Consider the following 53,804-nt stretch of genomic DNA (forward strand, 5'->3'; position numbering starts at 1 on the left):
GGGTGCACAAAGGGGAGGGGTGCAAGGGCTCACCTCTGCTCTGCCTCCGCCTCCTCCCCTGAACGCTCCGTCCCGCTCTGCTTCTCCACCCCCCCGCTTCCCACAAATCAGCTGTTTGCACGGGAAGCCTGGGAGCACAGAGAAGCAACTGGCGGCGTGCTCAGGCCCAGGGAGGCGGAGGCGAAGCAGAGGTGAGCTGGGGCGGGGAGGGCAGGGCTGGCTCTAACTTTTTTGCCGCCGCCCCAAGCAAAAAAAAAGTGTGTGGGTGGGGGGAGCAGCACTTCCGCGGTGTGGCCAAAGGAGGTAGGCGCGAGGGGCGGGGGATGCGGCCGGAGCGGGGGGGTACGGCACAGCTGGAGGAGCGAGGAGCGCGGTGCGACCAGAGGAGTGGGGGCGGCGTGGCCGGAGCAGCGGGGGTTGGGGGCGCAGCATGGCCGCAGCGTGGCCAGAGGAGCCAAGGGAGGGGGCAGCGTGGCCAGAGGAGCAGTGGGGGCGCAGCATGGCTGCAGCATGGCCAGAGGAGCCAAGGCGGGGGGGTGGCGCGGCCGGAGGAGCTAAGGGAGGGCATGGCATGACGCGGCCGGAGGAGCCAAGGGGGGGGTACGGCTGGAGGAGTGGGGGGGGGCGCAGCATGGCTGCAGCGCGGCTGGAGGAGCCAAGGGGGGGGTGGCGAGGCCAGAGGAGCAAGGGGGGGGGGTGAGGCCAGAGGAGCAAGGGGGGTGTGCAATTTTATATTCTTGTCTCGGGCGCAAAAATAGCAAGTTACGGCTCTGTGCAAACCCCCTGCTTGCTAACTTCCTAGGGGAAGGATGCAGCATGAGTTTCTGGCCCTACAGTTACAGTCCAAAACTCCACTGTTTGCACTTGCGAACAGGCTAGTCCCCGCCCCGCCACTTGGGTTTCCCTGGCTGGAATCTCCCCTGAAGACTGGGCAGTCACATGGTGAGCCCGTGGCTCAGACTGTAACTTGGCACTCACTAGGAAGTGTGCAACACTCAATGTATGTGCAGACAACCTGAGAGAAGGAAATTTAACCAAGTTTTCTTCTTTTATCAACTTCTGGTGGCTGGTCCCATATTCCAGACCCTATGAAGAGAACCATCAGTAGCTACATCTAACTCCTCCCTGGCGTCCACACATCCATCTCACCATGATTATGACAGCCACAGAGACCTCACACTAGTATGTAAATCCCAGACCCAGGGGCTCCTTGTGACCGTAATGCACCCCTGTGCCCTCTGCCAGTGGGCAAGACATCCCTGGGTCACCGGTGCCCCTGCCCATTGCAAGCCCCAACAGGCCACCCCTGCAGAGTGTACACAGGTGCCATGAGAGCCTCCTGCATCGCAGTTGAGCACAGCTAAGCAGCTGCTGCCACTGATCAATTCCCACTGTGTGCAGTGGGAGTTACCTGGATGCAGCATCTGTCCCGTAGGGCTCCACAAGTCAAACCCTTGGGAGGAAACTGGGACAGCCTGATCCAGCTCCAGCCCCTGGAGGCTCCCCAGCTCTATGGTCCCTTAACAGCCTGCAGCCTTTATGGCCCTTGAGGCTGGGTTTAAGGCAGTGGGTCTCTAGGGCAGGGGTTCCCAATGTGGGGGGTACATGAGCCCTTGGGGCCGCCTGCTCTCCTCTACTGTCCCTGCTGCTGCCCTTATGCCCTGTCCCCTGCAGCAGGGTTGCACTGGGGGTGCAGAGGTGGTGAGCCCACAGAAGGGAAAGGAACTGGCCCACCTGGGAAGCTGTAATGCTGCGTGGGGGAGGCAGGAAAGCTCTGTGCCAGAGCTTTGAGGCTGCATTCTCTCTGTGGATTTGAAAGGCCCTGGGCCAGCTCCTCTCAGGGCCCGTCTGCTGCAGGGCCACAGGGAAACTTTCCCCAGCAGGTACGGAGAGGCCAGGATCCTTTTCAGTAGTGGGAGCCCTGTGGTGGCGGCAGTGTTCATGAGCAAAGCACCCACTAGCAATCTGCTGGGCATGGCTGGGTACAGTTCTGTGCTGTGCCCTGGGAGTTGTTTATTGCTGTTGTGTAAAGACCCTAAACTGGCGAGCACAGGCTCAGCTGCACACAGCCTGGGGATCCCTGGTGCAGAGGCTGCTGGCTCAGAGCAGGTCTGCCCAGCATGGCATCTCTGCCACGCTCCCTGCATGGCTGAAAGGGGTTGGCAATGTGGGGAGATGTCAGGGCCTGTGAGGCAGTGCCAAGTGCCCCAGCCATGGCAGAGGGTTGAGACCACTCACCACAGGCCATACCCAGATACAGAGCAGATGGGTAGATGAAGCTTGGCTGGTCCCCGCAGGGGGCAGTGGGTGGGTGTGGGTCACATCCCAGCCAACAGGGGATGCTAGCTAGCAAGTGCCCAGACCACTCAGTAATCCTTATAGGAGGCACCTGGCCTCACCTTTGCAGGGTGGTCTGTGCACAGTCAAAGTCCCCTATCTGTCTGAGCTACAGGCGGTGGGAGAGGAGGCCAAGGTAGTTATTTCCCCTACCCAGGTTAGGGTTACCATACGTCCGGATTTTCCCGGACATGTCCGGCTTTTTGGGCTCCAAATCCCTGTCCGGGGGGAAAGCCCAAAAAGCCGGACATGTCCGAGAAAATCGGGACATGCCGGGCCGGCCGTGCGGGTGCTCGGGGGTCAGGCCGGGCTGGGGGCTTGGGGGCCGGGACGGGCCGGCAGAGCGGGGCCGGGCGCTCCGGGGCCGGGCCGGTGGTGCGGTGCCTGGCCGGGGGCTCCAGGGCCAGGCCGGCGGCTCGGGGGCTCCGGCGGGGCCGGGGGCTCGGGCCGGGGACTCGGGGGCCGAGCCAGGGCCGGGCCGGGGGCTCCGCCGGGGCCGGGCCGGCGGGGCCGGGGACTCCGCCGGGGCCGGGGGCGCCGGGGACTTGGGGGCCGGGCCAGCGGCTCGGGGGACGGGCCGGCGGTGCCGGGGGCCAGGCTGGGGACCGACGGTGCGGTGCTGGGGGTGCTCGGCCGGGGGCCCGGGGGCCAGGCCAGGGACCGCGCCGGGGACCGCAGTGCTGGGCGGGCCGGGGGTGGTCGGCCGGGGGCCGGCACCCCAGGGCCACGCCTCCTCCCCCCACACCTGCTTCAGGCTTCCCGCGACTCAAATGTTCGTGGGAAGCAAGGGAGGGGGCAGAGTTGGGGCAGGGCCGGGGCCCCCTGGAGTGTCCTCCTTTGGGAGGCACAAAATATGGTAACCCTAACCCAGGTACTTTCTCCTTGGCGGGGGTGGGCACACAGTGCCAGGATTCCTGCCTCCTCCTGCTGTGTGGAGGCTCCCCACCCCACACCTCTAGCACCTGCACTTTGCCCTTCTTGCTGCAGGGGAGCAGGGCAGGTTTGCTGGGCAGCTTCATGAGGACATTTGCCCTGGGAGAAAGGGGAGCACAGTGCTGGGAAGCGGGTGGCACATGGGAACTCCTACCAAGAAGCTGGATCCCAGCCCCCTTCTTTGGGGCACGGCCAGGCTCAGGAGCAGACTTTAGGGCTCCCTTTCTCGGTAGAGTGGCCTGGAGCAGAAGTGCACCAGAGGCTGGAGCATGCTGCAGGGCCAGGTCTGCTAAGTGCCTGCATCAGCTGCAGCACTCTGCTCGCTGGGAATCCTCAACTGGGCTGCCCCTCAGCCATTCTCCCCCAACACCTAGAAGGTTTCCTATCCCAGAAAACATGCAGCTGCTGCTGGCAGTGTTGAGTGATGGTGAGGGAGCCAGTCCTGAAGCCCTGCCTGGCAGTGCCAACTTCACAGCCTGGCCTGGGGAGCACTCCAGTTTGGATCAGCTGCCTCCTCCACTGTCTGGGATACCAGCTGGATGGCGAGGCCCAGGCCTTAGCATAGGCACCCTGGTGCATGGTGCAGAGGTGAGCTGGCAGACACTCCAACACCATCCCAGGCTGAGCCGGGCTGCAGGTTCCACAAGCAGGTGCCATTGGCAGCAGTGGTGAGCATAAGCCCCTTGTGCCATGCATGCCACGTAGGCCCGGGGATGATGTGCAGCTCCAAGCTGCTGCCTTAGGAGAGCCCAAAGCACTTACTGCCCTGCTAGGCAGCACAGGGGACAGGCAGGTCTGGGGGCTCGTAACACCACTTCACTCATTGCACAATGGGTTTATTTGGAATAAAGAGTTTTCTAATAAATTATGTAATAAAAAAGAAACAGCCCAAGGTACAGGAGCCCCGAGCAACAGGACAACGCACAGAGCAGCACAGGAAACAGAGGGGAGAGCCCCACGGGACAGCCTGAGTGCAGAGCCCTCTCTTGGGGGGCTGGAAATATGGGCCTTCCCCTATCCTGGCATTGTGTGTGTGGGCAGGGGGGTAGGATCTTCCTCCAGACACTTACCATAGACACTGAATCCCCAGGGCCTGCTGCTGACCAGGACCCATTCCCTCCCCACAAACTACTGAGTTCCCTGGGCCCTGAGGTTTCTTTCTCCTGTGGCTCCAGCCCACACCTCAGCTCCTGGTGCTGGAGCTGCCCGGGCTGGGCCTGTGGCCAAAGCTGGTAAGTCTTAGTGTTCTGGTGACCCCCTCCCGCATGCACCCCTCCCCAGCCTCAGACACAGACAGGAGGCACACAGCTCGGAGAACCCCACCAGCACTGGTACTGGGAGCAGCAGCACCCCCCCCCCCCCCCAGGATTTCAGCTCTTCCTCCCTGCCCCAGGAGAAACGGAGCAGCAGAGGGGTGAATGATGTAGGCCCCCAACTAGTCTCTTCCCCAGGCAGTAGGCAGGGCACATCCCCCCTCCCCTCCCAGGGCTCAGCTTTAGGTGAACATCAGCACATAAAGGGGAACAAGTGCCAAAGAGCCTGGGATCTTCCATCCCCTTGGAGAGCAGGGCAAGGGCTCTGCACTGACAGCAGTGGGCCCAGCATGCAGAGGCAGGAGCAAGGTGCTGGGCTCAGCTGTAGCAGAAAGCACAGGGCTGGGGGGGGGACCCAACCAGCACCGCACACAGGAAGGATGATCCCCTCCTTGGTGGCTGACAGCGGAGGGCTGGAGCGTACCATGGGCGAGCGTGGAGGAGGTGTAGGGTTGCCGCAGCCACTAGCTGCAGCATTGACCTGCCAGAGAAGTGGAAGCCCTGCCAAATGCCCACACAGCCCCACTGAGCTACCCCAGCCCACCCCCCGGAGGCTGAGCCCTCGCCCCGCTCTCGCAGGAGACTAAACTGTCCCCCCATCCCAACTACGCAGATGCCTCCCCCCCTTCCCTGCAGCCTTCCCCAGTGAGGCTGCACCATCACCCCATTATTCCACCAGCAACCCCACTGGCACCCCAGAAGCCAGGCCAGGGCCCCCCTGCTCACTGCCCCAGCACTGGGCCAGGTGCCAACAAGCCAGAGTAAAGCTACCCTGCTTCGGGGAGGGGCAGGGTGAACAATGCAGGGGCCGCATCACACAAACCACAGAGCAGAAAGGAAAGGCTATGCAGCGCTGAAGGGACTGGAGAGGCCAAAGGACTGATTAACCCTTTCAGTGCTGCTGCTGGCACACACCGGGTCCAAGACAAGGGATGCACACTCAGGGAAGCCCCTTTGCACAGCTGGCAAGACACACAGGTGTCAGTGTGTGCACATACATATACACACAGAGCAGCAGAGTCCAGCCAGGGGACACCGTGGCCAACCTCCAGGCCCTCAGGGAGCTCCTGGTCTGCCCTTCCCATAAATAACTCCACTGGCAGGGAAAGGATGCTGGGGAATGAACCAGCACATCCCCAGAGAGCTAGGCTCACGCACAGCCCCCCTCCCGTGGAGGGCTCTGGCTTGGGTGGCAGTGTGATGAGTGTACAAGTCCTCTGCAGTGTAAGTACAGCAGGGTCGAAGAACGGGAGGCCACTTCCTTTCTGATGATAAACACAACCTGTAGCATAGCTTAGCGACTCCCCCCCCCCCCCCACCTCCAGGGCTATGGGGTGGGCCTGGCCCCCACCAAACCACAGGCAGTAGGTCCCACGCATCGGGGGCAGGGAGGTCACTCCTCGTCCCCCCCGAGCAGGAAGCCGAGGAGGAAGCTGATGGCACGCTGGCGGTCTTGTGGAGTCTGTTTTGACATCAGGTTGGGTGGAGGACGCAGAAGGAGGCTGGTGAACAGAGTGGCTGCAAAGAGAGGCAAAATCCTGCATCAGACATGCGGGCAAGGGCTTGTGTGGAGGCTACGTAGACGGCAGCAGGCATGGGGGCGGGTTGGGCTCTTACCAATCATATTGGCACTGACATTGTTGTCCTCCGAGTATTTCAGGAGCTCCCGCAGGAACGCCATCAGGTAGCGGAACACGTTGCGGTGACACCGGGGCAGGTGAGAAATCACCTGCAAGGGGGGAAAGGTAAGCTCCCCCAGCAGCATGCATTCCTCCTTCCCCCATGCCTGCACAGTCTGCTACGGCCCCTCCTGCCGGTCCAGATCAGGCTGTGTGCCCCTCCCAGACTGCCACAGCTCTGGGATGCCCAGCACCACCTGCCAGGCCTCACTGGCCTTCCTCAAGGGCAGGACTCCTGTGAGGAGGAGCCCTCCAGGCTCAGCCCCTGCCTCAGGCGCATGTCAGAGGAGATGTATGTGCCTGCAGCTGCTGGACCAAAACCTCCTGAGCCAGCTTCCCCAGCCCCCACGGCAGGCACGTGCCGCCACAGAACACTGGCCACCCACCCCAGGAGAGGGCCTTGGGCCAGAGGGTCCCTAACTGCAGTCAGGTGGCCTAGGTGGGTGAGGGGGCAGTGGCAGAGCCTGCTCCAGCCTCAGAGGCCAGTGCTGCTAACTGCAGCAGGGGGGAGCCCCAGCGGCCCTGTGACGGGGGAGGGAGGCGCACACCTGTCGACACAGCCGACTGTCGTGGGAACAGTCCAGGCATCGCTGATACAGCTCGTAACAAATGACTGGCTCCGGCAGAGCCTCCAGGAAGATGAGGAGTGCCTCAGCCACCGAGTGGTTGCTGCCCGCTGTGCCACGCCCAGTCAAGGAGCAATCTCCTCCAGCACCGCCCTGATCAGTGCCCAGCCGCCCCCATGACTGGTGTCTCTCTGCCACCCCTCCTTCAGCCTCCTCCCCCACCCTTCTCTGGCTTTGGGCTCCACCTTTCCTCAGGCAGCCTCCTCAACTGTGCTTCCCTCTACCCCCTTCTATTCAAACAGCCAGGGCCCTGCACAGCCCACTGTGCACACCCCGTCCCTCTCCGAGACCCCCACTGTGCACATCCCCTCCCCCTCCGAGACTCCTGCAAACATGCCCCATGAACACTCCTGCTCCCTCTTACACCCCCATTGTGCATCCCCTTGACACTCATGCACTCGACCCCCCCACCCCCTGCGTCACCCCCTCACATCCCCTGCCGTATGCACCTCCATCCCCTTCGACATCCCCGCTGTGCACACACCCCACGCGCTGCCTTACACATCCCTGCCCCTTCCAGCACCCCAGGCGTGCACCCCACCCTGCCGTATGCACTGCCACTCCCTCCAGCACCCCTGCTGTGTACCCCCCCACAGCCTGACGTACTCACTCCCACCCAAAAACCCCTGCCATGTACCCCCCACCTCCTGCCGTACGCACCCCCACCACGTCCAGCACCCGTCATAGGCCCCCCAACAGCCTGCCGTACTCACCTCCACCCACTCAAACACCCCTGCCATGTACCGCCACCCACCCTCTGGCATATGCACCCCCATCCCCATCTGACACCCCGCTCTAGGGTGCCCAGATGTCCCGATATTATCGAGACAGTCCCGATTTTAAACACATTTGTCCCACATCCCGACTGCACATTGGTCGGGACGCCCTTTGTCCCGATATTGGGGACCGCTCCCCATCACCGCCAAATATAAGACAAAGCCTCTAATATTAGGACATTTGGTCACCCTAAGCCCAGGGCTCCCTAACACAGCTCAGCTGACAAGTCCCACTAACCCAGCGCTTAAACTGTGGTGCAGACTCACCCAAAGTGGCAACTGACTCTCCGCCTGGCTTTATAACCACCCCCACTCCCGCTGAGGGAGATAGTTGGCAGGGGGAGGGAGGGGCACACATGGGAAACTGCCCCACATCAAGGCACCACCTGCCCCTGCTCTCTGCCGCGGACCCCTCGGTGCCCTCCCTGCCTCCAGCCACTGCAGGCCGCAATCCCTGGCCAAACGCCCTTGTTGGGTCACGACTGCTGGCGGGCAGCAGCCCGGGCAGGGTGGCTGCGTGGCGGGGGCCAGGGAGCTATTTACCCAGCTGGCTGGCGCGCACGGCGCCCAACACTGAACGGAGCCCATGCGCCGCAGGGAGCTGTCTGCGCGGTGATTGGGGAGCAGAGCTATGCAGTCTGTGGGGCGGTGCCGGGGCCCCCTCCAGCCACCCAGAGCCAGGTGGCGGCGGCTCCTCCAGTGGCGCTGCACTGCCGCTTTGGGGTGGGCTTCTCCCCCAGCTCACAGCCGCGCCAGCTCACTGCACTTCCTGGGATGGTGGGAGCCCGGGGAGGTGCTCTTCGGCGCTCTGCCCCGCGCACGGGGCGCCGACCCTAAGAGCCAGAGGGACCTGCCGGGGGGGGGGGGGGGGGGGCAAGGTGGGGAGTCCCGACGGTGCTTAACTGGGGCGGCTCCCGGGAAGCATCCGGCAGGTCCCGCTGGCTCCTAGGGTTGGGTCGGGTGGGTGGGTGGGTGGAGTGTGCTCTGCCCGCTGCCAGCGCCTGCAAGCCCCGTCCCCGCAGCTCTGATTGGGCAGGAGGGAGCCGGTGCAGTACGTAGAAACCCCCTGCAGGCTCCTGCCGGTGAGCGGGTGCACTGCTGGGAGCTGCCCCAGGAAGCACTGTCATGCCAGCCCCTGGACTTTGGCAGTGATGGGGGGCGCACACACACATGGAAGGTGCAAGGCGGAGGTGTCAAAAGGGACGGGGGTGCGTACGGCAGGGGATGTGAGGGGGTGCCAGAGGTACGTACCGCAGAAGGTGTGTGGGGGGTGACGGAGCGGGTGCGTACAGCAGGGGTGCAGGGTGGAGTGTCAAGGAGGTGTACGGCAGGGGTGTGTGCGCGCGCGTACAGCAGGGTGTGGGGGGGTGCACAGCAGGGGGGTGTACAGCTGGGGATGTGAGGGGGGTAGGGTGACCAGATAGCAAGTGTAAAAAATCAGGACACTTTTTTTGGGGGGCAGGGAAGGGGAATAATTGTCCCTTCTGACACCTCCGCCTTGCACCTTCCATGTGTGTGTGCACCCCCCACCCCTCTCCGACAGCCCCTGCTGTGCACCCCTCAACACTCCTGTTGTGCACGCCAACCACACACACCCTGCAGTACCCACCCTTGGCCCCTCTGCTTTGCACTCCCTCATGCGCGCACACATACCCCGTGCACACCCCCACCCTCCCTCCAACACCCACTGCCGTGCACACCTCCTGGATGTCTCATCACAAACAGAACATTTCCAAAACGGAGCTCATCCCCATCTGGCCCCTTCATCTCCCTCGCTGTTAACAGCTCAACTATCCTCCTAACTTCCCACTTCCAGCACCGTCCTCAGCATGGGCTTTAGCGTCTCCCCAGATCCCTGCTGCAGCCCTGCTCCATGCTGGAGCCTCCCCCCTCCTCTCCCAAAATCCAAAATGCTGCTGCTAAGGGCTCCAGCCAACCCCCGCCCTGTCTCCTCTTGTCCCTCCTCCTCCACCCTCACCTGCATCTCTGCTCTCTCATCAGGCTCCTCCCAGAGCTCCCTGCAGGCATCGCTCAGCACCTCCTGTGCAGAGCACAGCCATCTCCTATATATGGTCCCCTTCTTCTGACCCGGGGCCCCGCGGCGCTTTGGTGTTTTCGAGTGGCTCCCTGCAGAGGGGTGAGATGGAGGCAGCTCCCCTAGCAGGGAGCCTGCCCCAGGGAAGGCAAGAGAGCAGGGTCTCCATGGTAAGCTGAGTCCTGTGAGGGGCAGGGAGCCAGGCTCCTCCCTCAGGACTGTGAAGGATACGGATTGTCTCGGGGATACTGGTGTCCAGGCAGTCGATGATCTGCTGCAGCTCGTCCTGCATGCCAGGCGTCTGGAACAGGTCCTCCTGCCAATGACAGCACAGTCAGGGCACCCTCCTGAGAGGTGCAGGGCAGACAGCACAGCCGAGGGAGGCTACACGGGCTCCAGGACAGCCTGGGCTGAGGCTGAGCAGAGGCGCGATGGCCAAGCCCTTGAGGACCAGCCTCGGCCTTGCAAACACCCAGCCTGAGTCATGGTAGGAGTACTACCGACTCACTGAACCAGAGTGTCTCCCCCGGTCACCAGCTCTCCGTGCAGGCACGGTCCCTTTCTGTTCACCTGGTGGCAAGCGTGCCTGAACAGGTGGTCCACCAGTAGCCAGATCTCCTTGGGCACCTGCAGGGGTCTCTCGCTGGCATCCTCGCTGTCAGAGGGGCCCATCTGCAAAAGTGATTTCTCCTGGTGGGAAAGAGCAGACCCAGGGTCAGGGAGCCCCAGTCCCTCTACAGCAAAGACACCAACACCACCACCAGAACCTGGGCGAGCATGTGCCCTACTGGTACTCACCCAGGCCAGCCAGCTCCCACCTGCCTTCCCAGCACCCAGCCACCCCAGCCCTGCTTTGGGCCACTGCGCCCCAGCCCAGCTGCCACTCCAACAGGCTCCCTCCGCTCCTTCCCCCCGCTCACTCGGGTGACAACCCTCTGTTAGGACCACGCACAGCCCAGCCTCCCCCTCACATGAGATCTGCACCATGCAGCTTCCCCTAGACCCTAACCCTCCTCCACACCCACCCTCTTAGCCCCCTTCAGACCAGGCTGGCTTGCGTGGATCACCTGACCCACTAGTAGCAAGGGTGGGAATGCAAAAGGCTCCTGGGCGAGGCAGGAAAATAACCCTTTAGAGTGGCCAATACAAACCTGCCCCCCTTCCAGGCCGCCTGTCTCCAGCAGAATGCAAAAGGCTTCAGTGCAATATTTCCAGCCAGGCCAGAGCCCACAAACCCCACCAGTGACAAGCACAGGTCTCTGCTGCTCTGGCAGGTATCCATGCTGAGCATTCCCTGCTGGCAGGCAGAGTGTGGCCAAAGCACTACCGTGAGGCTGCTCCAGTGGCCGTGGGGCTGAATAGCGTGGCCGTGGGGCTGAATAGCCTGGCCCCAGGATCAGGGAGCTTTAGCCAGTTCCCGCGCAGTATGCTGACCTTTGGCTCTAGAGCTCTCACCCAAACCAGCTAGTGCCAAATGCCGTCCCCAGTCTCTGAGCAAGCCTGGCAAGCCAGCTGACGCTCAGCATGCCAGGAGATGCCGGAAGATGTGACAATGGCCTAGATTCCCCTCTGCACCTGGAGAAGGGGTAACACCCACAAACAGCCCCTTCTTTTGGGGGGCACTTTTCTATCCCCCCAAAAGAACCCTCCTCAACTTCTTCTCCCCCCCCCCCACCAAAGACAAGAGCCAAATCTAACTTCCTGCCCAGCTCCACCTTCAGGCAAGGAGACCCACAGCACTCTGGGCTGGACACATGCTGCTGCCTCCTACATCCAGCCTGCTTCTGCAGAGAGCTAGTCACCTGCTGCCTTAGGAGCTGCTCACTCTCTCACATCAGCCGTCCTTAGAAAGGAAACCAGCAAATTGCAGCCAAGCAGTTAGCCAGCCCTGAGAAGAGCTCTGTGTAGCTCAAAAGCTTCTCTCTCCTCTCTTGCACCAACAGAAGCTGAATAAGAAGAACCTCCCGCACCCTGTCTCTTTCATATCCTGGGAAGTGGGACTGACACAGCTACACGATCACTGCAAGCTAGGGAGTTAGAATTCCCCTGCCCCAGAGAATGCTGAAGAGGGCCCAGCAATACACACTGGGCAGGTATTGCTGACATGGTGATGGGATTCCCTGTGCATCTCCAAGCCTCTGTCAGGCTAACATCTCAGCAGCAGAGAACCTGCTCATTGTTCCTTTGGGCAATGCCATCCCCTTAGTTACACCCCCCGGGATTTGTAGATGGCTCCAGCTCCCACACCGTAGCTGCAAGTCCCAGTAAATATTTCCTTTTAATCTAGCCCCTGCTGCTCTTCTCTTCACTCTAAAAGGCCGACATCCCAAACCATCCGGAACAGGATGCCAGGTCCCTGCTCTCTGGGGGCTCAAGCGCTGCGTAGTGAGACTTCGTCTGGCCTGCCACGTGGTGCTTCTGCACATTCAGCCCCAAGGTCCCACTGGCTGCTACAGAACTGGCTGTTTGCTAGCAGCCCTAGCGTGCTCTCATACTACGGGCCCCTTTTGCTCTATAGCTGAATCCCTGGTTTAGATCACACGTTCTCTCCTCTCCCCTCCCCTCAGATGTACTGGCTTTCATTTATCCAGGTTCAATCCCATTGCTGTTTCCTTCCCGCCCAGCTAGCTGCCCATGACTGCGGGTTTAGCACAGTCATTCACTAACACCCTTAGCACTCTGACATGCCTGTTCTCAAGCCTGCTAAACTGCCCCCGTTTGCTGCCCCCAATGCCCACCCTGCTGGTGGTGAATAGCTATATTCAGGGTCCACTCTATACAGAGTGCCCACACCTCCCTTTGCCTCATTTTCCTTGCTACTCACGTGAAGCAGCTGAGACACTACATTGCTTTGGACTCTCCATTCACTTCCCAAGGGAAAGGGCTTCACCCACAGTGTGTGTTCCCGGTTTTAGATCACCCTGGAGGAGTTCTGGTAGCTGCATGCAGCGCTGACCAGCAGGCACTGTTGTTGGGAATGCACCTGCCATCCAGAGCAAACCCTGCCCTCTACACACACGCACGTGGCAATCCAATCACCAAGTGCAGTTGCTTGGCAACTGCCTTTTTCCAGCCCTGCTGGGTAGGGTTTCCCATGCGCAGCCGTAGGGATTCCCCACAATCACAGGATGCACTTTCACAGAGGCTGTCTGAATAAGCAGGACTCATTAGCTTTACAGTGCTAGAAATCTAGGGTTACCATACGTCCGGATTTTCCCGGACATGTCCGGCTTTTTGGGCCTCAAATCCCTGTCAGTGAGGAAATCCCAAAAAGCCGGACATGTCCGGGAAAATAGGGAGGGAGGGCCCGGCGGTGCTCGGCCGGGGGTGCTCGGCCTGGGGTGCGGGGCCTGGCCGGCGGTGGTGCCAGGCCGGGGCCAGGGCCGGGCTGGCGGTGCTCGGCCGGGGACCAGCGACCCAGGGCCCGAGCCGAGCCGGGAAGGAGACGCCGGGGCCAGAGCCTCTTGGCCTGGGCCGTCCGGCCACTGAACGGAGCCACTCGGCCAGGGGGCCGGACTGGGCCGCGTCGCACCCCGCCCCAGCCCCAGCTTACCTGCTGCCTCCCTGTTTCAGGCTTCCCGCGAACATTTGATTCACGGGAAGCAGGGGAGGGGACAGAGCTTTCAGGGGAGGGGGCAGAGTTGGGGCGGGGACTTTGGGGAAGGGGCGGGGCTGGGAGCAAGGAAGGGGCGGAGTTGGGGCGGGGCCGGGGCCCCGTGGAGTGTCCTCCTTTTTTAAAAACTAAAATATGGTAACCCTATAGAAATCATGTGCAGGTGAAGGCAGGCTCGCTCTCTCTCTCTCTCATGGCTCTAAACACGCAAGGCCACAGATCTGGAGCAGCATGTTCACTGCAGTGAGCATGCTCCAACTACAACTTTGATCCTGTAAAGCAAAGGCCAGAGCTTGAAATCCTTATCCCAGGGCTGAATCTACACCACAGGCTGTTACGAAATATCCCATCTAAGGGCTCATCTACACTTAGCAAGCAGGAGTTCTCCTGTTGGCATCAGGTTGGTTTCAGAGTTGCAGCTGTGTTAGTCTGTAGCCGCAAAAAGAACAGGAGTACTTGTGGCACCTTAGAGACTAACAAATTTATTTGAGCATAAGCTTTCGTGGGCTACAGCCCACTTCCCTGACAGAATTCTCCCATCAACTAGTACTGTCTACACCAGGAATTAAGGCAGTTTAACTGTGTTGCTTGGGGGAGTTGATATTAATTTGCTATTGTAGACCAGGGCTAAGGGATTACATGGATGTGATGGCTGCATAACACTGGCAGGTGCCAACTCATGCCAAGACCCAGGCCTCACTGAACACTGAAAAATGCATAGCTGGACTCTGGCTCGCCTGTGGGTTAGTACAGTTAAAACAGATAGTGTTACAAGAATGTGTTTAGTGTTTGTGGTTTGCTTGTAGGATGCTTCATGTATTAATCCTACTTAGAACAGCTGCTCCCATGGTACAAGGTAATGTTTAAACATTTGCTCAGACTATAAATCCCCACAGACAGGAGAGAAGCATCGCCCAGTGTGAATTACTCATTCACCACAAGAGGTGTTATCCCCTGCCCATCAGGAAGGATTACTGTGTCCAAAAGTGTCATTGTGGAGTAAGGACTTTGACTGTTTCCCCCACAGCTCTGAGGAGGGGACGCAGGGGCTAATTCAGTACTGTAGAGTGTACCTGTCTGTTCTAGGCCCACAGCAGTGCCTTCTGGCACATCTGGAGTCGACACTCCCTGCCCTTGCCAGGAAAATGGGGAAAGTCTGAGTTCTCATTTTTTACAGCGAGTACAAACAAAAACCACTGAGAAAGCCCCCTCAGCACTGGCTCGCATTACCTTCTCTAGGAAGCTGTCTTCTCCCTGAGAGGAGAGAGAGGAGAGGAGAGAGAGAGAGGAGAGCATCATTAACAGAGAGAACCTGATTTATGATTAAGCAGAAAAGAAACAGAGTTGGCAACCTGACACCCCACCAGCACTGACTGGCAGCTACTTCTCACATGTTTTGCTGACACCACTGCTGTTAAAGCTGAAGCAGGAGATTTAGATCCCAATTAGATCCCAATGCTGCTCACATGATGTAAAGGCCTGTTAGGACTTCAGTGAGCACCCCTAGTGACCCTGTAGCACTGCTTAGCACACAGCAGACACCCATGGCCAGAGGTGAAAACAGGCGCCTACCTGGAAGATTTCTCTGCCCACTCCCCGAGTCTTCACAATCAGCATCAAGTGTCCCTGTAAAATCTGACCTGCCCAGTTTCTTCTGTGACTATTTCTGCATGCCTGGCAGAGGGTGAATTAAAGACGGCCATGAGGAACTTTGTGCAATTAGGGGCAGGAAAAAGCATGCTCCAAAGGCCCAGAGCAAGTCAGCCTAAACTTAACAGTACTACGTGATAACGCCTCCTCTTTCAACTAGCAGGGTTCTCCCGCACCTTCCAGCCTGTGTACATAGGGACCCCTCAGCCACCATGGAAAGGCAGCAAAGCCCAAGGGGGCCTGGGGTCAGGAACCCCCAAAACCTAGACAAAGTGGGCTCCCCTTCCACAGCACTAGGTGACTGGAAGCAGAGATAGGCAACATAATCTTAGGCTCTGGCAACACCCGACAGCCATGTATTTATACCTGCTCCTGTATCTTTTACTTCATACATCTGATGAAGTGGGCTCTAGCCCATGAAAGCTTATGCCCAAATAAATTTGTTAGTTTCTAAGGTGCCACAAGGACTCCTTGTTTTTTAATCGCAGAGAGAGAGTGGCTCACTTCACTGCCTGTCCCATGAGGGCACTGGCCTTCTGCTTGCCTGCCCCTTTCTGTGGTCAGTACAGTTACAGTTTTTTTATTTTTTCAATTTTGCTGTGTGAATGCCATCTGCTCCTGTGGATGCAAACCCTCCAATAGGCTGCTCTGGGTCCTGGACTGGCATTCCAGCTGACAGCAGAAATGGTGCCGGTTCTTAAATCACAACAAATCATTATCACCTCGCCCCTGCAAGCACATTCAGAACTGGAGAGAACCACGCACAAACACGTCTCCAGATACACTTGCTATTCCACACCAATTCAATTTCCAGACCCTCCTTCAACCATTCTGTCCTGTTGTCTTTTAGAGATTATCTCCATTCTGGGTCACAGTCCAAGTCAAGTTGGCCTTAATCTGAGCAGAGCTTTTGATGCAGTAGGCTAGTTTCACTATCTAAACCAAACAACACCAGAGAGATAACAGATCTCCTCTCATGACCTCCTACAGCCCAATCTCTGGATCTATAGGAGGAACTCAAGATCACTCTGCTCATACATCGAACAAGCACATCTGCCAAATGTGCATGCTTGGTGTGAAGCCATCACGTGTGTTGAGGGTGCTATCGATACCGTCTGTTGCTATCACTCTCTCTGAGCTTGTCTCTTAGCCTCGGGGCAAGCCCCATAAGTCCAGAGCCAGAATAAATATGGGGAATTGATTTTGGCTTTATTTGGGCTGATTTGGCCCAACAGTTTGTTCAGGTAAGTCACTGGCAGCATTTGGAAAAGACCTGTATTTCCTTGTGCACCCAAATCAGGGCCAGACTCTGGCATTTTCTGACAGCCTCTCTAACAGCTACTCACAGGACTGCTTGGAGGCAATGTCTGGAAATGACAGACTCCTCTTACGCTGTGCCCTGAGCTGATCATAATCAGCACCCCCTAAAATAAAAGGTTTCCATAAGGAAACCCAGGCAATTCTGAAGACGCAGCAGGAACATGACCATGACCATGACCATTTGGGGGGAGGGATAGCTCAGTGGTTTGAGCATTGGCCTGCTAAACCCAGGGTTGTGAGTTCAATTCTTGAGGGGGCCATTTAGGGATCTGGGGCAAAAATCTGTCTGGGGATTGGTCCTGCTTTGAGCAGGGGATTGGACTAGATGATCTCCTGAGGTCCTTTCCCATCCTGATAGTCTATGAGGGTCTGGATTAGCTTTTCAGCCCATTAAATATTAGAAGCGAAGCCATCAAGAGAGGGTGGGATTGAAGGCACAGAGCAGTGAATAGTCCTTAGGGGAATGTGAGGAAAGCCAGGGTGCAGCATGTGGAGGGGAAGCAGTGGCAAGCCAGGACCATTACCCAAGTGAGGGAGGTTAGCCCTTGGGAAGTGCAGCCATTTTTAGGAGGGGGGCAGTTCAGTGTCTGGTTAATAAACCACAGTGCAAATCTCAGGGAGCAAGCTCCTAGGAGCTTCAGGACCACTGCTCCTTACCAGATCGACAAGTTTGGTGACAGGAACTTCGCGGATTGGTCGTCTCATTCGGCACAGAGCCTCCAGGGAGGTGCCGAAGCAGCTGGGCAGGTAGCTCCCACTGATGGTGAGGAAGTAATCCTTGCCTCGGTCCAGGTGAAGGACAAGGATATCCTCAATTCTGTCCTCACCCGAATTTAGGAGGGTCACAGAGTCCTTACTGACATACACATCCAGTGAGATGTCCACAGTCTCATCTGAAACAGGCAAGGGGCACACATGGACGCACAGAACCCCACAGTGGAAAAGTAATGGAGACCTCCATGGACAGACACACAGCACAGGAGAAAGCTGGTCAGAGTGGCAGAAATCCAAAGAGGAAAGGGAGACAGACGGTGCATGAGGGTGGGAATGGTGACAAACAGCAGGAGAGAGGGAAAGGACAGAATGGTGGTGGCCTTAGCCAAGACACTACAGAGACAGTGCATAAAACTCACTCGGCTCCAGATACCCCTCACAGGGCTCGGCCCGAAGCCATGGTTTACAGTACTGGCTATCATTGAGTTTGGGGATGAAGGAGAAGTGACAGGTGACCTGCCCGTTGTTGGTGATCTGGAACTTCTCCTTCTGTAGCTGCCGGAACTTCACCTTCTCAAACACAAACTGCAAAGAGAAAACAACTCTTATTACCTGCAGGGAATACAGTTAGGTATAAGGACTCCGCATCTCCATCAACAATGGGAAGTACAGTAACTCCTCACTTAAAGTTGTCCCAGTTAATGTTGTTTTTATTGTTACGTCACTGATCAATTAGGGAACATGCTCGTTTAAAGTTGTGCAGTGCTTCCTTATAACATCTTTGGCAGCTGCCTGCTTTGCCCACCGCTTGCAGGATTCTCTGGAAGAACAGCCCCTCCTTGTGGGGATTAGAACCCCTAAATTCCCTGTAAGGTATGTGGCTTGGCAGCTGCCCAGCAGCAGTTCAGCTGTCCCTCCCCCCCACTGCCGTGCTGCTCCTGACCTGCCCTCTGCCTTGGAGCTGCTCCTGGGAGCTTCCTACTTGCTGGAGGAGGGGGGGAGAGGGGTGCTGATGTCCCCGATCCATACCCCCTCTCCACAAAGTGGAGGAGGGGGACAGGGCTCAGGGACAGAAAGGAGGGAGCTTGCTGGAAACTGTTGCTTCCCGTCTGAACTGGCTGATCTGCTTAAAAGGGCAATGTACTTGAAGTGGGGTCAGCGTCCTTAATAGGGCAATGCACATCTCTCTCTTGCTCACTCTCACTCATGCATGCACCCCCCCCAGCACTTTGGAAAGTCAGCACCTGTGCAGCTGTGCATGTGCTGTCAGGAGGAGGGATTGGTGCGCTCCAGCTGGATAACGTGGGCTCATCATCATGTTCAGTTTTTGCAGGGAAGTGTTTGCAGCTATTGCCCTGCATCTATTGTATTTCCTCCCTCCTGCCTCAGTCCATGCTGCCTTGTAGACTGTGAGGCTACATTAACAACAACGTATTAACCCTTTAGGGCTCAGCCGAGTGCTAGTTCATCATTTAGCAGCAAGACATTCCTGGGAAATATTCCACCCTCTGACTCCACCATCTCAACCAAGCTTCACAATCATTCATTGCTGTGTACAATATTAAACTGTTTGTTTAAAACTTATACTGTATATGTATATAATGTCTTTTGTCTGGCGAAAAAAATTTCCCCGGAACCTAACCCCCCATTTACATTAATTCTTATGAGGAAATTGGATTCGCTTAACATAGTTTCGCATAAAGTTGCATTTTTCAGGACCATAACTACAACGTTAAGTGAGGAGTTACTGTAAGTGTACCCTATCAGCGTGCTTGCTGAGAGGTCTGGGTAATGCACAATTTCTAACCCAATATCTGGTTGTGGGGAGGTAACTGAAGTTAGTTTTTGGCACATTTGTCCACGTTGGAGTTTAATAAAACATTATCAGGCCATGTCTACACTATAGCTGCTATAGGCTGTGCAGCTGTGCCACTGCAGCACCGTAACGTAGACGCTTCCTACACTGATGGAAGGAGCTTTTCCATAGGTGATAACTAGGTTGACAGAAGAATCTTTCTGTTGACCTACCTGTGTCTACATTGGTGTTAGATCAACCTAATGGTGGTACTCACAGAGTGAAATTTTTCACAGCCCTGAGCGCCGCAGCTAGGTCAGCCTAAGTTTTATGTGTAGACCAGAGCCTCAGAGTCGTTTTAGAGAAATTCTAGCCCTTCTGCAGCTGCTGGTCTTCAGGAAGCAGACAAAGAATCCATTTCTGTTCTCACCTCTCTCCGGCTAAGCTCCAGTGAAGGAAGGAAGTCATTCTCCATTCTGTCCATCATGCGAACAATATCCTCAAACAACCTCCGGTACCTCTGCTCATCCACAATCTTCACCTGCAGGAGATCAGATCATACTCACTGAAGGTATAGGCCTCAATAGTGTAAACTCCCTTAGTGGTTTGTAAATAACTGCAGCAGAAGCTGAGGAGATTCTTGGGCATTTCGTGTGTGCAGCTTTGAAGACTGAAGATTGGCCCAGTTGCTCCTCCAAGTCTCATGGGTAATTTCATGCAAGTTATTATACCTGCAGTAATGGTGTCTTTTTCTGGTCAATGGGCACCAGGAAGGATCTGCTATTTTCAGGAAATGCTCTAAGGGCAGCGTGCAACTAGTAGCACAGGCACTCTGCAGTCTTACCGAAAATTCCTTAGGATTTCAGCTTGCTTGATTGGGTAAGAGGAGAAAGCAATGAGATGTCTAGGAGACCACCCTAGTTCAGAAGTGGGGGAGAAGAATACTGGACACACATGCTGGCTCCACCCAACAGGCCAGGGATCTCAAGTCTCTTCCCTCCCACAGCATATATTCAGCCATTCATAGCCCCACTAAGCCAGAAACACCCCAGAGTTCCTGTTTCTCCAAGCAGAGCAGAAGCAGCATCATGGGAGTGGGTGCAATTGTTTACAGGTAGCTCATGGCCCTAAGAAGGAGCCAGCTGCAAACAGCTCAGCGCACCAGTCCCAGTGGCAGACACGTTGGGTCACACGTCAGAGCCTAAGAAAAACTGCTAACGCAATCAAAGGCTGGAGCCTTCCTGCTGAATACTCTGCATGTCTGCTGTATAAACTCCAACCATTGTCTGTGTCACCATGGCACAAAACTGCTCTAGTTGCACAGCCAATCTGTGCTGCATATGAGAACAGCAGCTCTTGTGAGTCCCCTGCTGCAGAAACTGAGGTAAGTGAGGCTGCCCAGCGGCTATTACTCATTTCTGCTCATCCCCCTCCTTTTTAAATCAATACAAACATGGTTGTTTGTATCCCTTGCTTCAGCAGATGGATCCTTTAACTTGGAACTTCAACCAAGCGTTCTCCCCCAGCATATCAAGTGACAGTTACCCCAATAAGGAACAGCGAGCTGACTGGCTTGTGGTCGCTGGTTTTCAGGTCCATGTGACTGCGGTACCGCAGCTGATTAATGTTCCCCCCTCTCCAGAGGATTCGATCGCACCAGGCTGGCACACGACACTTCCCGCTGCAGATATACAAGTTACAAGGCAATCAGACAGTCCTCCTGTCCATCTGACCATTCCCCTCCTCAGCCAGATTGGTCCCTGCAGGACACACTTTCTAAGGCAGCATCTCGAGTGATGGGGCTCTCACCACTTTCCTCATCCAAAATGGTACCGTTCTGAAACCGCATCCCCTTACTTCTGTTCTCTTCTCTCTGCCCCCTACCAAGGCTACAGTCCTACACTGGGGGTGGCACCCTCCTAATACCTAGTTAGGCTCTCTGCCTCAGTTGTCAGCTAGCCCATATACATGGATTTAGTGCCCCAGATCTATTCATTGTCCCCGCAATCACTGGGGTTGCTCTTCTTAGTACCTGTTAACATCTTGCTGGTACTGCAGTGATAAGAAGTGGAATGGGCTCAGCAGGGGCTATCACCATAACCTGAGGCTTTTGTATATGTGGCCCCAATTTGCATTAGCTTCTTTTGTTGCCACACTCCGGTGCAAGCTACAGTTTAATTTACTGCCCACTGCCCCCACTGCTGAATGTCTAGTCAGCTGTTCCTGCTTTCCAGGGTCCTCGAGTCTCTGTGTTTTGGATTATCTTTCCCCAGATGAGCTTGCATGGGCAAGAGTAGCAGGGCAATCTTCCCCTTTAAGGGCCTGCAGAGCCAGGGAGCAGCAAGCCCTGGCCTAAGGAGAAGCCCAATGGACAGGTGTTGGGATCCAGTTGAGCAGCAGCTAATGATTGGCTCTGATTCCCAGCTGGAAGATATAAGGACCCAGTTCTGTAAGGGAGGAGGAAGAGCCAGTAGAGAGAGAGAGACACTTTCCTGAGCAGCAGCAGAAGGCTGCAACGGGGCAGGTAGGACCCGTGGTGCCCCTGAGGCTAAGGGAGGTCCATGATCCTTGAGCTACTGGGGGAAGAGGACCCTGCAGTGCCAGCCTAGGTCAGGACTGTCATTTCTGTCTCCTGTTAATATTTCTTGCCTTTGTGTGGCAGAGGAATCAAAGAGCCTGTGCTGAAGGCTAAACCAGAGTTCGGCATGGCTGACTCTTCTGTCTCCAGGCCCACCAGACTACAGCAAAGCTGACTCTTTCTGAGACTATCTGCACTTACTCCTAACCCCTCAAGTGCCTTTTGTTTTGTTTCTCGGTCCTCAGAGGTACTCCCCACACCTCTCAGAGGAATATCAACTGTATGTTTCATTCATTAGCCTCACTGACATTCTGCATCAGCAAAGAGTTCCATCCCAGGTAATGTCTAGTCCATTTATGAGGGATCCACTAGGTTACTCAATGTGATGCTGATGGTTCCAGACGTGTTTCCAGGAGAAGGATCAGAGCCTAATAATTCAGCCAGGGAAAGAAGCTGTGTGGCAAGATACTGTTGGCATCACAGGTTAACAGGCCATCATCAACAGACTTACCTGGAATCCCAGCGGTCTGTTTTAGAGTCAAATTTGTACGTGGGGATGAATTTAATTTCTCCCTCTGTGAAATCAGCAAAAGCTTTCTTATGAGTCCGCTGAATATTCAACTAGAGGCAAAAAGGTACAGCCTATTAGCATAACAGCAAAGTCTTCACAACTCCGCAGAGCAGAGTTACAGGCAGGGCCCTTTTACTCCACAGCCATGGACTCTGTCACAGAACCCACCCCTTCTGACAGAACCGTGCCCCCAGACAGACACATTCATTACAAACAGAGCTACTCTGAGTGCAAAGAAAACCTTCTAAAGATAAACCAGGTGCAAACTGACATAGTGCGGCCTGCCTGAGTATGTAGACAGCATGAACCAATAGACAAGAGAGATATGAACTGCTCTGTTCATCTCAACCAAGTGTTAACTTTGAAACCTAATGATGACAGTTAAGCAACTCCATTGCTAACTACTTCACTGGTGATCATTTTAGCAGAAACCTACAGCTGGTGCACTTGGCTGACAATGCCAAACCAGCTCTCATAAATCTCCTATCCAGTTGCAAAAGCTCCTAAGTTCCTCTAAGAGCATCAAAAATTCAGTTTGTTATTTTCAATACAAAATTCTGTGGCATCCTGGAAATTAAGATGTAAGAGGCAGCATGAAGTCAGAGTTACTATCACCATAAATGCTCTGAGGGACACTGCACTGAGTGTATTGTTCCTTTTGTGTTTCACTGGATAATCCCTCCTTTTTGAAATGTATCTAACGCTGCCCTGGAATTTCCAATGTGCTGCAGGGACATACTGCACAGCCCAGGCCCGTCACAGAACTCAGGTCCAGCTTGTTGAGGAGCACACAAGGCCTCAGTTACAGGCAGGAAACTCCAGTGCTCCTGCAACACACTTTCCAGGGTCCCTCCGAGCTGTGACTGACCTCTGTCATTGTTCCGCCTCTGTCCTCAAGAGCTGGTGAGAGGAGCTGTTGAGCATGCAGGGTGTATCTCTTAGCTTTCATACACATTCCTACAGCCTAAACATCACATCCTTCGGCCAGAGACACTTTTTAATATTTTTAATGGGAACTAAAACGGCAAGTAACAAAAACACCCGAGAGTCTAGATCTCGTCACCACAGGATACATGCCAGCCCTCCCAAGCGCAGAGATATATTAAAACAGGATGACCCAATTTGACCCACATGGCTGAAGTTCACTCACCTGGTCATATGTCAACAGCTTCTGAAGCTCATTCTTACTGATCAGAGTTTTCACCTCACTGGCATCAGGGAGGCACAACCTGTAGTTTAGGTCTCCCAGCCAGATGACAACACTACACACAAAGGCAAACATGGAAAAGAAAAGCCCACAGTTCATATAGAACTCCCTTGGGAGAGAGAGATGGGGATGTCAAGTTGAAAAGGGGGTCTCTCGGGATAGCTAGAGCACAACAGAACAGATAAGAGAATCAAAATATGATAGTAGCTGCCACTCCTGTAAGTGTCTACAGAGACAGCATCCCAAAGGTGGGTGATCTATATGGAATCGAGCAGTTAGCTAGCTAACAACTCAGAGATTCCAAGGACAGAAGGGCCCATTGTGACCATCCAGTCTGACTCCCTGGACAGCACAGGCCAGAGAACTGCCCCACAATAATGTTTGTGTGAACCAGAGCAGATCTTTTAGAAAAACAGCCAATCCTGATTTAAAAATGCCAGTGATGGAGAATCCACCACGATTCTCGGGAAGGGCTGCTGACGTTTTTCCTCAGCCTGAAAACAAAGTGGTAAAACCCACCAATGTTTTCATGAAATGAAACAAATAAGAGGTACAACACGATTCACTGCGCAGTGGTATTTATCCCACCAACACAAGGCGCACACATCACCCACAAGGAAAAGCTTGCACTTCTGTAAGGCATACATAAGAACAGTTAGGCCTTTTGCTTCTGGCCTTGGATCCCATACAAGTCTACCAGTTTGTTTGCTTTTCCAGTACTTAATACATTACCGAGATCTGACCAACCCAATGCATCTATGCTGAGAACACAGACTGATGCTGAGCTGGTAGGACGCACATGCAGGTCTCTTAAAAATCCAGAAAGATCTAAATGCAGTTGTCCTCAGGCGACCTAGGCGGTTGCCTAGGGTGCTACAACCACAGTGGTATTTTGGCTGCGTGACCTTCCGCCGCCTCTGTGGGGGGCAGCATTTCGGGGCGGGACCTTCCGCCGCCTAGGGCGGCAGAAAAGCTGGTGGCGCTCCTGGCTGTCCTATCTCATTGTTCCACACGCTAATCACACCCCTCTCTGCAATCACCACACCAATGACTCTTCCTGTTGCCCTCAGACATAGGCTTTCAGACAGTCCTATAGCCTTCTCATCACTTCCCAACAGGTATAACAAAAACTTTGACACACTCAATTTTCTTAGCCTTTTACAACATTTATATTCACAGATTGAAATCTGAGCCCATTTCTGGAATCAAAAACCTTTCAGACTGAGAGAGCTGTTCATGTAAATCCTTCCAAGTAACAAGAGCTCAAAAATGAACAAACCAGAAAAACCTGGAATAAAACCCACAGTTTGTCTGTTGTTCTAGAAACACCCTAGGTTTTCCACAACTATGTAATAATCAGCCTTTGACTCAAGAGTGCCAGCTGCTGAGATGAGCACATTACAGACTTCTTGCAAGGGAAGGGTACTAGAGACAGGCTGGCCCTGTGAACTACTACAAGAACACTGCCCACCAGTGCAATCACTGGTTCAACTGCACCAACAGGAGTGTTAGTGTAGACAAGACTCTGGCATTTTCCTCACCTTGTCGATTAATCTGCAGATTTGTCTACACTTGGGCTCTTGCTGGTAGCAATTTCTAGCTAAGATTTCCCAGATTTTGGAGAAGGAATGTGGAATTGGAGACTCACTCGTGTTTCATGATGCTCAGCTGAGGCAGGCCCTGGTCAGGGGGCAGGAAGCTTAACCGGGCACAGATATCCTTGTAATCCTGGTTCCGTCGCTCAAAGTCCTCCACGTGAGCAGCGAGGTGGGAATTGACGATGCAGAAGGTGGTGTTGTGGAATACAAACCTCACGGCCACACCGCCCTTGTTACCCTGGTGACAGAGTTACTGGTGAGACTGTTACACAAACACATACAAAAGAGGTTGGGTAACAGATTGAACAGGAGAGAGCTGGGGAAAGGCACGGAGACAATGAAAACAAGAGGCATACTGACAGAAAAAGAGGCAGCAGGGATGAGAGAGTAAGGCAAGACACTGTACCACAGACCACATTTCACACAAACATACACCAGAGTCAGCTATTCAGAGGCCATGCACCCACTGACCAAGAGCACTCACCATTTTCCCCATTATTCCAGTCCCCACAGTCTCTGCCATGATATCTGTGATATAACTCAGTTGATCCTTCCTGGCAAACACAACCAGCATCATCCCAACCAGACGGACCACCTGCACCTGCAAAATAAATAAATAAAAATTCCATGAGTTTCCAGATCAGCTGTAATGCAATCCCTGATTTCTCACCCCCTGTGCTTATACAGAAGTACAACAAACTTGCAGTGGAGCTCACTGTTTAAATTCGCAACTCTTTGCATGAGTGATTTCAATGTAGGGGAAACAGCCAGCAAGTGAAGCATCCACAGAGTCAGATATGCCTGACCTGCAGGCACCACAGGCAGCATCTCTGGGGTCCTACGCACTGCCTGCCTCCCAGAGAGCATTTGCTCCTTCTGCAAGATGGAAGAAAGGAGATCATTCTCCACTGTTCAACTCATCCTACAACCATTAACATGGCACCTGTGTGCACCATCTCTTGCTGAATGGATCCTGGCTCTGCCACGGTCTCTTCTGAGTGACTCGGGGCAAGTCACTTTACCTCCCAGTCCAGGAGTTCCCCATCTTCTAAATGGGGGTGTTACTTCCCCCAGCTCAGTAGGTTGTGAGGCATAATTGGCCAGTGTGAAGTGCTTTGAAATGCTCACTAGAGAAGTGCAAAGTGTTATTAATGTTAATGGGAAGGAAACCTCCACATCAAGAGGGTGCACAGAAATGCCCCATCAGCAGGTGTTACAATCCCTCACTGGAGGAGGAGCTAGAGACATTGTAATATTTTGCAGGATTCTGAATTCTGCATCTTTAACCATGAACCTTATCTATGATTTCAGTCACTTCCACCTTGCCTGCAGCTATCTCCTGTGTGATCAGCCTTATACATGTGATGGAGAACACTGTTTTTAAATTTAAATAACGCAAGAGGGGGGAGACCAGGCCTCTTTTATCAATTCCCCAAGTGCTCAACTTGCCTGCTTTCCGCACCTGTAACTTGTGTCACAGGGCTCTACAAAAAATAGTAGTGCATGGATGTCACAGCAAAACATGGTGGGGGAGGAGAAAGGGGAAATTAATTGATGTCTTAAGACAGAGCCACCTGCCAGAAGGCCTGCTACGCCAGCAAGAAAAGCTGTAGTGACTCAGTCCTGACACGTCAGGAAGGAGCCAGCTAGCAACATTACAACTAAAGTTACTCTTTCCCAAGGCACAGTCTCCCAGCTAACTTCCCCTATACAAGCAATTTTGTTCCTTCAAGGAAAAGCTATTCACTTGGCTCCTTAGAACAAGATACACCTGTTTTTTATAGTTGCGGCGCTACCAGAACAAGGCAAACGTGGAATTTGACCTACCTCTGCCTCTTATTGCCTGCCTGTAGGAGGGCGCACATCTCACACTGAGTACATGTCCTGTCAGCTCTCTGGAGGCATTTTTTGGTTGTTGTTGCCCCACTCATGAGGCACCCACCAAATGGCCAGGGAGGTGTTATTGGAGGATTTTTCTGCCCTACAACTATCTCCAGATTTATTCTAGTCCCACAGTGACTCTCCCTGCCTGGAAAACTATTCCATTAGCGGTGTCAGGTACACATCCCTGGGGACTCTGCTCTTGGCCATTTTGGTTGGGTGACATATGGACGATCTGAGTTGGGAAAGTGTGAGCTTCATTCCTGCCCCCCTTCCCAGTCCCACCAGCTTGGATGCCAGAGGAGATGGTTGAATAGGACTTACTTTCTTATACTTCGCCTTGGGGTGCAAGGCCTTCTCCACAGCAGCCAGCCACTCTTGCTCCTTCACAGAGTCAAAATAGAAAAAAGCCTCTGTGCTGAGGTCCAACTCCTGGAAACTAAAAACAAGTCTATTTAGGACACTTCCCCTCTCCCCCAAACCAGTCTCCCCTCTGTACCCCCATCAGAAGATGGCACTGCAGGAGGTCCAGTCTGAATCTCAATATGGTCATTCCTGGAGGAAGGTCAACTGGGCCTAGCTCAAAAGAAGGCACCATGGCTCTCTTGCAGTGTCTTACTGGCCCCTTCCAGAGACCATTTCCCTGAGGGGCATTAGTCTGGCCTGCTTTCCTAATGGCGGGGATGAGCTGGGTCTCTGTTAGCTCAAGAAATCTACTTGACTTTTGGCTGCTTCTTTGCATCGTCCTGACTACTCCAGCCCTGTGAAGGAGATTCCCCTCCCTTTTGAGTCCCAGGGTACATGCTAGGCACCAGTGTAAAGTTTGGAGTCCACTAGGAAGCCTGGAATTTGAAATAAATAAAATCCACCAGTGTCCAAGGGAAGGGAGTGAGACTGAAGATGTGTATGTGTAAGTGAACAGGAGTTCACGCCTCACCCAATACAGTAGACATCTGGGGGGTCTGAGTCACAGACTAGCCAGGGTTCCAATCCACTGTCCGGAGACTGGCCGTTCACATTCCACGTTCCCACAAAAAACCTGCAATACACACAAGAGCAGCCATGCTGCTGGGGCAGGGCTTTACTGAATAGGTCCAGACTCTCTAATGCACACAACATCAAGACAGGGAGTGTCTGAATTGCATGAGGGTCCTGTGTAAAAAGGCCCATGAACTAGCTAAGGAGTCTGAACTACACATAACATGAAGAGCTCTGTCAAAGACTGTAAAACACAGAGAATTCTGTGCATGGCACATTTCTAATGTACTAAGGATGTCACAAAGCTCTGCAAAGCAAGGGACACCTCACTGGGGGCCTAGCTACATGATACACACCAGGCTTTCTGCATGCTGAAAGTGAATTCCATGTTGGCAAAAAGGCACCAGATTGGCAACCATGAAGCCCTTTGTCTTCATAGGACAATGCAGCATGGGCAACAGCAGTGCAAGCTCCCGTTACTGCACCTCTGCCAACATGCCTCAGTTCTGCTTGGGGGAATTCAACCCCCAGCCCCTGGGCTGCGATTACCCATAAGGACACCGGGAAGTGCCAATATGATGGCTGTAGGGTTGTACTGTGGCCACCTATGAACTGGACTGAAACCCCACTACTTGTTTCGCATAGGCCATCCATCAGCAGCTGATTTTGAGACCTGGGCTGGGTTCAAGGCAGTAGCCCACAGAAGCTGGGAAAATCTCTGCTTCTCACTACTCCTACATACACTGTGCCTCGTGGCTATGGCTCTGGGGGCAGCGCTGACCTGAAGCTCTGAATGTTGACGTATTCCTTCTCTCTTTTGGCAAGCAAGTGTTTGATGAGACCCTCTCTTTGCCCAGACTGCGTGTTGGGCACAAACAGCTTGCGCATGGTGTTGGTTACTTTTGGCTGGTCTCTGGCCACACTTTCCCTCTCTCGATGAAACCTAGACAGGAGACAACCATAGACTTCAAACTGGGGTTACTGCCTAGGATACTGGAGAGTAAAGGCAACAGCTCTGGGATGCTACTTACTGCCTATTTTGCGGAGGAGGAGGAGGGGGCGGGGGCTCCCGGCGAGATCCCATTTGCTGGTTTTGTAAGTTTCTTTTCTTCTCCAAACTTATGGCATTGAAATGATCTTCAAAGCCTAGAACCCCTGTAATGACAGAAGCTTGGCTGGTGAGATTGAGGCCCAGGCAGATGTTCTTCAAAAAACAGCTTAACAAGAACCTAGAGGGGGCAACCTAACTCCAGGAGGGGGAAGAGAGATCTCCACAGGAATGTGGGAGGGGCAAGGGGTAGCAGTGTTATACCAACCCTGATGGTGCCAAGAGGGTGAGGGGAAGAGATGCTGACAGAGGCAAGGGGGAGCAGAGAGTGAGAAGATGGACAAAGGGGTGGAGAGACAATTATGAACCAAGAGGGACTTTGGCAGAGGGAGATACAGTATGTCAATAAGACATCAATCCATGATAACACCACACTAGGAGCAGGAGGTGGGATTTTTTGTGGGAGTTAGTGGGGGGGATGGGGGAAAAGCACTAACCAGGCTCCTACCTAACAAGAACAATGAAAATCAAAGCTCCTGCAGAGGCCATAGTTTTGTATGTATCTCACTCATCTATTCAAAACAAGGGCCCTATGACAGTGTCCTGAACACAGGGTAGCGACTGCAGAGGTGGGACTCACTCCAGTACCTGAAACAGATGACTGAGGAGGAGCTGGGAGGTTTTTCTCCACCTGATACCAGCTGGCTGGCTCGCTGTGCTCAGGAAAAGGCGCTTTCGATTGGGCTGAAGAAGGAAACATTGCTGTCAGAAACTGCTCTTGAGCCCCAGAGACACACACATGGCTGTAAGTGTGGTTACCTTCTTGTACATTCAGCACTTCGGTGAGGAACCCCAGGCAGCGTTCCTCATCGGGGATCTCAAAGAGGCGCTCTGGTGTGCAGTCTCCCTGTATTCTGATCTTGCAGCCAGCTTCAGACATACAAAACACACACACCAAGACACAGACAGGTTTGGCTTCTTGACCTTTAAGCCCCTCCAGTGAACAAGCCACTAGCTGCCATTTGCTCCTCTGGGCTCATGATTGAATTCCTCATTTATTTGCTGTTATCTTGACATTTAGTCTATTTTAAAAAGTGAGTCTGAGGCAGTCTCGGGTCCTCCTTGTGCCCGAGACTCCCACCAATTTGTGGGTGGGAGGGGGTTCCAATGCCATTTTCCTGATTTTTAAAACTACTTCTCTCCCTTGCTGCTGTGTGAAAGACACTCAAAAATAACAGGGGAAGCTGCCTTCACAAAGGAAACAGTGACACTGCAAGCACCAAATGCCGTATCAAATGGGGACAGGGATCCAAGATGGTATTTGTAGCAGTAGACACACATTTTCAGACCATTAGAGTGATTCCAGATCCCCAAGACAAGCAGCCCACACGCTACAAAGATAACCTAATCATCAATTGCATCTGTTCATAGAATCATAGAATATTAGGGTTGGAAGAGACCTCGGGAGGTCATCTAGTCCAATCCCCTGCTCAAAGCAGGGCCAACACCAACTAAATCATCCCAGCCAGGGCTTTGTCAAGCCGGGCCTTAAAAATCTCTAAGGATGGAGACTCCACCACCTCCCTAGGTAACCCATTCCAGGGCTTCACCACCCTCCTAGTGAAATAGTATTTCCTAATATCCACCTCCCACTGTGCAAAGCAAAGTAAAGACTACCTATACCTGTCTATGCTGCATGCAAAGCACCATGCGACCCTGCAAGGTATGAAAACCTCCTAAGAAGCCCTGATCGGGTTACACTTCCAATGTGGGCATCATCTACTGCCCCTGCACTCCAACCATGGGGTTGCTTCTGTGGCAGCACGGAGTAGAGCAATAATATAGTACAGAAGCAGGAAAGCGAGAGGCTGGCAAGTTAAGTTCCGGGAAAAGTCAAACAGGCTCACAGGGAGGGGTTTTGGGAGAAGCATTAAGGGAGAAGTCAAAACTCAGCCAAGTGACACCTTTTGATCTAAGTATTTAGATCACACTCCCTGTGGTAATGAGCATTTTCCAAAAGAGTAACAAAGCCAGCCAACCCTCTACAGCCTTTCAATCCATAACTAGCACAGGGACAGCAATAGGGGTAGAGCAGAGGGCACAAGGGGAAGAGACAAGAGGGGGAGGCAGAGTGGGTGAAACAGGAAGGAATGTGTGTCAGTGATGGAGAGATGATATATTTGTTGAAGAAAGCTCTCATCATAACAGACTCACTGTTTGTCGCTATATCAATCAACAGAGTTTCTTCAGCCTCTGGAAAACAAGAGAAAGATCAGGAAAGTTCACCCTGTCCAGGAGCAGAGACTCAGTACATACAACACAAGCACAATGCCTGCCCTCAACACAAGGAGATCCCAGGCCCCAGCAAAGGAACCAACCCATGTCTCTCACCACTAGTAGTGGCACTACTGGAGAGAGTTACGACCCCTCAGGCTGGGCCAGACTGGACAGAGGTCCCCCTGCAAATGGGTCTCCAAATTCAGGGAAGTTATACAGCGGTGTGTTTAAAATGAGAGGTACCAGCCTGCCAGTCCTGGACATTGACTCCCCAAGTGCAGCATGAGCAGTAACAGCAGTGCTAGCTCCCCACATACACAGGTCCACCAACAAGTCTCTGGCTTGTCTACATGGAGAAATTTACAAGCAGAAACATACCATAACTACACTGGTATAATGCCCCTTGTGGACACTTACTGCAGAAAAAGTGTTCTCTCCCCCCCTCCCCCAGGAAGTATCACAGGAAAATTATAAGGTATAGTTCTGCTGGTAAATTTTCTCATGTAGACAAGCCCTCAGTCCGTTCAGACCCCATTTCCCATACTATCTTTGGCCTCTGTGGAGTTGCCAGTAGAGGGCCATTTGATGCCATTCCAGGCAGTAGTTTCTGACACCAACACCAAGGCTCCCCAACCCACATTGTCACAAAAGGGGACAAATAGCCCCTGATTTTCAGTCACTACTGATTCATGCTGGATACTGGGGTGCTCACAGCATGGAAAAAGGCAAGCACACGTGGTATGGGTTTTAACCAGGTCGCAACTTTATTAGTCAAATTACATAAGGTTGCACTGGGGGAAGCCCAGGGCAGTCACTGGCACCCCAGTGATCCTTTGCCAATTCTTGGGGGCTCCCTGCACAGTGAGAGCCAATCATCACACTAGGAGGGTCTCTGGGCACCTCCACTTGCCCACTAGCAGCCCACCCCCTTTCAGAGGCTGAAACAAGAGGGGACCTCAATCCCAAGGCAGCACTGCCGTCAAGCACATTGAGATAGTTCCCCGGCCCCTGCTGCCCACAGGGGGCTAGACACGATGCCCCCTCTCATAAGGAGATGCCCTTGGAATGCCCACTATGTTACCTTTTTGGATCTGGAGCCTAAATTAGCAAGTTCCAGCACTGGGCACCTGCCAAATATGCAACAACTAAACAACGCTCACATAGGTCCAAACTGTGCCTTCTAGCTGCCCAACCCCAAACCCAAGATTTCACTGTGAGGAAAGTGAAAAAAGCCAGCCAGCCTTGGCAAATCTGGAGGCATGAGGAAAAATTCCATCCCCACCCCAAAGCAGTGACTAGGATAAGCCTGCAGCTACAGGGATAAGAGAGCGAGGGTGGGCTGACTGCTGGAAACCAGCACACAGGAAGTGGCTCTGAACACATAGCTCTTTTCATGGCTCCAAATTGTGTGCAAAATCCGGTGAGCTCTTGTCATAGAGTGGGAATTTTCTGTAATCTTTTGTATGAATACTGTGCCTCAGTTTCCCCTTTATGCAGCATTGTTCTCTAGGTGGGAGAAAAGAGCTGTTTGCTCTTTGGGGAGGCCCAGTGAGGCAAGTGTGACTGATGCCTAGCTATCTGGGGTTGGGGCCCCAAGTCCACGAAGGCAATAGCAAAGCCAAACACTGGGACATTTGGCACATAGCAACTAATGACCTTGGATGGCCCACCCCCTCTACAGGAAGCCAGCCATGTTTGACCAGCTGGACAACAGAGGCCTGAGGAGGGTCCAGGTGGGACTGGCCTGGGAACTTGAACACGGAGGGTCAGAGCAGGAGCCAAGGGAGGGGACATGGTTTGGCTGGGGTCCTGGGCTAACTCGGACGGACAATGCTGTAACTTTCTTCTCTCTGTCCTTACCAAGGACTTTTTATGCTGTATTCCAGTTGACTAACAAACCCTTCTGTTTTTGACAACGTTGGCTGAATGTCACTGCAGATGCTGTTGGAGGGGCGTTGCTCCCTAAGATTGTACAGGGGTCTGCCTCAATGGGACTCAATGAATGGAACTCACGATGGGGAGCAGCAGTGCTGAAGGACCAGAGAACCAGCCCAGGGAGGTGGTGAAACTGCAGGGCTTACCCTCAAGGAAGAGTGAGACCCTTAGGGAGTCTCGCTCACTGATGGGATCCTCCCAGAGGCTGTTCCAAAGCTGGGGTCATAGCACCGGACCTGTGGATCCATGAAAAATCTTATGGCTCCAAATCCCAGGCCAAATCCCACAAGACCTCAAGCCTACCCTGAAAGTCCTGTGGGGACTTGGAATCTCATGAGACCCAGCCTGTTCTGTGCTTTTTGCCCTCTCCCATCATGGGAGCCACCAAAACGCACCCCTCTAAGGGGTCCATATGCCATCCTTCATGCTGACAGCTGAACTAGCCAAGTATCCACACATCAACATTGATATCAAGATGGACCAAATTGCCACACTGGTTTGGGAGAAGAAAGAAGTAGGAAGCTGTAATTGTAAGTTCTGACTTTTAGTTCCATGGGGAAGTCCCCATCTGTACAGCTAGGAAAAACAGCAGTGGATTTCTGGCTGAGGGGCAGGTGTGGGAGGGTCAGTACCTTGCACACATCTAAAACGGCTGTTGATGGGAATGTTATCCTGGTCAGATGGGTCCTTTTCCTGTGAATGGATAATCAACCTGGAAACAGAGAGAAGCCTCACAACAGCACAAAAACTAAAAGATTCTAGAGCAAAAGGTGTTGCTGACCTCATGACTGTATTTCTCCTGGAACCAAATAGACCACAGGCCCTGCTCTCTATCTCTACGTTGCTGGGGACAGGGAGGAGGAGCATTTATCACATGATATACGGCAGGGGTAGGCAACCTATGGCACGCGTGTCGAAGACAGCACGCAAGCTGATTTTCAGTGGCACTCACACTGCCTGGGTCCTGGCCCACCAATCCAGGGGCTCTGCATTTTAATTTAATTTTAAATGAAGTTTCTTAAACATTTTTAAAAACCTTATTTACTTTACATACAACAATAGTTTAGTTATATATTATAGTCTTATAGAAAGAGATCTTCTAAAAATGTTAAAATGTATTACTGGCACGCAAAACCTTAAATTAGAGTGAATAAATGAAGACTCGGCACACCACTTCTGAAAGGTTGCCGACCCCTGACATATGGGGAGATGCATGCAAAAATATGCATCTGGAGGAACCGCTCCCAAAAATGCTCCCTGATCCGCACATGATAAAGGAAGCATGCTAAACTCCCTGGCCATGGGTCCACAGACTATACCAGAGGAGCTGGGGAGTTGACTGGGCACCCAGCACCAGGAAGCAGGGCCACTTTTCTATCTGTTTAGAGCAGCGGTTCTCAAACTGTGGGTCGGGACCCCGTTTAAATGGAGTTGCCAGGACTGGCATTAGACTTGCTGGGGCCCAGGATCAAAGCCAAAGCCCAAGGGCTTCAGCCCTAGGTGGTGGGGTTCAGGTTACAGGCCCCCCACCTGGGGCATAAGCCCTTAGGCTTCAGATTTGGCCCCACCAAGCTTTGGAATTGGCCCTCCAGCCCTGGATAGCAGGGCTCAGGCTTCAGAAGTCCCCTCCTCCTAGGGTAGTGTAGTAATTTTTGTTGTCAGAAGGGAGTCATGGTACAATGAAGTTTGAGAACCCGTGGTTTAGAGGACAGCACTCCAAAGTGAGAGGGAAGACTCCAAGAGCAAATATGCTGATGGCAGAGGGGCCATTCCATTTCTCAGGCCTTTGCTACCCACAAAAGTTGTATAGCTTTAACTCTTCTAGTGATATAACTGCCTCCAGAGTAGAGGGGTTGTATTGGCATAAAGGGCCTTTACACTGGTAAAGCTATTCCTGTATGGGAATAAGTTATATGGACACAAGGTACCAGTATAACACCATGGCTGTAGCCACACTAGCAGAATAACGACTTTAGTTTAAAAAAAAATCACTTTGTTAAGTGAACTTGTTAAATTGGCACAAAATCTGTTTGTAGAGCAAGCCTCAGTGCTGTTCCATCTACTTGTATGTGGTGCAGGGAAGATCTACCCTTAAGTCCTGCATGGAAAGGGCATTTCCTGGGAAGCTCCAATATAAGTTCCTATTTTCTCCTCTTTATGTTCCTCAAAGAAAAAAAGTCAAAAAACCTTCAATCGCCTTTTCAGACACGCGAGTGATTTTCTCTTTTCGCATGGATTTTAATGTGGTTTCATGAACGTTAAAGCTTTAACTATTAATTGTAATAGGCTCACAACAATAGTTGTCAGTCTGACATTAAGAGTTCCATCTCAGCACTCAAGAGCATAGGGATGATCTGATTTTAATTCCAAATGCAAGACAGGAGTTCAGCTACCCAGAGCAAAGCATCCCCAAGAGTCACTGCAAACTTTCCAGATAGTTGCCTACCCACTTACAGCAAGTAGGGAAAAAAAAAATCCATCTGAATTTTCTTTTCTTTACTACTATAAAGAGATAAAAACCAAAGCAAATAATGAAATGTTTCCTGTAACCTCCAGTATGACATTACCCTGGGGGTGACACCATGGGGATTTCCCTGATGCACCCCATCTCCCAGAGAGCAACACTCCAGAAGACTTCTCTTCAGGAAACAATATTCACATAATGCTGCTGAGTCTATTCCAGAAAGACATAATTGAACTAACCAATCACCCAGGCCCACACACTGGAAGTAAGGGAGACTAATGGAATCAGAGCAAGGGCAGAGATGCTCAAACAATAAAGGAGAGGAACACAGTCCCACCAAAGCCTATTCACCCCCTACAATAGCATGGGATATGCCAACCTTCTCCCAATACACTAACCCCTGGTTGGGCCCTCTACACAGCCACCCCTGCCAACACAGCCCAGGTGAAGACTGAATAATTCCTGTGCTTCACTCTGCCAATGTGCCCCGGAGGGCGGGGGAATGAAAAGGCCGCGCCATGACTCCAATCTGTCAGTATGCCCCAAAGAGGGTCCCTGCCAGCGTGGAGCCGTGTTCAACCCTGCACCTGCGAGCAAGAGTCACGGTGGGCAGGCAACCTCCCTGCGGAGCCGGGGCACCCGTGTGTGCTACTCACTCGCACTGCCCGTGGCGTTGGGAGAGGCTCAGGACACAGGGCTCCCTCCGTCCTGCTTTCACCTCCACAGCATAGGCACACAGCTAAGGAACTCAACAACGCCACGGGCACTAGTGTCCCGCCAGCCAACCAGCCCCTTCCCCCACACCCTTCCCCCAGACGCCGGGGTCCCCCCCAGCCAACCCCGCACCCTTCCCCCAGACGCCGGGGTCCCCTCAGCCAGTCCCGCACCCTTCCCCCAGACGCCGGGGTCCCCTCGGGCTTCCCTTCCCGGCCGGCGGATACATGGAGGCTCCAGGCCGCGGACGGTGGCGGCGGCTCCATGGAGAGCGGAGAGATCCGAACCAGGCCACTCCCCGTCTCCCGGCGACTCACACCCGAACCGAGCGCGCAGCGATCGGGGCCGGACAGAGCGGCGCCAGCCGGGCCGGCGGTGGCCGCTGCCCCCTGCCGGACGGAGGAGCTCACCGCACCGCGCCGCGCCCGCTCCTCCCGCCCTGCCCCGCCGCCCCAGCCTCAGTCAGATCTGGGCCCGCAGCTGTGATGTCCTTGGGACGGGGCGTCTCACGGGGGCTCAGAGCAGGGCGACCCAGCCACCGGCCCGCCAGGCGAGGCCCCCTGCCTCAGAGCCGCCGGGAACATGCTGGCTCACATCAGGGCCACCCAGGCACAGGCTGATGCCACAAGGCCCTCATCTCACCAGGAGATGAATGCATCCGAAGAAGTGGGCTGTAGTCCACGAAAGCTTATGCTCTAATAAATTTGTTAGTCTCTAAGGTGCCACAAGTACTCCTGTTCTTCTTTTCACCAGGACTGGTTGCAAAGCCCTGCTACAAACATGGAGGCTCTAGAACTCTCCCAATGAGCTTGCCATGCCACCTACAGCAATGATAATGACGTGTGTCTCTGCCCTGCAGAAAAGGGTGCAATCGCTGAGTGATTCCCAGGCAGTGCCTGTGAAATGCTGGGTTCCTACAGCAGGATTTATTATGAAGCTAGAAGTCGCTCCCCAACACTCATTTAAGCTGCCTTTTGGGTTTCCATATTTAATAGGGATGAAAAGCTTGGTAACCCTGCTCTGAAATGAGAACCAAATTGCAGATATTGGCTCAGCTGTTCAAACCCTAGGCAGCCCTGGTGATGACTTGTGGAAATATTTGCAGTTATTACCAAATAAAAATACTGCTACATCCTATCCAGAGACTCCTGACAAATTATTCCCTGGTTCAGTCACAATGCATTGGTGACCTCCCAGAAAACACCATCCTAGCCACCATGGATGTAGAGGCTCTCTACACAAACATCCCACACACAGATGGAATACAAGCTGTCAGGAACAGTATCCCTGATGATGACACAGCACAACTTATTGCTGAGCTCTGTGACTTTATCCTCACGCACAATTATTTCAAATTTGGTGACAATATATACCTCCAGACCAGTGGCACCGCTATGGGCACCCGCATGGCCCCACAATATGCCAACATTTTTATGGCTGACCTGGAACAACGCTTCCTCAGCTCTCATATACTCATGCCCCTTCTCTACCTACGCTATTGATGACATCTTCATCATCTGGACCCATGGGAAGGAGACCCTGGAAGAATTCCACCATGATTTCAACAGCTTCCACTCTACCATCAACCTCAGCCTGGACCAATCTACACGGGAGGTCCACTTCCTAGACACCACCGTACAAATAAGCGATGGCCACATTAACACCACCCTATACCGAAAACCCACCGACCGCTACGCCTACCTTCATGCCTCCAGCTTCCACCCTGGTCACATCACGTGATCCATCGTCTACAGCCAAGCACTGAGGTACAATCGCATCTGCTCCAACCCCTCAAACAGAGACCAACACCTACAAGATCTTCACCAAGCATTCTCAGAACTACAATACCCACACAAGGAAATAAAGAAACAAATCAACAGAGCCAGAGGTGTACCCAGAAGCCTCCTGTTACAAGACAGGCCCAAAAAAGAAACCAACAGAACTCCACTGGCCATCACCTACAGTCCTCAGCTTAAACCTCTCCAACGCATCATAAGTGATCTACAACCCATCCTGGACAATGATCCCTCACTTTCACAGACCTTGGGAGGCAGGCCAGTCCTCGCCCACAGACAACCTGCCAACCTTAAGCATATTCTCACCAGCAACCACGCACCGCACCATAACAACTCTAACTCAGGAACCAACCCATGCAACAAACCTCGATGCCAACTCTGCCCACATATCTACACCAGCAACACCATCACAGGACCTAACCAGATCAGCTACAACATCACCGGCTCATTAACCTGCACGTCCACCAATGTTATATATGCCATCATATGCCAGCAATGCTCCTCTGCTACGTACATTGGCCAAACTGGACAGTCACTACGCAAGAGGATAAATGGACGCAAGTCAGATATCAGGAATGGCAATATACAAAAACCTGTAGGAGAACACTTTAACCTCCCTGGTCACACAATAGCAGATGTAAAGGTAGCCATCTTACAGCAAAAAAACTTCAGGACCAGACTCCAAAGAGAAACTGCTGAGCTCCAGTTCATTTGCAAATTTGACACCATCAGATCAGGATTAAACAAAGACTGTGAATGGCTATCCAACTACAGAAGCAGTTTCTTCTCCCTTGGTGTTCACACCTCAACTGCTAGCAGAGCACCTCACCCTCCCTGATTGAACTAACCTCGTTATCTCCATACTGATTTATACCTGCCTCTGGAGATTTCCATTACTTGCATCTGAAGAAGTGAGATTCTTACCCACGAAAGCTTATGCTCCCAATACTTCTGTTAGTCTTAAAGGTGCCACAGGATCCTCTGTTGCTTTTCATAAAATCATCTCTGTGTCATTCAAGTAAGTATGAAGGAGTGAAACTAGTTTTTATCATTGTAGGTTAAAGTGTTCCTGGAACCACCCACCCCCAAAGGTGTTGTTTTGTTTTTTTATTATTATTATTATGTGAGAAGATGTAAAAGGTGAAAGAATGGACAGGTATTTTAGGGAAGCTCTTCCTGGTGTCGAGACTTTGCAAACACGTAGCCGGATCTTCACCCCGCTCTCTTTGGCTGCTTCTTTTCCTGCCGTTGCATCAGCTCCTGCTCTGTGATAGTTTCCTTTCCTTAAGCTGCAGCCAGTACTTATCCCTCTCCAGGTTGCCCTTATCTTGGTCACTGTGCCTAGGGGAGTACTGTGCTGGGTTTGAGATGCAGATTTTTAACAAGAGGTAGGTAGTTAACTATTGGAACAGCTTCCTGAGGGATTCTCCAAGCATTTGGAGAGTAACTATCTTTCTAAAACATGTACTCTAATACAACCACTAGTTGTGGGAGCTGATGGAGGAATTTCTATAGCCTGTGTTACGTAGAAGGACAAACTAGATGACTATAGTGGTCCCTCCTGGTATTAAAATTAATGAACCATCTTGGTCTGTTTCTATAGCAATTTTGTAATGTGGCTGAAAACCTCAAATCTCCCCCTGCAAAAAAATGGTTTAGAGGTTGGCTTATGCCCTGATTCACAAGAGTTTAACTCCCTTCCGAACCACTGCATTATTTGATTATTTGGCACCCTCACCACTCTAACTTTGGATAATCTTGCTATGCAACACTGCTTTGAACACTGCTAAGCTCTTGGCCTCCTAATGTCTATCTCCTAATGCCACTGCCATTCCCTTGCTGAGTGCTCATTCTGGATGGAGCTGCATCCTGTACATCCAGGGATCCTGATGACAGTTGGAAGGCACATTGTTTTAGGAAGATAAACTGGTGGGAAGCCCAGTGGTGTCACATGAGTCAATGTGCTGGCAGAAGTGGACAGGCAGGAGGGCTGGCCTGAAATAAATCATCCCCATGCCATTTGGATGAATGGGACGGTTCCTGTCCCTCGTAGTTACATGGTCAATGGCTTGTGCCTATGAGGAAGTCATGGCTTGGTGGGACTGTGAGGTCACAAGAAGTTCCCCTCTCCTCTCCCCCCCCCCCCGTCCCCTGCTTGTTACTTATTGATGACTGGCAGGATACTGAGGTCACAGGTACTCGGCAGAGAGGCTGGCCCTTGCTCAAGAAGCAGGGCCGTTGTTTGTGACTGGCCTTGAATTGTGAATCTGAAGCCATACTGAACCACCGCGCCATCCACACCCAAGCTGGTGAAGAAATGGCAGAGCCTTTCATTGCAAATTGACTCAGGCCCATGAGGAAAATGATCAAACAGGGTCCTGACATGCAGCTTACTCAGTAAAACAAGGTTCTCCCGCAGTGACCAGTCAGTGAACAACCCCAACGGGACCGTGTTAGTGGCTGAAGATGTACAAATGCAGGAGATAGCTCTGGCACTGAGAGCATGGGACAAATCACTGCAGCCCAGCAGGTCACATCCTGCAGCTAGGTGCCTGCTGATACTACACTGATCTGGGACACCCTGGTGTACGTACACACACACACACCCCTCATGTTACATGCACATGTGTGTGTGCACATCACTGCCAGGTTCTGAAGTTTTTCACTGTCCTGTTTGAAATGTTACCGTCTCTCTCTCTCTAAATAGTTGTGGAAAGTTAGTTATTTATGATTGCAAGAGTGAGGGGCTAATAGCATGGACTAGAGACAGTTACAGGATGTACCACAGGAGGGTGCTATGCATGCAGCTCAGTGCACCTGAATCCTGGCCTCATAGCATCCCTGTAAGTGCAGTCTTGGGCTCCCAGAAAAGCTCTGCCCTCACATCTGTCCTGAGATACAGCAGTGTGTATGTCCTCCAAACTGCTGCCAGTGCAAACACTGTCCAGGGCCACAGCACTCCCTGCTGTTTCCATCTTGGTCCTGTGACGTGGTGTACCCGGCCTTCTCTGCCCCTGCTGGAGGCGTCACTGCCCTGACACACCCACCCACAGAGAATTGTCATGTAGGAAAGAGGGGCAGTGAGTTCAGAACTCCAAGCTCTGGTACTGGCAGAACTAACAAGACTTGGTCCTCTGGTGGCTGAAAGGGCTGGGAGGAAGCAGTAGCCAATCAGGACCCATTAGGCAAGATAAGAAGGCTTGCCTACTTCTTAAGGGAGAGGCTGGGTCACTGGGTGGTGGATGAGCAGATCAGCTCCCTGGTCTTACCCCAGAAGCAACTGCGTCAGGCCCTCAAAATCCAACAGCACCTTTGATTTAGGCCAGGTCCCCACAAACCTTTGCTAACGTACCTCAATCCTGCCTTACTGCTCCTTTCATGGGGCCTCACAAATGTCTCCCAGTGCCTCTGACTCCCAGCCTGCTGTGCTCTCCCTGCCACTGAGTCTTTTTTGCGTCTCTTATCCATGGTCTCTGCCTGAAGAGCCAGGAAGTCTTCCTGGGGTGCAAATTCTGTTGAATAGTTTTCTCCCCCACTTGTTTAGTTTGGTGGCTTTGTTTACCTTATACATAATCACATTTTAATTGTTCTTTGCCTGTAACCAAGCCTGTCAGACAGGTAAATACACATTCATTTATCTAGGGTAGGTTAGTTTTATTAAGAACATATTTCCAGCACACATCTATAACTCATGCACAACCCATATGTACATCATGCAATGATTTTGGGATCAGTGTGTCACTTGTTTACATCTCATACCTTACATGACACCTTTGTGATATATTTATGATAAGAGTGTGTTGAGGCAATGAATGTATCAGATTTGAGGTGAGTTACGGTATGGGGAACCCTCTGCTAGTTGGCATTTAGGGGTTCCTGGGATCACAGAAGCCCGAGGATCAAGCAATTCCAGCCAGTTTGTCTCCTGTACTACTGGAGAATCCAGCATCAAGAGACAGAGCTGATGCCATGCTGCTGCATAGGCCTCGGACGTTTCTTGGAACTAGGGGTGCAGCAGCACCCCTGGCTTGAAATGGTTTTTCTGATATCCTGGGTTTACAGGTTTGTTTAATAGCTTTCAGCACCCCCACTATAAAAATTGTTCCAATGCCACTGCCTGGTACTGAGAGATTTCCCTGCTGCTGCTGTTGTATCATTGAAGGGATCCGTACCACAGCAGGGGTCAGCCTTAATGGCCCAGGCACCAGTACCAGGTCGATAACCCTTGACTAGGGTTCTGGGCAGAGTCTCTTCACAGGGGATGCTTTGCCTTGTGTTCCTGCTTGTTTCCCGATGGACAGTACAAGGGACCTTGACCTCCTAGAGTGGCTTGGCTCCTTTGAGGAATGCGGTCTGTGTTTCTTTCTCTGCACTGGACAAGGGGCTCAGTGCTGACTCTCCGCAATGTCTGGAGGGGCACTCCTAACTGAGCTAGAAGTACTCAGTACCTTCCCCAAGCAGGAAGGTGTGACGCTGGCAGACCAGGTGCCAGCTCAGGCCAAAGCCCCAAGCCAACTCACTTGTGTATTAATATAGGTCAAAGTAATTGTTAAATGTATAAGAGTGTAGTTGGTGTTTAAACTTCATGAAAACAAACGGGATGTTACTTGCATTATTTTTACTTATCTGTATCCTGTTATAATGTAGTAGCAAACATTTTCGTTGTGTATACCACTGTAACTAAACAACCCATGAAACAGGAAGAGGCCTTGTGGCATAGGTGCCGACTCCGTGGGTGCTGCGGGGCTGCAGGACCCATGGGGAAAAATTAGCGGGTACTCTGCACCCATCGGCAGCCAACCCCACCCCTATCCCTTCCTCCTTCTCCCCAGAGCTCACCGCATCGCCGCTCCTCCCCCCCTCCCTCCCAGCACTTCCCACCCGCCGCCTAACAGCTGTTTGGCAGTGCTTAGGACTTTCCAGGAGGGAGGGGGGAAGCGGCGCGCTCTGTGGAGGAAGCGTAGCAAGGATGGGGACTTGGGGGAAATGAGTAGAATTGGGGCAGCGTGAGGGTGGGATAGGGATGGGACTATGGGGGGGGGTGGAGCACCCACAGGGCAGAGGGGAAGTGGGCACCTGTGCCTTGTGGAATGCAAATGAAGAACAGAAAAGAGCTAATTTCAAAGCAAGTGATCATTGTGTGTGATGATTGGAGGTTAAAGACTCAAAATGTGTTCCTCGCTCTCTGTCATCAAAGGAAAAGCCCTTGTGGGTAATGAGCCTGTCAGCTTGTTTTCTGTGAGAAGAAGCTCGAAGTATGAATTCAGGGAAAGACCCTTCATCTCTGGACTGTTTGGACTTTTACAGGGAAGTGTACCAAATGCAAAACTGATATCCCCAGAGACAATCTGGGAACCCTGAAAGGACTTTTTGGAAACTCACAGTTTATTACATCACTGCCACCATTTGGAATTACAGTGACTTACCTATACATATATTTTACCTGCTTTAACCTCTCACTCATTTCCTTTTCTTAGCTAATAAACCTTTATTTAGTTTACTATAGAACTGGCTATCAGCATTGTTTCTAGCGTAAGATCTAGAGTACCAATTGATCTGGGGTAAATCACTGGTCTCCTGGGACTGGGAACAACCTTATGTGGTGTGATTTTTGGTTTAAGTGACCTTTTATCAGTTCTCAACCTGTGGCCTGCTTGAAGCCCAATCAGCACACAGCTGCGGCCCATGTGACATCCTCAGGGTCATACAGGTAGTATTAGATGTGGACTACATAACACATTGTGGACAGCATATGTGACCCACAATGGTAAATAGGTTGAAAACCACTGAGAGTCTCAGGGGACTGTCTGTGACTCCATGGTAAGACTGGTATAAAGTTCCAGGAGATTATATCTGTTACTGGCTTGGTGAAATCTAATTATAGAATACACCACCAGCTGGAGGTATCTGCCCTGTTTTCTGACAGTATGCCCTGAGGTCGGCATTCACAGTTGTGAGCCATTCCAGACAGCGTGACAGAAGGTGGATGCAGGACAGCCTCCATAAGAAGGTGACACAGTCTCACCCCCTATCTTGCTTCATCAGGGGTTGGAAGTCCCTGCATATCAGGCAACCGTCTCAGCTGTGACCCTCATCAAGGCACTTTAAGTACCTGGAATGAGGGTAACTCATCGGCATAAATTTTTTACAGCCAGCACAAGCTTAAAGTGCAGAGATTGAGACATACCCCAGTACTGGTCAACGGTACTCCTTGTATAGTAGGGATCCGATGTCCAAAACTGATAAAGAAAAAATAAAGAAAACCTGCACTGAGTACTACTAACTATTTACAGACAGGAGATAAGCCCTCTGGAAGGAGAAAATTCACAGTAGCAAGCTGACATGCCCTTGTGACGGGTTTGGTCACAGAGACTCCCCTCAAGACTGTCACTCGATGAGCTGGGATACCATGGAGAACAACCCTCCTGCCAGAACAGGCGCCCCTCCACTCCTGTCTTGCTGAGTTAGACACTCCAGTCAGCTCCAGCACAGACCCAGAGGTTGGGCCATGCCTCTCTGCAGTTCACTGAAGCTGAGATTCACTCAGCCCAGGGGCTTCTCAGTTAACAGGGACTTTCCCAGTGTTCAGCCTTTCTGGGAGCCTGAACTCCAAATAAATCTGTTTTACTCTGTATAAAGCTTATATGGGGTAAATTCATAAATTGTCTGCCCTCTGTAACACTGATAGGGAGATATGCACAGCTGTTTGCTCCCCCAGGTATTAATCACTCTAGGTTTATTAATAAACAAAAGTGATATTAAGTATAAAAAGTAGGATTTAAGTGGCTTCAAGTAATAACAGATGGAACAAAGTAAGTCACCAAGCAAAATAAAGCAAAAACATGCAAGTCTAAGCCTAACACATTAAGAAACTGATTACAGATAATATCTCACCCTCAGAGATGTTCCAATAAGCTTCTTTCACAGGCTAGACTCCTTCCTAGTCTGGGCCCAATCTTTTCCCCCGTTACAGTCCTTGTTAGTTCCAGCAGACATCTCAGGTGGTAAGCAGGGGTTTTCTCATGACTGGCAGCCCCCTTTGTCCTGCTCCACCCCCTTTTATAGCTTTGGCACAAGGTGGGAATCTTTTGTCTGTGCTTGTCCCCATCCCCACCTCATCAATGGAAAAGCACAAGGATTAAGATGGATTCCAGCATCATGTGACACAGTCACATGTTACAGTGAGATCCCAGCTTCCATTCTTCCTGGGCTGGCCTACATGTACACAGGAAAGTTTGCAAGTAAACAGAGCCATTTACAGTTCATTGATTCTGAAGCACCCTTAATGGCTTCCACTTAATATGTTTACATCAGTAATACAAGTTTATATCTTATTCTCCTAACTCCAGACATAGAAATAATACATGCAAACAAATAGGATGAACACACTCATAGATAAACTTTGTAATGATACCTTACAAGAGACTTTTTGCATAAAGCATATTCCAGTTACATCATAGTCACATTCATAAGTGTATTTTCATAAAACATATGGAGTGCAACGTCACAGCCCTGACTACCAATCTCGAGCAGTAAGAAGGAATTGATGGGGGGTCGGGGATGGCTCGGTCTTTTTCTTGATTGTGCAGCAGCACAAGGATGCAGAGACCAAATGCACCACCCCAATGGGTATCGCTAAGGGAAAAATCTCCGACTCTGGTGCACTGGGTGTGCACGTACCTGAAGTAGAATGGATATATGTAATCACTCGAAGGACTAATGATTATATTCACAACTTTCTAGCATTCTGGTTCCTAGGGCCAAAAAATCCTCTATTTCAGTTACTATTGCCTTTTGTACCATGGCCAACCTGGGACTTTTCCAAAAATGACCATGGCAACACTAGAGCTTATGCTCAAATAAATTTGTTAGTCTCTAAGGTGCCACAAGTACTCCTGTTCTTTTTGCAGATACAGACTAACAGGGCTGCTACTCTGAAACATGGCAACACTGTAGCTTTCTCCTTTTAACCCTGCCCTCCTATCCAGATCACCTACACCAGTGGTTTTCAAACTTTTTTTCTGGCGACCCAGTTAAAGAAAATTATTGATGCCCATGACCCAATGGAGCTGGGGATGAGGGGTTTGGGAGGGATTCAGGGCTAGGGTAGAGGGTTGGGGTGCAGGGGTGAGGGCTGCAGGGTGGGGCCAGGAATGAGGGCTCAGGATGTGGGAGGGGGCTCTGGGCTGGGGCCAGGATTTGGGATGCAGGAAAGGGCCTCAGGGCTGGGGCAGGGTATTGAGGCATAGACTTACCTCAGGCGGCTCCCGGTCAGTGGCACAGAGTGGGTGCTAAGGCAGGTTTCCTGCCTGTCTTGGCACCGCGGACCACGCTGCACCCTGGAAGTGGCCAGCAGCAGGTCTAGCTTCTAGGCAGAGGTGCACAAGTGGCATTCACCTGCAGGCACCCCCCACCTCCCATTGGCGGGTTCCTGGCCAATGGGAGTGCAGAGCCAGTGCTCGGGGCAGCACATGGAGTCCTGCGGCTCCCTTGCCTAGGAGCTGGACTTGTTGCTGGCTACTTCTGGGGGCAGCGCAGTGTCAGAACAGGTAGAAACTAGCCTGCCTTAACCGGGCAGCACATCCAACGGGACTTTCAACTGCCCAGTCAGCGGTGCTAACCAAAGCTGCCACGACCCGCTGCCTTACATTCCATAACCTAGTACTGGGTTGCGATCCACAGTTTGAAAACCACTGACCGACACCATTTCCCTCTTTTGGGATCACTCTCGTCAGATCATCCAGGTGTGTGCTGGGAGACCTTGAGAGCTAGTCTGAGTGACAGAGAACACACTGAAAGGAACAATCTGGTCCAGATACTCAAAGGTTGGTAGGCTCCTAACTCCCATTGGTTTCTGACTGAAAACCTAAGGACATGGGTGGGGAACCTTTTTTCTATCACGCTCCATTGACCCACAGAAAATATCAATCGCAGTCCACACAGCCCCCTCTGACCCCTTCGCCTTCTTCCCGCGACCTCTGTCCCCGCGGTCTTCCTCCACTCCCTTGCCAGGACTCATCGTGGCTCTTCCCCTTGCGGCGGCCGGGAAGCGCCGATTGGCTGATGTTACCGGCTTTCATTTGCATGCCGCGGATGATAGGCTGACGGGGCGGCCGCACGCAGGGCAGGTCGGGAAGGCGGCGGGCATTTTGAAAGATCGTGCGGCGACCGGCGGGCCGCTGTCTTCCCTGAGCAGCGCGCTATGGCGGGGCCCGGCCCGGCGGGGCTCTACGAGAGGTGAGGCCGGGGCACCGGCAGGCGGGGCTCTGGCGTCAGCGCCGCGGGCTACCCGTTTCCATTGCTCTGCCTCAGCCTGGCGCGTGCCTTCGCTCCCTCGCGTGTGAGCCAGGGGCAGGGCTGGGCCCCCCCTGGGTCCGCAGTGGGGCTCACGGAGCTCTACTGCCTTCTCCCGTTGTACAGAGAGAAAACTGAGGCACGGAGAGGCTACTCGCCCGAGGCCACCCAGCCGTAGAACCTGGCATGGTCCTAGCTCAGTGCTCCTTCCGCCGGGAGGTGGGGCTGGGCTGTGATTGCTCACAGAAATCTCATCCGTGCTCTATGTCCCAAATCCTGACAGATTTATGGCAGGCTTGTTACAGTAACTGTCAGCAGGTGAAAGCAGGCTTGTTACAGTAACTGTCAGCAGGTGAAAGCAGGGTGGTGTATCTCCTCCACTCCCTGCCCGCCCCTCCCCGTCCCACTAAGCCAGGGGGTCGGGACCCCTCAGGGGGTCATGAGGTTATTACATGGGGGGTCGTGAGTTGTCAGCCGCCACCCCAAACCCTGCTTTGCATCCAGCATTTATAATGGTGTTAAATATATAAAAATGTTTTTTTAATTTATAAGGGGGGGGTCATACTCCAGCTTGCTGTGTGAAAGGGGTCGCTAGTACAAAAGTTGGAGAACCACTGCACTAAGCCATGAGCTGGCCCTGCAGAAACCAGGGACATGTCTGAAGTTGCTCTTTGTTGTCTCCTGCCCAGCGCTGCTGCACACACATCTGTCACAGACTATTACTGGAGGGCCTCAAGCTACCTGGTTATGTAGCACAAGCTGAGCACTCTGCTGGGCCCCTCACTCCCTCTCCTCACCCCCAGCTGGGACTCCTTCCCCTGCTTCAGCCAGGCTTCCCTAGCTCTCCGCCTGCATCCCTCCACCCCACACAGGGGGAATATGTATCTTAACTATTTTCTGGATTTCAGATGTTTAAATTTGTTACCTTCATTCCCTGCGCCCCAAATCCCAGCTCACATGGAGGGGCAGGGAGAGGGACTCAGACATCCCAGGGGGAGCAGGGTCCCCCAGACTTTAGAACATATAACAGGTAGGGGGCTCAGTCCCCCTGCAGAGGGGTAGGGCTCCCCCAATCCCAGCACATACAAGAAAGGGGAGAATTCAAGACTGACAGCCCCACCCCTAAACCCCCAACTTCCTCTGCTACACCTCATATTCCCCAACCTCTCCTGTCTTCTCCCCTCCTACTTCCCCAATCCTTCACCTGAGTCCCCCAACTCCTTCCCTCCTCTCCCACCCATTCTCATTTATCTACCTGCCATAATACTCCCATTGCTCACTGGAGACCCAAACCTCTCTTCCCACGTACTCTTGCATCCTTAATCACCTTCCCCTCCCAGTAACCATTTGCATGTGTAATTTATTTTCTTTCAAAAACAATTTCAGCATCTGCTGAGTATTCTGCTGTACTTAGATTACATTTCCCAAAAATAGAAATCCCCCTTTGATGGAGGTAAACTGGAGCAGCATGCCTGCTTTTTTACTTCAGATATTACTCTGGGTTGGATTTGAAGAACAGTGCATGGGTTGGTGCACAGATTTGATTACTATAACATATCCTCACAGACACCCAGGTCCTGTGATATGGAAGTGGTTTTCCAAATGGTTAGACCCTCTCTGCACATGTTCACTGTAATTCTGTAGGTGTGTAAATGGGCAAGTGAGCTGTAGTGTGCAAGAGTGGAGAGAGAAACTCTTTTTCAAATAATATTTTAGTTTGACTTCCCCCTCAAAGTGCTGTTGGGTGCCATGTGCTCTGTTGGGATACTCTCAAGTGTTTTTGACCCTGGTGTGATAATCTGAGCCCTGGTTTGATCTCTAGCTGTGGGCAAAAAAAGTTGCCAGATCATGTCAACTTTAAAAAAATCTGTTTTGTTTTTATTTTCCCTTAGCAACCTCTGGGTCAAATGCCCTCAAATTTGGATCACTGACTGTATCCTGTGCCCCCCATGAGGAAAACTAAATTTCAAGGCAATCTGATTAACTGTATAGCGTTTAGAGCACTTAGAACAGTCAATCTTTTAAACAGAAAGCCGGTCTTCACCTTAACTATGGCAAAGCAGCTGTTCTGCTATAATGAAGTTCTTGGATAGTTAATATATTCAAAGTGCTGTACAAACAACAGACTTAATAATGTTAAAACAAATGGACTTGTGCATGTTTGTGTTAATTGTTTGACTCCTGCAAATACTGTTCCTTTGTTTTGTGTTCTACAGGTATGTGACTCAGGCAAAAGAAGAGGCCAGGAATGGAAATCTGGAAGAGTCTCTTAAACTCTTCAATCTTGCAAATGAAATTCATCCCAGTGAAAAGCTGAGGAGCAGAATCAAAAGGCTTGAGGAAACGCTTGCAGAGCTGGCACTTGCCACAGAGGAAGAGCAGGGATTTGTGGATGTATGTAACAGTGGTCTAATGATCTATGGAGAGATGCACAACAAACTCTTTGAGTATCAGAGAGAAGGTGTGGCCTTCCTATACAGCCTCTACCGTGATGGAAGGCAAGGAGGTATATTGGCAGATGACATGGGTTTGGGAAAGACTATCCAGATCATTGCATTCCTTTCTGGGATGTTTGATGCTGAACTCATACAGTTTGTACTGCTAGTCATGCCAACCACCCTTGTTAGTAACTGGATAAGAGAGTTTGCCAAGTGGACTCCAGGACTGAGGGTGAAAGACTTTCATGGCACCAGCAAGACTGAGCGTAACAGAAAACTAGAGAGAATCCAAAGAAAGAATGGCATAGTGATCACAACATATCAAATGCTGATCAATAACTGGCAGCAGCTTTCTAGCCTTAGTGGACGAGAGTTTGTCTGGGACTATATTATTCTTGATGAAGCCCATAAAATTAAGTCCCCATCTGCTAAAACCACTAAATCTGTATATGCTATTCCTGCAAAAAATCGCATCCTCCTCACAGGGACACCAGTCCAAAATAATCTGCGTGAGATGTGGTCCTTGTTTGACTTTGCATGTCAGGGGTCCCTCCTAGGAACAGCGAAGACCTTTAAAATGGAATATGAGAATCCTATTACAAGGGCAAGGGAGAAAGATGCGACTCCAGGAGAGAAAGCACTTGGACTTAAGATCTCTGAAAATCTAATGACCATTATAAAACCATACTTTCTCCGAAGAACTAAAGAAGACCTACAAAAGAAGTACAAGTCTGATGAAGTGAAAACCCATCTTCCTGAAGTTCAGAGTAAGAACATTGCTCCTGTAATGCCTTCTCTTACCAGGAAAAATGACTTCATTGTGTGGGTGTATTTAGCACCAGTTCAAGAAGAAATATACAGGAACTTTCTCTCTTTGGATCATGTGAAGGAGGTGTTAATGACAACGCGGTCACCTTTGGCTGAGCTGAATGTCTTAAAGAAACTATGTGATCACCCCAGGTTATTGTCAGCACGAGCATGTAGCCAACTTGGCTTGGAAGGAGGTGGTTACTCTGAGCAGGATGATGAGAATGAAGGGGATGCATTTTCAGGAGCTAACAAAATTGATCATCTCTCTGATGAGATTCTGATTCAGGAGTCTGGGAAATTGCTGTTCCTCATGGGACTTCTAGAAAGGCTGCAAGAGGAGGGGCATAGAACTTTGGTATTTTCTCAATCAAGAAAAATGCTGGATATCTTAGAGCGCATTTTAATTCACAGAAATTTTAGGACCATGCGTATTGATGGAACAGTGACACACTTAGTGGAACGAGAGAGGAGGATTGGTGTGTTTCAGAGTAATAAGGATTACTCTGTCTTTTTGCTTACTACACAAGTAGGTGGTGTTGGCATAACCTTAACGGCAGCTAGCAGAGTGGTGATCTTTGATCCCAGTTGGAATCCAGCTACTGATGCCCAAGCTGTGGACAGAGCTTATAGGATTGGACAAAAAGAAAATGTAGTGATTTATAGGTTGATTACCTGTGGTACAGTGGAAGAAAAAATATATAGGCGACAAGTCTTTAAGGATTCATTAATAAGACAAACTACTGGTGACAAAAAGAACCCATTTAGGTATTTCACTAAACAGGAATTAAGGGAGCTCTTTACATTAGGAGATACTCGAACCTCTGCAACGCAGATTCAGCTGCAGTCCTTGCATGCCACCCAAAGAAAGACTGACTTAGAGCTGGATGAACATATTGCTTATCTGCACTCACTGGAAATGTTTGGCATTTCAGATCATGACTTAATGTATACACAAGAAATACCTCAAGAAGAACAGGCTGAGAATGAAGAAGCTCATCAGTATATTAAACAAAGGGTACAGAAGGCCCAAGAACTGGTCCAGTTAGAATCTCAGCTCAAAGACCAATTGATAGGGAGAATCAAAAGTGATACTGAGGGAGCGTGGCTGAGACAACCAGTATCGTCTTCCCAACCAAAAAAGAAATCACCAGAGTTTAACACAAATCACTTTATTTCACCACCTGTATTAGTTGAACCTGCAAATGATGAAGCTGTTGATCTTACAGAGGATGAAGATGTTGCTAATGTCAGTGCTAGAATGACAAGTTTGGTTATTGTGGATTCAGGGGAAGCGAAGCCGGCTCAGGATGTGTCTAATATGGATGTTAATGAATTACTTACTAACAGTAAGGTATTGAAACAATCCAATATACATGAACCTGAACAAAAACTTGATCCAAATTTTATACCATCTTCCCTTGGAGTTCACGCATTTGCTAACAAAGGGAGTCCTAGTCCTGAATCAAGAAGACACTCTAATTGCTCACATAGCATAAACGATGTCCAAATTACCTCTTCGCTGTTTTCACAACCTTCGTTTAATGGATCTGTCATTGCCGATCCTAAAAGATACAAAAAAGCAGAAATGTCACTTCAAACTCATGATCCTCTTACTAACCCAAAAGATGATGGGAATGAAAATCCTGAGATAGCTTCTCCAGTAGCAGCCAAAAGTCTATTGAACGTCATATCAAAATTCCCTAGTGGACTCCAGAAGTCTCATGTGAGTGAAGCCAGCTTGGAGGCTACATCTATCGCATCTTCTCAGTATCAGGCTGACTTCAATCTTGTTTTGGAAGACTCTGAAGATGGACAGCAAGACGTCTCAAAAAGGGAAAAATTACTGGAGTGCACAGAAAACACAAGCTTTCATCTCCAAGTAGGAAACCATGGCAGTTCTGCAATGAATTCTTGGGTAAGAGAACATGATGATTTTGAGAATTCCTGTAACGTAGCCATGGATAAGCTAAATGACTCTCTACCAGTGAGTGAAGCCTTGATGGAAAGTGGTGATGACATGCCTATTGGCAAAAAGAAGCGGGCTCAAAGAATTATTTCTGATAGTGAAGATGAAGATAATTCAGTCATGATTTTGGATGAAAATCTGCTTGAAAAAATGTTCTCACCCTTAAACAGCCCTCTATGCCCATCTCTGATAGGGATTACTTCATCTACTCCCAAATGTGATACATCTATAGTAGACCCCATTTTTTCCCCAAGAGGAAACAGGTCTACAGCTTCTAGAAGATCTCTTATTAATGTAGTGTTGGACCAGGTTGAGGATATTGAAGAAACCATAGGAGTTCTCAGCCAAAGAGAGGATAGTGATGAGGTGCAAGAAGAACTTGTGGTAGAAGAAGCTGAAGAGCATAGTGTGGAGTCTGTGGAGCCTGAGGAAGAACCTATTGGAGAAACACTTGATACAGAAAATACAACCAGTTATTTAGACGATACAGAGTCTGTCATATCTGAGGCAGATGAAATTGAGGAAGAGCCTCAAGAGGAATCTACTGGTGATCCTGAGCTGCTATCTGGTGAGCAAATGGACTGCTTTTCAAAGGAGAGTGCAGGCCAGAAAGCTAATCAGACTACTGTGGATTCTCTTCATGCACCAGATAATTATGATGCCCTAATAGAATGTGGGAAGAAACTGAAAGACAATGGAAAACTACAAGATGCATTGAACTGTTTCCTGCAAGCTCTTGACATAAAAAATGGAGATCCTGAAGTTATGCTTATAACCTTAAATTTGTATAAACAACTATCGCAGAGTTGAGGATTTTGGTTACAAGTCAATTCCCAAAAGAACAATCACAAACCCAGTCTCACTTTTTCTGAGGGGAAGGACCAAAACAAAACTTTGATCTAAGCTACAGAATTTACTTGGATAATGGACAAGATCTGACTTTTTAAAAGGCTGGCACTGACAGAAGCTACAGTGAGGTGAGACTAAAACTACAAGAGAGACTTGGGAGGTAACCATACTCCATTTTTTTTTAAGAGGATAGAGCAAATTTTACAATTGCATCTCTGTGAGCAAGGTATTGTTTCAAGAGCAATTTGTAACTAGCACTTGGGTGCTGGAGAGAAGGGTCTTCATTTTGCATGCAGTTCACAAAGGCAAAAAGTCACACTAATTGTATGTTTAGAAAAATGTTTTAAAAAAAAAAAACCTACTACTTTCTATACTCCATGTCTGTTTTATTTGCAATATACTAACTTCACAGTTGCAGCCTATGTCGGTCATTGAAGCATGTGGTCATCTGATTTAATGCTGGGAAACTGTTTCAGCTGGGCCCCTGAACTAGACTAGTACAAGGGTTCTATGGTACCCATTGCTACTCACTTGTGTCCTTGATGTTATGTCTCATTAACTATGCTAGGAGTTCTGTGTATCTGCCCCAAACTTCCTATGGGGGGATTA

General features: G+C 51.5%; 2 protein-coding genes across 6 annotated transcripts; one reads left to right on the forward strand and one right to left on the reverse strand.

Annotated features, from left to right (window-relative positions):
- Positions 1-4,090: 4,090 nt before the first annotated feature.
- On the reverse strand, positions 4,091-36,360 carry OCRL (OCRL inositol polyphosphate-5-phosphatase). Of its 4 annotated transcripts, none has more exons than XM_054039599.1 (24): positions 36,269-36,360; positions 35,985-36,054; positions 33,497-33,576; positions 30,867-30,905; positions 29,472-29,582; positions 29,301-29,396; positions 28,636-28,759; positions 28,386-28,547; positions 27,564-27,665; positions 26,951-27,065; positions 25,230-25,346; positions 24,796-24,983; positions 23,091-23,202; positions 21,881-21,990; positions 20,337-20,472; positions 19,222-19,332; positions 17,416-17,581; positions 16,940-17,175; positions 14,543-14,566; positions 10,270-10,389; positions 9,931-10,015; positions 6,811-6,938; positions 6,201-6,312; positions 4,091-6,101 (listed from the first exon to the last, which is right to left on the reverse strand). In XM_054039599.1, the coding sequence occupies exons 1-24, from the start codon at positions 36,306-36,308 to the stop codon at positions 5,977-5,979; spliced, it is 2,709 nt and encodes a 902-aa protein (XP_053895574.1). In that variant the 5' UTR covers positions 36,309-36,360; the 3' UTR covers positions 4,091-5,976. The 4 variants fall into 4 exon arrangements, with proteins under 4 accessions (XP_053895574.1, XP_053895575.1, XP_053895577.1 ...); XM_054039600.1 differs by having other exon boundaries at positions 35,985-36,046; positions 36,270-36,323; XM_054039602.1 differs by lacking the exon at positions 35,985-36,054 and having other exon boundaries at positions 36,216-36,347.
- A 2,328-nt stretch (positions 36,361-38,688) lies between these two features.
- ERCC6L (ERCC excision repair 6 like, spindle assembly checkpoint helicase) lies at positions 38,689-53,501 on the forward strand. Of its 2 annotated transcripts, none has more exons than XM_054038952.1 (2): positions 38,689-38,856; positions 49,349-53,501. In XM_054038952.1, exon 2 carries the CDS (start codon positions 49,545-49,547, stop codon positions 53,154-53,156), a length of 3,612 nt encoding a protein of 1,203 aa, XP_053894927.1. In that variant the 5' UTR covers positions 38,689-38,856; positions 49,349-49,544; the 3' UTR covers positions 53,157-53,501. The 2 variants fall into 2 exon arrangements, with proteins under 2 accessions (XP_053894927.1, XP_053894926.1); XM_054038951.1 differs by lacking the exon at positions 38,689-38,856 and adding an exon at positions 47,021-47,075.
- Positions 53,502-53,804: the final 303 nt, after the last annotated feature.

This window comes from Malaclemys terrapin, chromosome 9 (assembly GCF_027887155.1).
Source record: "Malaclemys terrapin pileata isolate rMalTer1 chromosome 9, rMalTer1.hap1, whole genome shotgun sequence".
NCBI lineage: Eukaryota > Metazoa > Chordata > Testudines > Emydidae > Malaclemys > Malaclemys terrapin.

Coding starts and splice junctions, on each gene's coding strand:
- OCRL (XM_054039599.1), bottom strand. CDS start 36,308: ATGGAGCCGCCGCCACCGTCCGCGGCCTGGAGCCTCCATG. Junction 29,397..29,471: donor AGTGCTGAATGTACAAGAAG/GTAACCACACTT, acceptor TTCCTTCTTCAG/CCCAATCGAAAGCGCCTTTT. Junction 24,984..25,229: donor CTGGAATAATGGGGAAAATG/GTGAGTGCTCTT, acceptor CTCTGTCACCAG/GGTAACAAGGGCGGTGTGGC.
- ERCC6L (XM_054038951.1), top strand. CDS start 47,041: ATGGCGGGGCCCGGCCCGGCGGGGCTCTACGAGAG. Junction 47,076..49,348: donor CCGGCGGGGCTCTACGAGAG/GTGAGGCCGGGG, acceptor TGTGTTCTACAG/GTATGTGACTCAGGCAAAAG.